Genomic DNA, 53,761 nt, shown 5'->3' with positions numbered 1-53,761 from the left:
TTAGCTATGTGTGAAAATTTCATTTTTTCCAATTTTTTCAATCATCTAAAGTAAATGTATCTCCAGTTGGGATGTTGATGAAATTAAGTTAATGAAGTAAATGTTTGTTAATTCTGCTCTGATTTGATGAGACACAAACAGATATTCAGAACATTTACAATGCACAAAACACTACAGACACTAAATATAAAAACAAAAGTCTTTAACCTCTTACCTATCTAAAAGGCTAAAACCAAAGACCATCACCTTTTCATCAATTTTTGTCACTTCTTTCTTCCGTTTTTTTTTGACACTTTTTGTAAGTTTTTGTTGCACTTTCACCTGTTTCTTGTTACTCTTTGATGCTTTTTTTGCGTTGCATTTTCTTTTAAATTTTTGTCACATTTTTGTCATAAATTTTTTTCTTGCACTTTCATCCTTTTCTTGTAACTGTTTTGTTGCTTTTTGTGGCTTATTCTTTCCATTTTTGATGCTTTTTTCCAAGTACATTTTGGTAAAAGCAAACTGATTCAGGTGGAAACCATTACTCAATCACTAAAATAATCATTGATTAAATCATTGATTATTTCAATAATTGAGTAGTTGTTGATTAATCAATTTAACACTAAAACACATACTATCATTTATGTTTTCTAGATAAATGCAGAATTCAAAAGGATCACCACAATGGCACTTACTTCAAAGTTCATGTTTCAACTGGACCAGCATGCTTCCAAGATGGTGAAAATATTCAGGAAGAAGGGAGGAGCGCTTGGGCAAAAGATTGTTCAAATTATGGCAGCCACTGAGGAGGTTTGTAATTGCTCCCTAAAATTTACAGGCATAATGTTTGTGTAAACAGTGTCTCGCTCTTGCTTATTTTATTTGTTGGTTTGTTTGGTCGGTACAGTACATGTTAATGAACATACATGGGTCTCATGCATTTAAACAAGCCACACCGGTCTTAGGCTAATTTCCATCCGTCGTCCCCCATGTGCACTCTCAAACACACTATCATTCTTACCTATTGTATATGTTTTTAGTAAGGATGTAACGATTCTTTGAAAATCGATTTTAAGTTAGCGCACTCAGAGTGTAGCGTTAGCGCTAACGCAGAGTTTAGCCTCATGACAGAAGTTTAGCAAAGATCATGAACTGATAAACATCTGACCTGCTCTGAATCTGCTGAAATCTTCATCAAATGTTCGTTTGTCAAATAATCCACTATCTACAGAGAGCTTCAGGTGTTTCCTCTTTACGATAAACAACAGGCACCGAGACTGTGAGGCGCTAAAATCTTTGCATCCACAGCAAACTCCTGCTATGACCAGACTCACTCGCTGATACAGTGATGAGTCTGGATTTTTCCAAGCTACATACTTCCCACGCATACAGCCACCGCTGGGTCAAAGCGCATATATATGCACAAATATATATATATTTTTATTTTATCCATATTTAATCACAGTCCATTAAGCAATTGGTATACTTTTTCATTTAATTATCTGATGAAATATCATATTCTTAAATGCAGGTTGCTGAAATCATTTTCCTTCTTTTTGTTTGTGTTGTTTACAGAACAACACAATTGAAGTGAGGAGATCTTGCATCCTGAAGGCACTCTCGGTGTATTTCAACGAAGATCCTAACAATCTCATTAGGCAATATGTGGTAAGTTTTAACTGCTAATATTTACATTTACTTAAAACAGTCCTGGATGCAACTCAGTGCATTGTACATGTTATATTCATTATGATTTTACTCCGGCTTTGGATAAATTTCATAATTGTTCAGACATTCATACATTGCTAATTGTAAAAATGTTCAACTTGATGAACTATTTAACATTTTATTGCAATTGTAATTGATTAGTACACACATCAACTACAGTCCTTTAAGGAGACATTTGCATAATTTACTTAAAGATAGGCCTGGAGTAGTCTTTCACTAAATGCATGCTGTTTGGAGTAATCTTGGGGGAAAGCTGTTAAATTGAGGTCTCTTTTTTTACCCAAAATCTGAAAACGAACATTATGTAACTTCTGAACATTTAAAAATCAGCAGGAAGAGCTTCAGTCAAGACCTTTCCGGCTCCTTCACCTGTAACTCATTTACAGCATTATTTCTTACAGATGCCATATATTATAAATTGTAACATGCCCACTTTAAAACAAGGATGCAATAACTGGAAAATGTTAAATCCTTGTATATTTTTTTACATATTTTGCTCATTTGTGTGTCTTCATTTTAGGATGTGGAGTTCCGTGATGCCCTGAGCCAGATGGAGAAGACCGTCATTGGGATCTACGTCATCATGCATGATGGTGGAGAACAGGAATCACCAGAAGATGTGGGCATCATCATCGAAGGTGTCACAGTGATGAAGGACCTCAGAGATGTTGCCACCGCCTTCTCGCTGCTGTTTGGTCTCATCTACGTGCTCAACCTTAACTACCCACCTGACCTCAAGTACAGTTTTGAATTTTATCAGAAAGTTCTGATGGAACTTGATGCGAGGAAGCTTTCAAAGAAAGTGCAAGTCCTGAAAAACAAACTTTTTGAGTGACTCTATGAGTGAGATGGCCTATAGAGGTGATCTATGGCTATGTGAGCAGTTGTTCTGAGGCGTAATGTGTTCAAAATGCTCTCCCAAGTAATATGAGACATTTTTTGTTTTAAGTGTTTTTAAGAGCCTGTTCTGTAGCACTATATATAGGCTTACATATTAATTTACAGGGATTTTTCAAAAAAAAAAAGATTTTCTTAAATTGAAAAATACAATTTAAAACATTTCTTTTTTAATTATTATTAACCAGTTGTAGCTAAACTTGACATTTTTACGATTTTGACTTGTTTTTTTTCAAACCATAAGACTAAGATTTGTGTTGAAGCTTACTTGAAGATGAACATTGTTTTTGTTTGTTTGTTTTTACATGATTGACATTGTTAAATTGGTTCTTTGCCCTGTTAATACTGATTCCAAGAATAGCCATATCTTTTGGTTTAACCTCTTAACCGCACCTGAACAGCTTTTTCTTACCCGAATCTAAATGCTTCTTGAAAAGAAAAAAACGTAACAAAAAGAAAAGAAAAAAAACAACAACAAAAACAACGCACTAGAAAAGCAAGTATACCACTATCTAAAAGTTAGGTAAGAGGAAGAAGTCTAAAGGGTTTTTGTCACTTCTTTCTTCAGATTTTTGTCTGTTTTTGTTGTACTTTCACCACTTTTTTGGTGGTTGCATTTTCTTAATTTTTCTTTACATTTTGACACTTTTTGTTGGTTTCTTTTGCCACTTTTCCCTTTTTGCCATTTTTGATGCTTCCCCCCACACCCCGAGTAGATTTAGGTAAAGCCAAATTACCTCAATTTAAAAAATCGCCATAAACATATGAAAAGGCTACAAAATAGTGACACTCAATACAGTTAAAATTTACATCGGTCTTATTAAAACTTGAAAACTATTTCCATGTTCCAAGTGTAGCAATTGATGAACTGCTTTCTGAATTGCATTACTTGAATAGCTCTGCATCAGTGCCTTTGTTAAACAAGAACATTACTGAATCTCTTGAGAAACACAGTATTTGTTTAGACCAGACCATCATTGAAGAATTGACTCACGCTTTATCCTCACATCCTGTGTTAAAGGCTATAGCAAAAGAAGGTCCACTTTCTACCTCTTATAAACGCAAACAGTTCTACAAAACACATTTTAGAGTCATTGAACCAGTGGAATATATACTTGACCCTCAAAGTAAGCAGTCATTCCAATACGTTTCCATCCATAGATCATTACAGCAACTACTTGAGCAGAAGACTATATTCAAAAAAGTAATAGATAGCAATGAGGAATACCGGTCTGCAAATGAAAAAGGTTGCAGATCGTATCGAGATCTATATTTTCTTAACAATGACTTTCTGAATGCTGAGGATGAACTGAAAAAAGCGCCATAAACATATATGAAAAGGCTACGAAATAGTGACACAAAAGCAGTGAAAATGCAAATCAAAAATGTGATAAAAAAAGATTGACATAATAAAATTAAGAAAAAAGAAGAAAAAAATAATTATTAAAAAGCATTAAAAAAAACTCAAAAACATGGCAACAAAAAAACAACAACATACATTTCACAATAATGTTACAAAAATCCGGCGACAATGTAAAAAAAAAGGTTTGGAGCCTGTCAACACAATTGATCTAGTCGAGAAGCTTTTAGATTTGGTTAAAACTGAACTTGATTTAAAAAAGTTCTGGGTCAAGGTGTGAGGGATAAGAAGTAAAGGGCAGATTGTTACAAATGGGAATAATTTACATATGAAAATGGTGTTTGTGGTGATGAACAGTTTTTGGTGCACTGGTTGTAATATGTTTAATTGTAATAAAAAGTGCATATTCTGTTCGAAAATCTTTTATGGTACTTTTTTTGTTTGTGCTAGAATTATTAAGCCATGTTACTTAGAAAGCACTTGACTCTGTTATTTCAAGTGGTTACACACAACACTTTTAACAAAATACTAGTGTATGTAGTTTATTAATATCTATTCAATCTAGTTAAGTTACGTTTACATAGGTTTGTTCAATAGACATTAGTGAACTAGATTAAGTAATTCTTATGAGGAGCAGTTTATTATTCTTTACATAACCTCGTTAAGTACTTTTTATGTAGAAATATTCAATAGGAATTACCCAACTCACTCAAGTAATTCTTAATAAAAGTATTTTCTTAATGTCGACTGAAATAAGTTGAGTAGATGTTATGTAATGATATTTATTAAGAATTACTAGTAGTGATTGTGTAGGTTTTATTCAGTTACATTCCTTAGCAATTACTTAAGGCTGTTGTTTGTAACCACTTGAAACAACATTGTTATGTAAATACCAGGTTTCTTTTTTTTGAGTGTAGCCAAACGCGCTACTTTTTATCCGTAACATGATCGTTAGGTAAGAATAAAGAACAGGTGTGTCCAGAATAGGTTATAACGAGCTCCATCTTCAGCTGCAGCGCAAACATGACTGATCTGTTCAGACGCTCAGGGGATGTGTTTGTTTTGGCCACAGCTGATCTGGAAGCACCTAGGGCACATCCTTTCTTTTTCTTTTTTATTTTTTTTTTCCTTTATTTATTTATTTCTTACAACAGAAATAATGAAAAGGGTGGTTCACAAATTAAAATCAGGCCGCAAGCATAGAATTAAGACATTACATTACAGACATTGAGCACTTCCGTTCCGCTGTGACGACACAACGGAGCACGTCAGTCGTTCACCAGGAGAGGGAGGAGCAGCTGCTCAGAGAGCAGGATTCAGGAGGATTACTGAGAGCTGCATGAATGAAGCCACAAACCACTCTGGGGGTGTTTTTGATAAGGAAATAGCATGACAACATGGCTAAAAGCTCCAAAAAGTCGATTTTGCATGATATAGGACCTTTAAATGTCAGTGTCATGTTTCTTGGAAATGAATGTCATTGTTCAACTTTTTTTTTTACTGAATAAGTTCACAAAAAACGGAACAAAAACACATTCAGCTATGGAGGACCGTGGCTGCCAAAACAATAAATATATCTATAAATAAATATATGAAATAAAGATCAAATTAGCAAAGAAATGCATGCATTTATTATAATAAGTGCATTTATGTATTTATTTATGTATTTCCATATTTATTTCTGCATTTATTTATTTCTGTATTTATTTATGTATTTATTTATTTATGTATTTATTTATTTATGTATTTATATCTGTATTAATTTCTGTATTTCTCATAATGTATGCAAATCATGGGGTGGGTCTTGAGGCTGCTGCTGTAAGCTCATTGGTTAATCTTTTTTCATGCACACATACTGATTTCAGACGCCTTGTCCAGCACAGACACTGCCAAACATGAGCTCTGCTTCAGTCTATGGACAGTGGCACAGATAGTAGAGCGGGTCATCTTGTGACCAGCGGTTCGAATCCTGCAGGGGCACACTGTCGTTGTGTCCTTGGGCAAGACACTTCACCTGCGTTGCCCCCAGTGTCTGCGTACATTGGTGTATGAATGAGTGTGTGAATGGGTGGGCGGATCCTTGCTGGACTGGAAAGTTCTTTGAGTGCCTAGTGAAGGTGGTAAAAACGCTAGACTAAAGCAGAGTTCATGTTTGGCAATGTCTGTGCTAGAGGCGAGATTCAAACCCTTGACCTTCCGATCATGAGACTTCCCGCTCTACCCACTGCACCACTGACGCCTTTGTTCACTCAAAGAGCTTTCCAGCAAGGATCCGCTCACCCATTCACACACTCATTCATACACCAATGTACGCAAACACTGAGGCCAAGGCAAGTGGGCATAGACTGAAGCAGAGCTCATGTTTGGCAGTGTCTGTGCTGGACAAGGCGTCTGAAATTAGTCTGTGCGCATGAAGAAAGATTAACCAATGAGCTTACAGCAGCGGCCTCAAGACCCACCCCATATATATATACATAAATATGTAAATAAATAAATGCACTTATTATAATAAATGCTAAATGCACTTATTATAATAAATGCATGCATTTCTTTGCACATATGATCTTTATTTCATTCATTTATTTATATATTTATTTATAGATATATTTATTGTTTTGGCAGCCACGGTCCTCCATATTCAGCTGTAGTTTGGGCTGAAATTGTACACAGTGTTTTGCTCATGAATATCAAAATTGATCCTTTCAAATAATTAGAAATTAAATATGAACAGATTTCTTTTCCATTTCTGGCATTAAAAATATTGTATTCAGGCATTAAATTGCATTCAATTTAACTTGCTGTTGCCGGGGCAACCCTGCACACTGTGTTACACTGTGCCAAACCACTCCTAGAATCTAGGAGCGTGTGTGTTTTCCAGTGCCCATGGCTGCTTGACCACACCTCAGTTATTGGACAGTTATCAGGTTGGCTCACACCTGACTCTAAATGTCTGCCTAAATTTGTCTAATTTGCTCTTGGAGGATATTTAGCCATGCAGTGTACTTACTTATTCAATGCTCTCCTGTGAATGTTTACATGTTATGGCCAATAAAAATATGATAAAATGTTTCATCATTCCTGTGATTTTGATGAAGATCAGACCACATTTAGTGACCAATCTAGGCAGAAATGTGCCAAATTCCAGACAGTGTACTTACTTTTATTGCCACTGTACATCCTTTGCAATTGTCAAACAATGCTCTCTGAGGTGTTCTGGTTCCATTTCAAGGTACTTTTCATCTTGCAGATTAGCAAGTGGTTGAGGCAGATTCTGATCTTAGAGAATCTTTGGGACAAATTGGTTCTGAAATCCACTGGACATCGTAAATACAGACACTTTGGTCACGCGATGCAAGTTCTGCAATATTTCAAGTCTGTCTGCAGCTGATGGTCTAGGGGTGTCAGACATTATTGGATCAGCCTTGGCCAAAAAGACAAGGCAACGACCTTCCTCGAGCAGGATGTCCCAAACTGCAGTGTAAAGAAGTGGACCCTGCTGTGTGAAGAAGAGGACTGCTGTGTGAAGAAAAGGACTGCTGTGTGAAGAGGACTGCTGTGTGAAGAAGAGGACTCTGCTGTGTGAAGAAGAGGACTCTGCTGTGTGAAGAAGAGGACTGCTGTGTGAAGAAGAGGACTCTGCTGTGTGAAGAAGAGGACTGCTGTGTGAAGAAGAGGACTGCTGTGTGAAGAAGAGGACTCCTGTGTGAAGAAGAGGACTCCTGTGTGAAGAAGAGGACTCTGGTGTGTGAAGAAGAGGACTCTGCTGTGTGAAGAAGAGGACTCCTGTGTGAAGAAGAGGACTCTGGTGTGTGAAGAAGAGGACTCTGCTGTGTGAAGAAGTGGACCCTGCTGTGTGAAGAAGAGGACTGCTGTGTGAAGAAGAGTGAAGAAGAGGACTCTGCTTTTCTTTAGCTAAATGAGCTTAAGGTTTTATTGAAACAGTTAAAGTGTATTTGTTCTCATTCACCACAAGATGTCACTGACGTCCCACCACGGCCCACACTGTGAAGCCTGTATGGAAACATTAGGCTCCTCTAAGCAGGTGAGCCAGTGATAAATACATGATGCATTTATTTACAGTTAAATTGACTGTTCTCAAGGCCTATTTACACATAGGTGGGTTTGTTCAGATCAGCTCCTCAGGTCCAGCAGCATGTCTCTTGGGTCGCTCCTCTGCCAGCTCTGCTCCAGACTGCCGGGCCGAGCAACACCAGCTTCTTCTGAGCTCCCGCTGAGCTCCTCCGCTGCCCCGCTAAGTGCCCAGGCCTGGACTTCTCCTCTCGGGCCACGTCATGACCGAGCCGGCCCCTCTTGTGGTGAGCCCAGTTTTTTGAGCTCCAATCTCTACCACCGTGTTTTCCTCGGCTCTCATCTCTCGTGGAAGCTGGGGCTGTGGATGATCTGAGAGAGCAGTCCGAATGAGTCCATGTGGTCCACAGGCTGCTGGGAGGGCGGAGAGCTGGGCGGGGCGTGGTGGGGGGGTGGTACCTCCAAAGTGTTGAGTCGGGGTAGGAACTGCGCCAGTGCGGGCAAGCCTCGGTCCTGCCCTCGCTGCCTCTGCCGCGGGGTGCCCAGGCTGAGCAGCTGCCCGTGGGTGTGGGAGGAGTACGTGCTGTAGCCGTCGGGGAGGATCTGCTCTCTGAAGGTGCAGTCGTCTCGGCTGTACGTGGCCTGCAAAAAGCAACATTAAAGCAGTCAAACCTTGGATAAACAAAGTTCCTCCTTCTTCGTCAGTTCTCCCTGTGGCCTGGTGATGTCAGTTAAGGGCCTATCTCACCAGCCTGGAGACTCGTTGGAGTTTGGAGCTGCTGCTGGTCACGGAGATGTCTCAGAGATGTCCCCTGGGGCTGAGGTGAGTCTCCAGGTTGTCTGGGTGAAAACGAACAAGTCTGATTTCAGCGGAGACTGCAGGGAGACTTGGAAAAAGTCTCTGCTTGGCCTCAAAGAGGTTGTTGTCCTCAACCTGCGTCTCCGAGACCTCCAAGTCTCTGTCTTTGAGATCTCCTTGGTACACAGAGCTTTTATAACATTGGCTTTGGAAACTCATATGGCGGCCGTCAATTTATGTCAATTATCATCACTATACCAATTTCTGTTTTAATTCAGTTGCACAATTTTGGAAATATTAGTTTTTGTCCAAACATTACCCCGCGGACTGCCCTGCAGGTCTGTGCACTGGGCGTCGCGTTTTGTATGTTCTGAAGCACATCCGTGTTGTGTCAGCGCTGTTTGTGTTGGAGCAGACTGACAGCTCAGGCCAAGGCTCTCTCCATTCAGGTTTTAGGCTCTGCAAACATGAGGGCACTGGCCAAAGGTCAATGAACCCAGCGCTGTTTGAATGAATGACTGACTGGATGTTTTCACTTATGCATTTCTATCAACGATTAGTGTTGTTTTGATTCACGTTGGAGCCGGAGGAACAAGGTAATGAAGGAAAGTCACATGTATCCTCTGCATATGACCCGTCTTTCAGCCTGTCGGACGCAGAGATTCAGCGAATCATTATCTGCATGATCAAGCAATTTTGTATGTTTTGGAATTTGCTGAAGTGGAATGTGATTAAAATGGCTTTAGAAAGACACATATGCAGTGAGACATGGTCATGACAGTGCAGTGAAGGCTAGAGACAAACAGAGCGATTTCTGTGCCCTCGTTCTGTCTGACACCCCCCAGCTCTTTATTAAAGAATGCACGCAGCAGCTTTTACACTTAAATAGCCACTGAAACGTCCCAGCCCTGGTTTGTTCAGGAACATGTGGAGTGAGCTCTTACTCATTAGTATCTGAGCTCAGGACACTGCACGTGAGCATGTGATTGGCTTAAAGCGGAGGCGTGTGAGCTGATCACAGGCATTCACCTTTTGATGCCTTTTAAAGGGGAGCATTATGTAAAATCGACTTTTTCAAGCTTTACATCGTGTTATTTTGTCATTGCCTCATTAAAAACATGCTTGGAGTGTTGCCCTGGGTCATTCACGTATTTTTGAGTAAACAGTCAGAGTCATCATGGAGGATTAGCTTCATGTGTTGTGAACCGGAGCTACAGCAGCTCTGAGACTTTTGCAAAGACACACATCAGTGTTTCTTTTACCTAAACACCCAGAATTACAACCGGTGACAAGAAAACTTTTTTCCATGGCTGGATCTGAGCTGGGAATGTGCTTGGGCCTTGATGATGCACAGAGCTTCCGGAGAAAGCTAATGCTACAAGATAAAGCTCCGATTATGACAACGAGAAATATGCACGAATAAAGTCAGTGAAACCACCATCGACATTATGAACCGTTTAACAATGATCACACACTTGATTTAAGTGTATTGCTCACATTTCATCTACAATGGGTTGTAGCCGATTTTTTGGGGTTTTCTCCCGGAGCTAAAGAGCAATTAGCCGTGAGGAGCTAGCAGCTAGCTTGGAACGATTCATAGAAAACAAGCAGCAAGCAGTAGCAAAGAGGGACTAAAGCCTCCAAACAGCAGGTACACAGAGCCCCTGAACTCTCAAAGGTTCGCCTCCAAACTCACTTTCCGGGTCAGACGCAGGATCTTGAGTGGCCATTCTTCACAAAGTAATAAAGTGCTTCCAACAGGAAGATTAAAATGCACCGAAAATCGATCATAGTATCAATGCGTGTGGAGGAGACGGGAGAATCCATGCAGTATGTGTGTGTGTGTGTGTGTGTGTGTGTGCATTTTTGCTATTTTTTGTGCAGGCTTATTTTGCAGAACAAAAGTCACTGCTGGAGTGGGGCGGACGGAGAGAGGAGTGGCAGAGGGACTGTTCACTCAGCTCACTCTGATCTTGGCCGCCTCCGAAGCGACATCACCGCACACTGCCTCCTCCTCCGCCCCAGTCACCTCCGCCGCTGCTGCCCCACGAGGAGCTCAAAGTGAACGCGCATAAGGCAACGAGTTTGAGAAATCAAAGTCCTAATGAAATAATAAACAACGGTTACAGATCGCGTGGAAGCTAGTCCTCTTTTTCTTAAGTTTTTTTCCCCTTTTGTGCAAAGGAGAGAGAGGCAGAGAATAATCATATTCAAAGTTTAATCATCAAACATGCTCTAACATGCTGCAAAATACAGGGATCAAATTTTCAAAAGCTTGTGCTACTTGCTTTTTGTTGGTAATAATTGGAATGACTAATGCAGAGAAACAGAGACATTGTGTCATTGTACCTTTTGGCAGGGCTGTAACGATGAAGGGGCCTCTGGGCATTTGCTGAGAGGCCCCCATTTGAAAGGAGCCCAGAAATAAAATTCTTTAACAGCAGTAAATAGACCAGCTAAAAATTATTATTTATGATCTAAAATGCACCAGATTGCAGGAAATCAAATCTGAATTATAAAAAAATTCTTGGGGGAGGACCCCCAAACCCCACCTTCAGAGTGCCCTCCCACACTTTCAGTAGGTTCTGATGGTCATGTAGGGTGGTGCCAAACCCCCTCTGATCCATTATGCAGTCATGTAAAACGTATACTTGTTTTTGGCTTAGAATTCAATATGATACGAGACACTCCGACCAAAGTCTCACTCCAAAGTTTGGTGAAAAGTTGGCAGCCGTCTGAGACGGCGTGCCGAAGGGGGCGTGTCGGAAAGGGTCAGGGCTTCTTAAAGAGACAGACTTGTGCTACAGCCATTGTAAGGAGAGCAATTGTATACAATACTATGTGATTGAAAAAAGCATAATACCCCCCCCCCCCCCCCCCCCTACATGTTCCAGCCATGTCCTAATGTGTAGAATGAGCTCAGACCTGTTCACCACAACTGCCACTAAAATCCTGCACTGTCACTCAGAAAGTGCCGTCATGCACGAGCTTAATATAGAAGGTGCAGTTACACGTATGACCTGAGGTGGCAGTAGTGAGTATAAAATGACGAACTTGCATCTAGTCTCTTTAAAAGGGGCTAGATGCAAGTTTGCTATTTTATACTCTCCACTGTCACTCAAAATCCTGACAGTGCAGGATTTAAGAGGCAGTTCTGGTGAACAGGTCTGAGCTCATTCTACACATTAGGACATGGCTGGAACATGTAGGGGAGGACAATACATAATTTTTTATTATTATTCATTTAGTGTACATAAATAAATTTGTAGTTTTGGGCCCGTTCACCTGGAAACAAAGAAATAATACAACCTACACTGTAAGCTGTTTTATTATTTCACTGAGTCAACTTAAAAAGCTAAAGTAGCTACTGCAGTATTCTACTAATTATATTATGTTTTTTTGTTGCTTTCTAAATAGTTTTTTTTTTCTTTTTCTTTTTTAGCTTTAGTTTGCCCGGTGACTGAAGTGTTTGGATCAATCTCCGAATGTCAGCTGAAATGTCTCGCTATATTGTTTTCCCAGACTTTAATCTTTCAGATTCATTTCAGTTTAAAATCAGTGCACTCAGGCCCTATCCATGTCTGAAATAGCGGAAGAAAAAGAAAACAACGGTTTCATATATATTTACTACAATACTGTTGGACATCCTTTTACAGTCTGCCTAAGCGGATATAGATTTCTTACCGATGTGTAAAGCGTGGCGTCCCTGTGGATGCACAAGAAGCGGTCCGAGGCGACTCCTCTGAGGGCCACACAGCCTGGACTCACGGCAGTGATCTCCAGAAGAGCTGCAGGGCACAAGACATTCAGTCAAAGACGTCCAGGGAGGGGAATCGTCTTTGTAAAGCTTTGTTTATGTGACACGTTGTGCTCCCTGTGCATAAATGGCTGGTCAGTTAAGCTTCCTATCCCCTGACCTTAAGCACTCCCAGCTTTGTGCGTACCGTGGCTCCGCTCCCACTCTCCCCGTAGAGAGCCCCGTAAATGCTGGCTCCCCCTCTGGGTGCATGCCCTCACAGCCGTATGTGAAGCCTGTGGTGTGGTTGGCTGCCGTAACTCGCAGTCAAAGCCTCCGGCCAACCTAACAGTGCTCTGCTCTGGTCTGTCAAGTCAGAAACAGTACTCGTGTAACGGAGCCCAGGGACACTGGTGACCAACTTTTGCTCTGAATTATTATTGACTCTCTGAATGATTCTATGAATTATACTTTGTTGACTTTGATTTGCCTCCAATGGAATTGAACATTTTATGCATCTTAAAGTAACAACTAAGACTCTTGAAAATGTGAAAATAAATGAACTTTTCTATTTCTACAACGGAAGTGTCTGTGATCAATTTGAACGAACCTGTGTGACCTTACTGGTAGATGGTCATTTTCCGGTCTGACCATCCGGTGGCGGTGCAGTCACCTTAATAATGTACACTTTGCTACACCACCATGTCACGTTTACGTGACACAAGTCTCCCAAAGCGCTCCACACAAGGAAAGGGATTGTTATTCCCTCCATAGCTGGTGGTGATGAGCTGTGTTTGCAGCCACAGATTCCCCTGGGGAAGACTGACTGAAGCACAGCTGAACACATCTACGCCAACGGACCCTCCGGCCTCCCATCCATGTCCTAACCAGGGCTCACCTGCTGAGCTTCTGAGATCTGACTGAATGGGGCATTCTTAAAGCGGTATGGCCTTGGGAAACAAGCACAGAGCAGACACTTCCACACCACACAGCACCAAACTCATTTGGACATTATGTTCTATCTGGACACTACATTTACTTGGACATTGCATGGGTTTGGTGCTTGGCTGTGCCAAACATTGTCTTAATGGGCAGATTTTATTATATGCCTCAAAAGGTTTCGAATGTATTCACATGCAGCCATTACTTCTTAGTGGTAGTTTCAGAGATAATAAGTAAAGAAACAGTTCATATAACTAAAGAGAACATGTGCACTATGCAGAGGCCTTCCTCTCCAGAATGAATTGTAGTCACAGATCTTTCTCGGCTAATGCTCAGGAGGGATGGTGTCATGGCACAAATACAAGTTGGGAACAAACAGATATTTGGTTATTGATATTTAATAGATTTAATAGATTTGTCCAGAATCACAGCAGACCAGTGGCCTTTCCGAGCACCAACCCTTTTTCTCTGCCCAAAAGTAAGGACTTTGTTTCAGGTAAATTCAAGTCAAGCAAGTTTTACTTTTACATGAAAGTCTTTTGGCCACAAAATAGAAGTGTTTAAAGTTCAGCAGGAACCACAAAATACAAACCAAAATGCAGAAAGTAACTCAAATGAAACTCAAGCCCGATTCCCCGTCCCACATGGCATGAAGTATAAGTATGAAAGTTTGCATGTAAATTGAATTTAATATCAAATGAACAGTTTTTGCCAAGCATGAAAAAAACCAGAACAGTACAGTTAGTCATATAGTTTTATCTAATAAATAAATACTATACTTTCCTTTAAGAAACTACAACATGTGTCATTCTCCAGCAAAAACAAATAGTGTTTGATTCATAGAGGAGGAAACCTATGTAGACACGGGGAGAACATGCAAACTCCACACAGAAAGGCCCCATCCAGGTGGGAGTCGAACCCAGGACCTTCTTGCTGTCTTACCCCGTGAAAAGCGCTTATTGATTCCCAAATTCCATTGCTCTCCATTTGAAGCCTCCTTCAATAGTAACCTTTAGTCCACAGTACAAATCCAAATGGGATCAACCCCATTGTCTGTAAGCCGACCGAGCAGTAACATATCTCCAGTTTTATCCCTGACATCACGTAACCACAGGACATTCTCGCGGAGGGCGTTCTTTTGAAGAGCGTGACGTCCGGTGCAAAAGGTCAATAAACTACACTTTACATCGTAATAAATATCATTTGATATGAACCTAAGTGCTTTTGGCTATTATTTTAGTAATATTATTGTAACAACTACACTTAGGTTGATACAAGGATGTGACCGTTACAAAAGTGCAACCTAGAAAAGCATTATATCATATACTGGAAAGGGAATAATCATTTTAGGGAAGAAATTAGTATTCTTCCCTAAAGAATAATGATTCTTTAGGGAAGAATTATTATTTGAACTTCTAAAGTTTGAGTAGGTTTGGTCTAGTCTAAGATCTAAGAGCACATTATTTCTTCATTCAGATTATTTTTTATCATTTCAAGTGAAAAACAAATAATTGCAGATGTTACAGTTACTTTTCAAGTGGGATTTCTGCTCGTTCCATTGGCATTAGCATTTCATCTGATCTTAAATGAGTTCAAGCCGACTCAAAATCAACATAATGAATATAAACAGAGCTGTGACACATCCACACAGCACTTACTGTGAGGACTCTGCAGCGCGGAGCCATGCACTCCTCCGTCAGCGCTGATCAGCAGGTGCAGTCCTGTCCTGGCAGCATACAGGTGTCTCAGCCGGGCCACTTGACTCCAACCGGTCCCTGCGCCGTGCTCCACCAGAGGGGCACACATGACGGCACCGCTCAGCAAAACACCGGCCGTGATAAGGACGTCCATGAATTGGAGACTCATTATGTCAAATGTGTTTATTTTTTAAAATAAGCACAGTAAATCTCTAGCCTGTTCATGCCGTACTGAAAAGAAACGTGGCCTTATCACACAGCTTCCTTTTAAATGACGCTCTTATCAGTGGCCGATAACCTCTTTCAAAAATCAAATTCTCAGAAGCGGATCACAACACACCCCTGAGCACTGCCCACCCACAGCTGCATATGAGCTGCTCACAGGCCACCCTGGAAAGCAGTCTGTTTTGACCACATGGGACTGTATGTTTGACTACATTCTCAATCCTGTCCAACTGGCAGGAGTCCAGACAGGAGTGTATTTACTGTACAGGTATACATATATACAGGGTATATAATAACCCTATCAGTAAATATATATATATATATTTATATAGGCCTATATATTTATATATTTACTCATAGTGATCAGTACTTTACCCAGTCAGCCACGTATGTTCTTCTTTATGGTATCAAAGCTGCCCAGATGAACCCAGTGAGCTCAAAGAAATCAATACGAGACAGCCACAACGTAAACACAATTTACCAGTTGGAGTTAAATAGTGACTTCCACTTTGATGCTCCACTTTTGCTTCACAACTAGAAGGTCCTGGATTCGATTCCCACCTCGACGGGGCCTTTCTGTGTGGAGTTTGCATGTTCTCCCCGTGTCTGCGTAGGTTTCCTCCGTGTACTCCAGTTTCCCCTACCACTAAAAACATGTGCAATAGGTTAATCCTCCAGCGAGGTTATTCTGACCATCCGCCTTGCCCTACATCAGGATATGGGTCCCCGGGCACGGCACTGCTGTTGCCCACTGCTCCTTACGGGTTGCTCCAGGGCATCAAAGGCTCGGTCAAATGCAGAGGACACATTTCCCTACGGGTACAACAAACAGATAAGAACTCGAATGATTACAACCATCCTTTTAGTCATTCCTGTTTTAATTATTTTCAAACAGTCATTTTCAAACAGTCTTGTTCACTGATGAGGCCGTGTGACCCTGGATGGTCAGATGGATGGAGTAGTGGATAGTTGGTGAATGGCCACAATGTCCCGGCTGTGACGTAAGTAAGGAGGGGGCGGAGTCATGTTTTGGGACAGAATCATGGGGAGAGAGCTGGTCGGCCCCTTAAGGATCCCTGAAGGTGTGAAAATGACCTCTGAAAAATATGTGGAGTTTCTGACTGACCACTTTCTGCTATGGTGCAAAAAGAAGAAACCATGCTTTCCCGAACAAAATCATCTTCATGCATGACAACACACCAAGTTTTCATTCAAACAGCAGCTCTGGGAGGCTGAAGCTGAAATCCCCCCCAAAAAAGTTTAATGGATTTAAGAATTTTTAAGCTCCTATCACAGAAGACCTCTTATGTTAAAATATAACTTGACCTGTTGAGATGTTTTTGATTGAAATATATTTGGATTTCAGTAAATATGACCTCCTAATGCTGCGACTTCAACAAATGACCATTTTCATTTCTTTACAACCTATAAAATATATTGAATCACTGCTGTGCATAATAATTAGGATGAGTGCATTTTAAGTTGTTTATTATATTATTTTTTGAATAAAATACTGTTTTCACTGGGAGGTTTTTTCAGACTCCAAATAGTTTCAAAACATGCAGGACCGTGGAGTTTGCTGAATTACCCAAGGTAACAACTGGGGGAATTAAATTACCGATATGGTCGACACGCACAGATAAAAACTCTGAGGTCGTTAGTCATTTTGACTTTTAACCTGAGGTCACAAGTAATTCTAATGTTTTTAGTCATTAGCCAACACGGTGGCACAGCGGTTCACGCTCGTGCCCCACAGCTCAAAGGTCCCCGGTTCGATTCCCACCTGAATGGGGCTTGTCTGTGTGGAGTTTGCATGTTCTCCCCGTGTCTGCGTAGGTTAGTTGTAAAAACATGTACAATAGGTTAATCCTCCAGCCATGTGTTACTGACCACCAGCCTGGCTTCACATCATGGAGATAGGTTCCCGAGAGCCAGCCCATGCTGGCAGCTCACTGCTCCTACAGGTCACCCAGCGACATTGAGGATGGGTCAAATGTAGAGAACTCATTTCTCTACAGAGATTAATAAAGTATAACTTAAACTTATTAATAAAACTTAATTAAACTTATTACTAATCATCTGAAACTATGAAATCAAATTCCTGAATGTGTATATAATGCTGATGGATTCTATGGTTCATTGTCTGTTTGTGCTGTCTTTGCCAATAAAACATGTGCAGACAAACCTGGCTGTACCTGCAGCATAATGATTAGCAGTGATAGGCAACGTCAAACTCCAGGGGGCAAAAACGGCCCTCCATCATAGAACCTCTGGCCCTCAAGATGATTTTGAGGAATATTATTACACAAATCAAATCAAATGCCTGTTAAAGTATAAAATGTCTCCTATAAAATGTCTTAGCAGACACCCATTAAGGCCATCCATGTATAATGATGCTTTACTTGCCGACAATGGAGCGGCCGGCCCCTGGTGCTTAGACGATGAAGAAAATCATCCCTCCACGAAGCCTACCCACAGAGGTTACATGAAGCCCAATGAAGCTGCACATTTGTATTTGTGAAGGGGTTAAAGTCTAAGCATTTGGTTGAGCTCCAGTCTTGGCTGTTACTCCGGGTCACTCCACACTAAAGCCACAGTCTTCTTTCCGCTCTGAGTTAAAATGTAATTTTAAACAAACAGTCCCATTCACAAAAGCACAACACAAGGCCACGTTGCAAAACCCCATCCTTCGGTAAGCCGCTCATTTGGAAACTGACTCGGTCTGAAGAGGAGGAGGGCTGCCAGTGAGGCAGGTGCACAACATGGACACTAGGTGGCGGCCAAGAACAGCCTTACAACTGTGCCACGATCCCTCGGTAAATGTATGGGAAGAATCAAATCAAAATGATTCCAGACACTGAAGACCAAGCACAGCGTGCAGTCTTGACCAGTAGTTTTTTTTTACAAAGTAGTCTAAACTATTAAAATGTGCATTTATTATTATTATGTTTGTCATAGATTTAAATGGAAATAAATATTCGCGTAGATCTCCTCAATTTCGGATTGCAACTGAGCCATGCGCAGTCTCTCAAATGGAGCTTCTTTACGCGCGACAAATGTGTCAAGTCTGAAGGTGGCCTGCCTCTAAACCATGGGCCTGATGTTTCTTAGTGCATGTGCCAACAACGACTTCAGGGTTTCACAGGGCGCCATGAGCGCGCAGCTCTTTACGCACCACTGGACACTGGACAAGAACTGCTCCGGGCTCCACGAGGGCCTCCAGAGCGCCTGCTTCCGATGACCACAAGTCGCTAGAGCATCAAAACCAAGCAATAAGAAAGATGCCCGTTTTATACATGTCTGTTTTTTCGATTTACTAATTTTGTTCACAACATATATATATATATATATATATATATATATATATATATATATATATATATATATATATATATATATATATATATATATATATATATAATTATAATTCACAAATCGTTTATAATTAGTTTTTCAGCAAGTTGTGTCAAAAGTAGACTTAAAAAAACTACATTGGACGAAAATAAGACTAAAAAGTTCACTAAAACTGAACTTTTACACATTTATAAGATCAATGCATTGTTTGTTATTCGATGAGTTTGCAAAAAAAAAAAGTGTCGATCACAGAACAAGACTTTAGTGATAAAGAGCATGCAAATCTATGATTTTTGCATATGGCTCTGCAAGAATACTGGACCAGGATAGAAACCCAGCTGGTCCAAAGGACACTGCGAATAATAAAATATTCGTTTTTGAAAGTACAATAAAAATCTAAATGGAAAATAGAAGATATAAACAACTCAATATAAATGAATGAATTAAAAATAAACAAACCCCGGAGAAAGGTGCTGCGGGTCAGGGCGCCGGGGACAGCCGCGTCCTGACCTGTAGACGCTTGATGGAGGCGCAGCAGTCGGACGCATGGACCGGGAAAGATGCGGGCAGAGCAGCGCCTTGGAGCATGATGGTGGATGAAGAAGCAACGGCCGCTTCATCAGGGCCAAACACACGGGCGACGTATCGCGCGACGCTTATTGGTTCTATTTTGAGGAATGAGTTATGTGCGTTGCCCTTGGCGCGTATTGTGGCCAGTGTGTACGGGTCAGAAGCGCTTTTCCACAGCCTCTGCTGAAGCTCCCGTCCCGTGGCCACCGCCGTCTCATCCACCGTCCTCATGTTCCAAGGCGCTGCTCGGCCCCCATATTCCATGCGTCCGTCTGCTGCGCCTTCATCTAACCCGCTGACCACAACTGCACCTTCTCCGGGTTGAGGTCTCTCTTCCTCCCCGTCCGCGCTTCCACTTTTCGTCTTCTTACCGCGCTAAGAGCAGGTGTGCTGGATGCGCATCACCGGGGATTGGCACACAGTCACCTTATAGAGGTTAAGAGGATGTGCAATAAAAATCAAACACATGAAGTGAAAACATCATGGCCTGTTCATTGCAGTGGCTACAGCGGGTGACGTGACCCCCGCGCGCCGCCAGGAAAAGCTTCTCGCAACTTGGAGAAATAAAAATGCTGCTTATCTGTCCATACATCCGATATGACAGCGTGTATATAAATCTCCTTGAAGAGTGTCTGTGAATGGTCAGTTTCATCCATGCAGTCACTGCAGTCGCATAATATGTCCTGTACAGAGAACGTTTGTTGTTGCACTATTACTCACGCTCTGAGCCTATACTTTCAAATATTGTCTTTCTTTTTCAGCATCAGATTGAACACTCTACGTTTAAGTCATTTAGAGAGATTTTATTTCATAACATCAAACAAAAAATGCTCAAAGGAGACGTTTCTTGGTCTTTTCGTTTTTGATTTCAATTTGAAAAATGATTGAACGAATTTGCATAAAACATAATAAAATGACTACATCAAAATGAATTTATGTGTCACTAAAACACAGTTATGCTGTGTTTTGAGCATAGATATAAGGTTTTGAGTCTATTTGATTCATACATTTCGTTTATGTGCGCTGAACAATGGAGGGAACCGCGAGGGGAACCATGTGACCTTGGTCAGAGCAGAGAGATGCAGGTACAACTTCGAGCTTGTAACACAACGGAGGAACTGGCACAACGGAGGAACTGGCATTCTGGAATCTGAGGACTGGACAGTCTGTGATTGGCCCGTCTGCTGAGGGATCCTTCGGCCCTGGGTCTCTATAGCCTGTCCGTCCATGGGAGTGGATCTCTCCTTCTGTGGTTCTCCCCAAGGTTTCTCTTTTCTCCTGCCGGGTTTTTGAGTTTTTCCTTGCCGTACTGGAGAGTCTAAGGACGGGGGACGCCCAAGCCGCTCATCGCTACCTTTGGACATTATATTTGCCTGGATTCACCTGAACTTTTAATTGTCATATTTATTGCTGTGTTTTATTGCCTTGATGTTTGTTGCAGCCCTTTGAGGCGACTTTTGTTGTGATATTGGGCTATACAAAACCATTAAACTTGAACTTGAACTTGAAACAACACCGTCTATCTTTGTCTCATTATGCAAGTCAAAAAGGTGCATGAAGCCCTTGTACAGCATCAGTGATTATGGTCAGTGTACTTTCGGGTATTTGGATTTTCTTCATTGGAATGAAAATTAAAAATGGAAAAACAAGTTGTTTTTCAATTTTGGTTTGCAAATCAAAAAACGAAACATGAAAAAAAAACGCAATTTTTCAAGTGAATGAAATGTTGTTTTTAAAGATAAAGCTGATTTTCATGTTTGCACTGTATATTTAATAAACAAAACACAAATTAAGACGAAAACGAAAAATAACCCAATTTTCGTTTATGTAGCCGGAAGTTGCCAAGAGCGCTAAATCTAAACGCCTCTTATATGAAGGTTCAGTTTGTGCAAAAACATCCGTCTTGTGATTGTCGGCCTGCGGCTCGAAGTGTTGCCGCTGTATTGACACATTTAGGCCATTCCTTCGGTTAGTGGCCAGCAGACACTATAGATACTATAATAGGAATGATGGCAATAAAAAAATCTTTATACGAGGCCGGAATCTGGGGTCTCCTTTGTGCACAGTGAGGCACTGGTGTGAACCAAAGAGCGCAGGATTTTCTCTGTCATCAATAGCCTGTTAGCAAATCAAGGGGAGGAACACATTCACTGTCATCTCAAGTTAGCAAAGGTCTAATGAAAAGTGCTGGAGAGACACGAAAAAATGTGTTTGATCTAATCAGTTTTACGCACAACTACTGTCTCTCTACATAATGTTCTTCAGTAGATCAGTCTCTTGACTAACCGTCAATGATCTAAACCAGTGTGGTCAATGTCTCGCTGTTCCTCGGCCCCCAATCAAAATTGCCCTTTGACTCGGGGCTCCGTGCACTCTGCGGCGCACTTGGTAACTTTTACGCACAGCCTCTCCTTGAGAGGTTCGAGCCAGACGCGCACGGCTCATCCTGTGCACAAAGGCGTGGCTTGTGCTCTGTCCATATTTTAGACTTGGCCTAACAGATTGATATGTTGGCTGAATGTGAAGGTGCAGTGGTCCTTACTGGCGGAGGCTGGGATAGAAGAGTCAGACACAGACACAACGTAACGGCTGCTCTCGTGAACACCCTGACCTGCTCCATTCCAAGGCCAATACTGTAGGCTAAGCTGTAAATCTAGGCAGACTTCAGTCTCGCACTGTCAGCCTGCTATAGCCTACCTGCTGCTGATGGGAAGTTGACGTCCCTGCTCCACTAACTGCATCTGTTTTACAAGTGCCTCTAGTGCATCAAGACACAGCATTGCCTTACGTGGCCAAGCTGCTCCCCGGACTGAGTGAATGTGTTCCTCCCCTTGATTTGCTAATATGCTATTGATGACAGAGAAAATCCTGCGCTCTTCGGTTCACACCAGTGCCTCACTGTGCACAAAGGAGACCCCAGACTCCGGCCTTGTACAAAGATTTTTTTATTGCCATCATTCCTATTATAGTATCTATAGTGTCTGCTGGCCACTAACCGAAGGAATGGCCTAAATGTGCCAATACAGCGGCAACACTTCGAGCAGCAGGCCGACAATCACAAGGTGGATATGTTTGCACAAACTGCACCTTCATATAAGAGGCGTTTATATTTAGCGCTCTTGGGCCACAAATATGACAGCTTCCGGCTACATAAACAAAAATTGGGTTGTTTTTCGTTTTCGTCTTAATTTGTTTTTTGTTTATTAAATATACAATGCAAACATGAAAATCAGCTTTATCTTTAAAAACAACATTTCATTCACATGAAAAATGGCTGTTTTTTTTTCAAGATTCGTTTTTTGATTTGCAAACCAAAATTGAAAAACAACTTGTTTTTCCATTTTTATTTTCATTCCAATGAAGAAAATCCAAATACCCAAAAGTACACTGACCAATTATGCGCCAATAAAGTTGTTGTTGGTTTGGTTAAATGTGTCTGTGGTTTAGTTACTTACATTTGTTTAAAACAGTGCTTATTACAGCAGTTTCTCAACGTTTTTAGACACATTTGAATGATTATAGGCATGGTAAAAAAAAAACTGAACTATTTACATATTATTTTGTATAGCCACTATACAATACGCATTGCATGGCATGCATCGCACACAGGATTTCCAAGTGCAGCCTTGTGCTCAGCAAGGCATGGGTTTTTTCTAGGTATCATCTCCAGGAGATGAGCAGCAGACGGGACTTCTTTGCCTGGTGGTGGAAGGTGTCCGTTCTCATTCTCTTCTTCTGCGACATGAGCACCCTCATGAAGAACATTCTCGGAGGAATACCTGAGCCACTCTATTCATGATAGCTTTCCTTGGGGTGCCATTGTCCTGGTGATCCCTGCGATCAGCAGCAGCTGTGGACAAGAGCAAGATCCGTGAAGTGCATCAGCATGAATCAGAATGGTCCACTTCTTTGTCTGTAGTAGCTCATCATCCTATCTGACATGTCACCTCCCATCTTTGACTTGTACTCGCACACAATGCTTGTGTGGCAAGGCGAGGGTTGACTTCTATTTTACTTTAGCTCCAAAATGCCACAACGCCACCCCAGGAGTTTCACCTGGAGATTTAACTAACTACAGATTGACAAAGTGCAAGGCACACAGGTTCGTTATGATATAAAATGACAAGCAGGCAAGGTCCATCTTACAAAAGTTTGCTTTATTTTTCTATAAGTTAAAACAGTTGTGTTTGTTGAGTTCCATTTCGAAGTGCACAATTACTTTTAATGCAAGTTCTGTACCACTTGTCCATAATTTCAGTTCTTTATCCAGTACCAGGTTTTCGTTACTTCAACACACGATTTTGTAGTCATTCGGTGGCACTTGTTCCAGAGCGAAGAGAGGACCAGACAAGACAGCAGTTTCCATGCCTGAAGCTGCACAATTAAGGGCGCATCTTAGGCACTATTCAAACAAAGTTATATATATATATATGTCTTGTATAAAAGTTACCTGCTAACAAAACGTGGGAAACCTAAGCGGTCAACAGTGGACGGAGCTTTAGTCGGACGCCACGCCGAGCTACCACAGCTGTGACAAGAATACGGCGTGAGTATGTTTTGAAAGATTTTGCTACGCTAATAGGCTAGCTGCCACTCTTACCTCCCACACGAGCATCGCAAGGTTGGACGATGTAACCAGCGCACCAGATACCAGCGCCACCGACATGCTAAAGTAGCGGAGAAGCTCTGCATTAGGACTAATTTAGCATTAAAACGCATTAATTAGCGGGTTGACGTTACCTGCGCAGACATGAAGGAGCGCTCGGACCGGGTGGCCCGGAGACCAGGGGCGGAAGTGAGAGGTCAGAGGGCGCGTAACGTAAACCACGCACTATTTATAGGGCGACGCAATGCATGAAGCAAATAATAAAAAAACAAAACATTTACGTGGCAGAGCCTGCCTGCAGGCGATACTGCCACACTTGGACCAAGTGTCTCTCTGAGTGAACAGTGCAGAGCGCCTCAACCAGCTTGTCGTACCACTTGACCACCCTTAGTTTCCAATCTGCCCCGGTTACTGTGGCAAAGGCACCTCTTCCTTGGTGTTTCAGGGTTTTGTTCATTGCTTATGTGAGTGCCTAGTGGTCTGGGGCAGTGTTTTTGAACTGGTGCAGCATCACCTTTTATCTGTAATGAGAAGCTGCAACGTCCAAATTTTAATTTTGGCTTATTGTCTGTGTAGGCTCTCAGTTGTACAGAAGTTGTCCATCTTCAATGAAGGTCAAAGAGTCGTCTTCTGTACTCAGTAGTTGGAGTCTTGAACGTTTCGCCTCTCATACAAAAGGCTTTGTCAGCGAACTAAAGTTCAGTTCAGCCCACAGCTTAGATAAAGACCACAGAGAGGGGTTGGGGTAGGCTCGGCTCCTCCCCACAAACTACCAACACTCTAACCTGTGAGTAAACACCTTTGAAGTAGAGCATCTCTAACAACCTGCTCACTCCCGAGTATCGATGTGTCCTGTCCTCTTCAAAGCTGATCACTGCTACTTACCTGTCCTATTGTTCTGTTTTTGGCTGATGTGCCGTCTCATTGGACTGGCAGCGACCTGCCAGCTGTCGGGGAAGGACATTAGAGTAAAGTGGACAAAGATGAAATCTGAGTCCACCATTCCGGTTCATAGAGGGATTTCCTTTCTTGACAAAAATAGCTTTGTTTACTCCTTGTTCAAACCAACGTTCTTCTTTTGCTAAGATTTTGACCTCTCCGTCCTCAAAGGATTGGTTAGAGGCTTTGAGGTGGAGGTGCACAGCCGACTCGGGGCCGATTGTGCTTTCTCTTGTGTTTTGATTAAGTCTCTTCTGTAATACTTGTTTCGTTTCCCCAATATGATGTTCTTTGCACGCCCATGACACAGGAGAGCAGAGTCACTGGTACACACTTGGATCCGTGGAGGTCATTAAACAAAGAGGAGGCCCACTGCCAGCAGGAGCCTAAATAAACATAGACTAATTCTGAACTGCAGTTTGTACATTTTAATGATAGTAATAGTAACCAGGTAGATTTAGCGACATACCGAGGTCAAGGCGCGCCCCTTGCGTTCCCCGCAACAACACAAGCCCTCACGCCGAGCCACCCGAAAATTACAACCAAACCCGCATTAGCCACACGCAAATCAGTGAATTTTCACAGGATATTAGGCCTACACACCCGATACTCGCAACACTATGACATCCCTGAGCTTGACGCTTTTACAAACAGCGACAGTGCGCCTAGTTGTAGTAGAGCGGACAGCTTTTGTGCCGCCATGACACCAGCTCCGATAGAGCGTGACGTCAGGGGTCAGAGGTGGGTGGGGCAGAGTAAGGAAACTGAACCCCTTTCATAGTCCCCGGGGCGCACGCAAAATTTCCACTGTCACCTTGTAATAAAACAACAAATGCTTTGGCCCTGTTGCTAGTGTCAAAGTACAGCATTTCTTAAGAGTTCTGTTGATTCAAGCATTGATCATTGGACCGACTATCATAACTATTTATCAACAGTCACTGAAAATGACGCAGTGACCCATTTTTGGGTCCTGACTTGGACCCCATTATTAGTCATATATTCTGCAAATGTTATCACAGTTGTTTATTATTATTGTCATGAAAATAATTTAATTTTAAAAGTGAACAATAGAGGGCTTAAAGCACTTTTCCTGTATCAATGCTGAAATACTTTGCAGTATAACCATCACTTTCTAAGTAGGCACACTGTTTAAATTTACAGACTGGTTAGTGGCTAATTTATATGAGAAATATAGTAAAAAGTATTGTATTTATTTTGCGTCCTACTAAGAACAAGGCAACACACTGTTCCAGTGCTAGAGCATAAATCTTAGATTTAAAATATATTTAACATACAATTGTGCTAGCAGATAGTTTGACGTGTGCTCGCACATCCACATTTCCTTTACAAACATGAGCATCAGTGTAAAGTTTAGACTAGTGGTTAGGGTTGGAGCACTACAGACGACTCCGGTCAGAGAATCTTATTTCAACTTTATGTACAGCAGCGAGAAGTATACAGGTTTCCACGTGCATATGTGTGTGTGGTCTGAATACAGAGAAAACAAAGAGAAATATAGTAATTCAAATACTGGTAATTAAATAATAAACATAAATAAAATAACTATGCGGTGTCCTCATTACAGTTAGCACAGTACAGAAATTATAATTTACAGCACTCTAGCACAGTAGTGGCCAACTTAGAAACACGTGCGTGTTAGCTTGTGTGTTAGCGTGTGTGTTAGCTTGTGTGTTAGCGTGTGTGTGTTAGCGTGCGTGCTAGCGTGTGTGTTAGCTTGTGTGTTAGCCATTTATGAAGCTGTGTTGCAGATGTCAACTCCTTATAACTGCATTGTGAAGTAGCTTCACTTATTACTGTGATATTTACATTTCTTACTGCAGATCCGCTCGGAGAGAGGGGGCAGAATTAACTGAATCAAAACGTTGCGTCTTCCGAGTTTGCAAAATACCCCCAGGAAATACTCATATTCCTCACAAAAAATAGAACTCCATAGTGGTAGCGGTGCAATATAATGCCTGTAGTTTACTTTGGAATGGCTAAAATAACATGATACAGACCCTTTAATATGGTACAGTCTGCTATAAAATGATCAGATTTATATTTGTGATCGTATGTAACTATTGACAATTTGAGGATTTTTTTGAATGAGCTCTTAACATCTAAAGAATCCTTCAACCAATAGCTCTAGAAAGTCCAGTGTGTTTTATCAAGTGTGTAGATTTCCAAATATTATGGTTTGTATTCTGAGGGATCCTTCCGCCACGTGGTGGAGGGGTTTGAGCACCCAAATGATCTTGGAGCTCTGTTGTCAGGGGCTTCGTGTCCCTGGTAGGGTCTCCCATGGCAAACAGGTCCTAAATGACGGGTCAGACAAAGAGCGGTTCAGAAGCCCCTTATGAGAGACCAACAGGCCCGGTTAATCATGAGGCCGTCCTTCTGTGGACCCACCACCTGCAGGAGGAGCCATAAGGGGCTGGTGCAATGTGATTTGGGCAACTCCAACAGCTAAAGGTCTACATCATCTTGGGCTACTTAAACTGTTTGCTACTTACTTTAGGAGTGTGTGTTTTTGGTTTAGAACAATGAACTTGGAAAGACACTGCGTAAATGCGTTAGTGGATGTTTAAATTAATTAATATGCGTGAAAATGCACATAATAATGAGCCAGGTCGTTAACATGTCATTCACTTGCCCAGCAGAGACAAGACAGTTTGTGTCCTAATTCAAGCTATTTCCCAGGTAGATAACATAATATGTCAACAAAAGAACAGCCATCAGCTTATCTGACTCTCGTGGCCTGCAGTCTTCATGAGGCAGTGAGCTCCAAACAACACGAAAAGTCCGACTTCATTTCATCCAGTCTTCTCTCAGAGCAGTTTTGCCTTAGCACTGTTTTAGGTAACTTTTAGTCTAACCTTGTAGCTTACGTCAGTGAGCAGGGTCCTTTGCACTGCAGCTGTAGCTGCAAAAATTAACTGGAAATAAATATAAATGTCATTGTTTCACTGGGTAATTGACTTTACACAATACTGCCTACCGTCATATCCAACTCATAAACACATTTTCTAAATATTTTCAATAATAAACATTTTATTTATGTACTGGTTTATTTGGTCGAGACAGTGCATGTTAATAAACACACATGGGTCTCATGCATGTAAACCAAGCCACACTGGATTGTAGGCTTGGGCTAATTTACATCCGTTTGTCCTCCATACACACTCTCAATCATCGTGGCCTATTGTACATGTTTTTAGTGGTAGGGGAAACTGGAGTACCCAGAAGAAACCTACACAGACATAGGGAAACTCACTCGCAATCTTGGGGGCCCCTGCTTGTCTCGGGGCCCTGAGCAGCTGCTTGGTCTGTGTTTAGGCCGGTATACCATCAAAACACATACTTGTTGATCGGCACTACTTGTCGTTGCTGCGCAAGTGCAGAACTATTGAGTCATTTTACACCATCAAGGTCCGCTTTTTCAGAAAATAACATGATTTCATACATTAAACTGTCCAATGAGGCTGTTTATTCTACATGTAAATAGTAAATAACGTAGCTGCTACAACAATATATCTTTAAATATCTGTCTGTTGAAAATATAGGCTTTAAAAAGCACAAGCTTAGTCAATAATCATAAAGCATGAGTGTTTAATTGTAATAAAAGTTGCTGACGAAAGAGTCGTCTGCTCTTTAGTTACGTTATGTAAGGCAAGGTTTACAAGCTGTCAATAGCACGTTTTTAACAAGAAACAAAGATTATTGCGTCCGAGGGGGCGTGGTGTTGTGAACTGCAGTAAAGCCGACACTTCTCTCTCGCTCTCTGGAGGGCGTTTGACAAAGCAGTCAAAATTGGTCCAAGAACCAGGCTGTTTAAATGCACACGCCATAAAAAGATCGATAACACGTGGTGTTTCAAAACGTGTCAACAATGTTGTAGCTGAAAATTGACTTGAAACAGAGATATTTAAGCATTTATATTTCTCAGGAACCGAGGCACGTAGAATTAAACTGTTTTCACCTACGGAGAGCTCACCTTTCAAACGAGCCACAACATGTGTCCATAGCTATAACATAGAATATGCTGTGGTGATACAAATATCATGAAAAATAGTCTGGATTGTCAGCACTCTATAGCTAAATCCCCAAAACTTGTAGGTAAAAACAGCACGGCACTCAATGTGTTAACTAATTGTATTATAAATACTCTCAAATGATAGTTGTAACTGTACCAGAAAACAGTTATACATTACAACTACATGTATTTAGGACTGGTGTAACATCGAGCTGCACTACTTTGTCGGGCTGCACTATCAACATGTCGATGGTCAGAATGCAAAACCACCTCCAAATTTGTCAAATATTAGTTTTCACATTAAATGGTGAGAACACGAATGACTCCACATGTTGAGTCTATCTGCAGAATAATTATGCCCGACATTATGACATGAAAGTCACCTGAAAAAACCTCCTATCTGAACTGACTGGAATATCTTGAACCCAAAACCTCCTATCTACATCAGCAGCAGACCAACCAAACATCTGGGACATCTGTGGTATGTAGACCTTTTTAAATATCTACCAAAGTGTAATCATCAATCGTTTTATTAACAATTTTGCTTGTTGCACCCCACTTTTGAGGTTGTTGTTTCTATTTGTGTAAGGTTATCACAAATATGTATCATATTGTAGTAGTGCAACATTTTGTGCAACATTTTGATACTTTAGAGCAGTGGTTCTCAATCTTTTGGAGCCGCGACCCCCATTATAACAGGTAAAGGATTCATGACCCCCCGCCCGGGTCACACCGTGAGAAATAGGAACATTAGCCTACATATTTCTTAGAAACCAAAGAAAAAAAAACAAATGACTGAAATAAAATTCACCAAACTACGGACAAATAATGCCACTCTGGTAAAATAACAAACACATGCTACAATAAAACACTAGATTATTTTATCTAGATGATCAGGCGACCCCCCAAATTTGTCCCGACCCCCAGGTTGAGAACCACTGCTTTAGAGTGAGTAGAAAGAAAAAAAGGTTGATACCACCACTGTAGATTGTCTTGTTTCTCCAGGCATTGTAATTAAGTGTAATAAATTAGGCCCGAGCGCCATCAGGGCTGGCGAAGGGCCTCTTGTAATCGTATAGAGTGCGCACAGCACAGCGCACAAAACAAGCTCAAAGCGCTCGCCTCCTCTCAAACACTTGCTATCTGCAGGATAGGGCGTTAGCGGCACAGCGCGCTAGTGACGCTAATGACGGAAAGACTTCAAAAATCGATGAAATATTATAATTCTGACATATAAATGGGCATATAATTTTTTTCATAGAGTAAACTAAAATGCTAGCATGAGAATGACTTTCAGACAATATCAATCGAACTTCATAGATCTAAATATTTGTATTTAATTATTTATAAAGCGCTTTCGCCCCTCCAGGAACCCCCACCTTAACGTGGTGGAGGGGTTTAAGCACCCGAATGATCCTGGGAGTTCTGTTGTCGGGGGCTTCGTGCCCCTGGTAGGGTCTCCCAGGGCAAACAGGTCCGCGTTAGCTTGTGTGTTAGCTTGTGTGTTAGCGTGTGCGTTAGGGTGTGTGTTAGCGTGTGTGTTAGCGTGTGTGCTAGCATGTGTGTTAGCTTTTGTGTGTTAGCTTGTGTGTTAGCGTGTGTGTTAGCGTGTGTGTTAGCTTGTGTGTTAGCGTGTGCATTAGGGTGTGTGTTAGCATGTGTGTTAGCGTGTGTGTTAGCTTGTGTGTTAGCGTGTGAGTTAGGGTGTGTGTTAGCGTGTGTGTTAGTGTGTGTGTTATAACTGCATCGTGAAGTAATTTCACTTATTGCTGTTTATTCATATTACGGTAAAGTTGTATGTGCGGAGAGGGGGCGGAGTTAACTGAATCGAAGCGTTGTGTCTTCTGGGTTTGAAAACTACCTCCAGAAAACACATTTATCACAAAAATGAGTACTCCATAGCGGTAGAGGTACAATATATCATATAAATGCCTATACTTAACTTTGGAAAGCTAAAATAGCATGATACAGTAGGGTATAAATCACATTTTGAGAACCACAGTAAATGAGAAAATGTGTACTGCACAGATTGTAAAGCAGCATAAATACATAATTATTTCTATAAAGTTATCATGCATAAAAAATTGGGGACATGGACATGTTTTTGATTTTTATTTATTGTAATATATTAAAAAAAATACGAAAAGCAAGATGACAGTTTAACCCAAAGTTACTTAACTATTTACATTTAACAAGGACATGCAATGTCTAAAGTCTGCCGTCCTCAGACATGAAAAAGGAGGCCAACTTCCTACGTGCCTCCAGCCCTTGTTGCACAATCAGGCACCTCTTCTTCATATGCCTCCATAACCTGTCCCCATTCTGCTGCTTTGGTCAACCACCTCTCACAATCTGATTGCAGAATGCAGCATGCAATGACAACATAGTCCACGTTTTTTGGATCTAAGTTGATGTGGGTGAGCAGTACCCTCCACCTGGCTAAAAGGATGCCAAAGCTGCACTCTATAACCATCCTTGCCCTTTAATGTCTGTAGTTGTATGTGTCTTGCTCCACAGGGAGACCTAGACCCGGGAAGGGCCGCATCAGATAAGTCTTGAGAGGGAAAGCAGCGTCACCAACAAAAACGTATGGTATTGGCCCAAGATCGCCAGAGCCAGGCAATGGTGCATCTGGTGGCACGTGTAGATTCCTTCTCTCAAGCAGCTTCTTCAGTGTAGAATTCTTGAATACACCTCCATCACTAGTGCGCCTGTAGTCTTCCACTTGTGCGTATAGAAGTCTGAAGTTAGCATCTGCTACTGCCAGCAGAACCACAGAGAAGTGCCCCTTATAATCGAAGTACATGCTGCCAGAGTTAGCCGGAGCCCATATGTTCACGTGCTTCCCATCAACGGCACCCAAACAGTTGGGAAATCCCCATCGATACCAGAATGCAGTCCACATTGCCTCAGTCAATGGTGGAAACTGTGTAGACATCATAGTCTTCTCAATGGCCCGTAATGTGGAGTGCACAATATTAGCTGTAGTAGATCTCCCTAAACGATATTGGAAGGCTAAGCTCCTGAAGGACTCCCCACTTGCTAGGAACCTAAAAGAAATTTAATTACTTTAATTACTATAATACACATAGGTTAATATTACAATTTAACACAATTTTAAAAGCTTTATATTGTTATAACATACATGTCAACATGCCATTTTTCTTCACAGAGGATTGGTGCAAAAATAAATGGAAGGCATGGAATAAATGGAAGAGACAAATTTGTCCGAACCCAGGTAAATGAGTGGCTCGGAGGGTATTCCAGACAGAGACTACAATTTTTGAGAACAAATGGGATTCTTACTTCCTCATCTTAAAAAAAGAGAGTAAATGACTATTTCATTAACTTGACCAATACTTACTTTTTATTGTCTTTAATAGAAAAAAAAACAATTCTTTCTATTTCAGGTCACGAGATACAGTATCTGAGGCTATGGAGTCCTTGGATGAAGACACAGGGGAGGATTATGCCACCAATGCTAAAGTTAGCAGGGCCTCAACTCCACAGAACCAGCTCTGCATCAAGGTGGTAAAATGCCCCATGTGCTGCTCTTCTCATGATTCAGTGGATGCCCCCACCAAGAGCGTGTTACTAGTCTTTGTCTTCTTTGTCTTCTTGATAAAAGGAGAGCAGCCGCCATTCTTCTGCGGTTTATAGCTGGAGCTGGGACCAAAATAATAGTAAATAAATGAATGAATAATGTAAAAAAGTATTAATAGAGCAACACATATATTGAAAATTCAGATGAACCACATTTTAACACACAAACATATGTAGGCCTACACTTACCCATTTATTTGATCACAAGAGGTCTGCAACACCGAGAAATCAAGTCCACACAGCACTGGTAACTAAAAAAGGAGTGAAAATGTGTTACCTGTGCTCACTCCTTAGCTTCTTTGTTTCAACAGACTACTTCGCTAATCAAGTTCCACACAGAGACACAGCCTACTACTTGACAAAAGACTCACCATCCCCCATATCAACTTATGTGTAAACATATGCCAATTTGTCTCGTAAGGATTGTGAGGTACTAACGCTACAGATTCAGGGTTTATTGGCACATTATTAATACATACAAGGCAAGACATTCATATCCAGCATTAGGACAAGCACACCTCTTTTCAGACTTTATACACAGTCTCTGTTGATAGTACGCATATAGTCAATGTTGCATCTTGTAATTACATTTAGTAACTAAATCAAAGAATTATAATACATGTAGAAAGAAAGCATTGGGATATTACATAAATTACACATGCCACATTTCATGAATGTGCATTGATTTGAAAGGAAGCCTGTTTACCTCAGAACACTGCTGCTGCTGCTGCTGCTGGTGCTGGTGCTGGTGGTGCTGCTGCTGGTGGTGCTGGTGGTGCTGCTGCTGCTGCTGCTGGTGCTGGTGGTGCTGCTGGTGCTGGTGGTGCTGCTGCTGCTGCTGCTGGTGCTGGTGGTGCTGCTGGTGCTGGTGGTGCTGCTGGTGCTGCTGGTGCTGCTGCTGGTGCTGCTGGTGCTGCTGGTGCTGCTGCTGCTGGTGCTGCTGCTGGTGTTGGTGCTGGTGTTGGTGCTGCTGCTGCTGGTGCTGCTGGTGTTGGTGCTGCTGCTGGTGTTGGTGCTGCTGCTGCTGGTGCTGCTGGTGTTGGTGCTGCTGCTGCTGGTGTTGGTGCTGCTGCTGGTGCTGCTGCTGCTGCTGCTCATCATGTTCATCATCGGTGTGAAGTGGATGATGGTCTAAGAACCACACACAAAGTTTCTCCAATTGGTTGATTCCAAGGTAATTCATTTTTGAATTCCTGGCTTGGTGCGTTTCCGTCGCGCGTCTCTGCTGCGCGTCCGCATTTCCGCTTTGTTTTCCCTACGTTGACCTGATCCCTACGTTGACCTGATCCCTACGTTGACCTGATCCCTACGTTGACCTGATCCCTACGTTGATCTGTCACACCGGTATCAAAGGTGCCGTGCTTTTGCAACGTGACAACAAGCAGCACGTGCATATTAACATATAACGTAAAACACATAACATACTCTTGTACCATGGTCTGGGTGAATACTCGATTCTGATTGGCTGGTGAGTGCTAACAAGCGTGCATTATTTCCGTATAACCGTACACGTAGTCCGGTAGTTAAATCACAGGGATATCACGCCGCTGTGGGCATCGCCATATCAACGCATGACACAGCTTATCAGATAAACGCTTAATTAGTGACAGGACGTATGAGATGGATTTTGTGCTTAATTTCAATGTTTTTGGCCAAACCTTCCATTTCTACTTTAAACAGTTAAGGTACTATTCATTATTTTCAAACGTAAAACGATCCAAGCACTTAAGCATATTTGGCTGAATTACGAATAGTAATTAGTAAAACGACAAACAAACTGAAACGAATAGTTTCGTACAAACTGAAACGAATAGTTTCAGTTTGTTGGGCCCAGGTGTGAGCGACTGCACTGCAGCTGTTTCCATAAACAGTTGAGCTCGTTGAGCTAGCTAGCTAGCTTCAGGTTAAACAGCGTGAAAGTGAAATAACTCCTGCCCACGAGTGCCGCATATCAGTGTTTAATTCCACAGAAAAGTGCCGGGTTAGTCCTGTTGTGTTGTGATTCTGTGCTGATGTTGTTTTGTTGTGCCTGACTGAGATCCTCGTAGCAGCGAGAGAATGGCTCGCTCTGAGACGGGCCTTCAGTGACCGGCTAAAATCCTACATAAAATAGTCCCTGTAGTTTAGCATATTTAGTGACTTTAGTAAATGAAAAAAACATTTGTTATAAATGTTGCGTATGTGGGGCCATGGTATAAGCGGATTAAACAACGAGCAGCCGTGCATTAGACGGTTATAATGACCCCGTGTCGTGCATTATAACCGTCTAATTCACAGTTCCTCGTTTATTAATCCTTACATACTCAATACAATAAAGGTTTACATGCCCTGGCAGATTTTTTTCATTTTTTGACTATTTTTCAAAGAATATGAAAGATAAAACACTAGTTTGTGGTTGTGTGAAGCCATTTATGGTGAAACAACTAGAAACAAACAATAAGTTTGCTATTTTCAAATCATAATGAAAAAAGAAAGTACCAAAATGACCCTGATCAACACGATTGTATTTAACAACAGTGACAGCTTGGAGTCTTTTATGGTAGTTGTGGATTGAGGTTTTTTATTATTTTCTGACGGTAAAGCGGCCCATTCTTCTTGACAAGAAGCCTCCAGTTCCTGTAAAATCCTGGGCTGTTTTGCATGAACTGCACATTTGAGATCTCCCCACACAGTGGTTCAATGATATTGAGGTCATACCGACTGTGAAACATGGAGGTGTTTCGCTGATGCCACTGGCTCCAGCAGAATAAAATGAAGGTCCAGTTAGTGTCCATCTCAGTCTCCTGACCTCAATATCATTGAACCACTGTGGGGAGAGTTCAAACATATAGTTCATGCAAAACAGCCCAGGAACTTATTGGAGCTGGAGCCTTTTTGCCATCAGAAAAAATAAAGACACAGCTACCACAAAAGACCCCAAGCTGTCATTTATGTGAAAGGAGGCAATGCACAGTATTAAAAACAGAGGTGTGTAAACTTTTGATCAGGGTCATTTTGGTACTTTCTTTTTTTATTATGATTTAAAAAGAACAAAAACTCAAATGGCTTCACACAACCACTAACTATGACTGGAAAAGAATGTGTTGTGTTATCTTTCATATTCTCTGAAAAATTGTCAAAAATGTAAAATTCTGCCAGGGAATGTACATTTCTGTATCTACCTAAATTCAATTTCAAAGAATTCTCCCCAACACTGGGTGTGTCCCCAAACTCGGTCTTAGCTTTATTTGCCATGCACCAAGAGAGTATACTTTGTAAGGAAATCATTGTAATCTCCCACAAGAGCGGCAGACAAGCGTGCGTGTGCATGTGTGTGCACGTGTGTGTGTAAGTGTGCACGTGTGTGTGTAGGTGTGCACGTGTGTGCGGCCTTCGGGCTGGAGATTTGAATGTTCCCAGTAAGCACTCATTTGCCTCTGCGCGACTGAAGCAGCAGCTGTTTGCATTAGCGTGTTTTCTTTACTGAAGGCTCTCCATAACAGTGTCAGTCAACCCCGACCAGCCGACCGCACTTCACAGGCCGCACCATTGGCATGTTGTTGGTTGTGCTGTTTTCTCCAATCTGAATGCTGTTTCCACACAGTCCAGACATCAAAGTGTCTTCTGTGTGTGAAACATCTGGGCTGCTCTCCTCGACTCTCTGACGTTTGCTCACACTGCTGTAAATGGCTGTTAAATCACGGCTGTGTTGGCCTGCGCCGTGTTGCTAATGGTTTCTCTCTCTCACAGGCTGTGAGCATAAAGCAGCAGGAAAGTAGCTCACCGCAGTGTTAGCACAGTGTTTCCCAACCAAGGGTACGGGGACCCCTGGGGGTACTTAGCCAGGGGTACTTCCTTATTTCAAATTAATTGAGTATTTTAGCTTCATTTTGAACACAACACACTATCAAATACTGAATAATCCTAGTTTAGTAGGTCAGGGAGTAGGTCAGAGTATAAGTGACTCAAGGGGCATGCGAGACAAAAAATGTTGGGAACCACTGTGTTAGCACGCCAATGTTTTTGCTTCCTTTTAGTGGGACTCTTTTGATTTAGTTTTTAGTTTTATTTTCTCAAACATATTTAGTTGACTGGTTTAGTTTAGTGATCCATTTTGTATGGAACTTTTGGCAAAGCGAAAAACGTATAAATGTTGATGCTTTGGCCACTTTGATTGAAGAAGAAGAATGTTATTTGTTCATAGAACACAGGGCAAAGGATGGAAGAGGGTACTACCTTTTTCATTTCATCTTATTTATAATACTTTCACATGTGACAATAAAACACACCGAAATGAACTGCTAAGTTGATGCAGCTTAAATGAAAAGCAGCAGAGATGTGTGTGTGTGTGTGTGTGTGTGTGTGTGTACACAGGTGAAGCCTGGAGGGTGAAGGCATCAGTGGTGCCCGTGGTCATTGGGGCACTCGGGGCAGTGACTCCCAAACTGGAGGAGTGGCTACAGCAGATCCCAGGAAATACATCAGACACCTCGGTCCAGAAAAGTGCAGTTCTAGGAACAGCAAAGATACTGCGCAGAACCCTCAAGCTCCCAGGCCTCTGGTAGAGGACCCGTGCTTGGAGGAAAAAGAGACCCACTGCGGAGGGTGAGTATATATACGTACAGTATATAGTGAGAACCATATGTTTCGATACACTTTATAAAAAGATACATTTGCATTTCTATCTCACTGTCTGACATGAAACCAGAATAACATTTTTTGAGGTCAATTAGAATTTTAAGAATTATTTATATTTGTCATATGCCAGCAGAATGACCATATATATATTTTTTGTGGGGAGGTGGGAGGTGTTGTTCATGATGGAGGTGAGTTTTCTAATACCCTCCTGTCCCTGTCTGACATGAAACCATCCATCCATCCATTTTCCTCCACTTTTCCACTGCTGGGTCGTGGGGGCACATCTGTTGGAGCTGTATTGTATTACACACCTTCCCAATTGTTTAAAATGGGTGCTGTAGATACCAATCTATGCATAAAATGTCAGGCAGCTGAGGGAGCCTTTGTTCATCTATTATGGGAATGTCCAAGGATAAAGGAGTTATGGACAAAAACAACAAATGAAGCCATCTCATATCTCAATATTGAAATCCCAACAACTCCACAAACCTGCATGCTTGGAGATCTATATCAATTTAGTAATGTTTCATCAATGAAAAAGAATGCATTTTTATCATTATGCATTACAACCAAAAGAATAATATTGAAAAAATTGATAGATAATGACAGTCCAACTCATTACGACTGGTATGCATAAGCTATGGAGACAATATCAGTAGAATTATCTTGAAACATGGGATCCATTACATGAATTTATTTTGAGTGTTAAATTAATATATGCACATTTTTCTTTTTTGTGTGTGAATGTATCTGTCCTTGCTGATATTGATATTACTATTATTTGTGAATATTGTTATGGTAGATATATAAAAAGATCTCATTCTTCTGACATTTAGCAAATAGAAATAATTTGTACAATTTTGACCTAAAAAAGTTAAAGTTAATTCTGGTTTCATGTCAAACAGTGAGGGAAAAAAATGCAAATGTGTCTTTTTATAAAGTGTTCCCCCTATGTGTCGTGCTCAAAGGTTTACATACCAAGACAGAATTATTATCTTTGTATAATATTATAATTTGACTATTTTTCAAAGAATATGAAGCCTAGGCGTTAATTCAACCTGGGAGACGATTTTCAGCATCACATACCTCCAGCCAATGTTTGCTTCCGAGAGGGCCACACCTCCACCTCAGCCATCAGCGTAAGAGCCGCACCTCCATAGCAGCCAATCATCGCCCTCGGTCCCGCTTTTAAGCCCCAGCAATCATGGTTCGTTCGCTTCCCAGCTGTGCTGTGACCCGCCTCCACCCCATCTCCGCCTCTTCCATCCACGGCTTCTACCTGCTGCGGCTTCACGGGTCTTCCATACCGCCACCAGTGTCCAGGCTCCGGGGGAAGGCATCCCTAACTACAAGCTGTTTATCCATACTGACTTTCATACATCGATGTCTACCGCCGGGGTCTGATCGCCAAAACTAATATACATGTCAATAAATCTTCCTAATCACCGCTTTCGTCTGTTTGAGTCTATCCAGGTTGAAATGAAAGATAACACAAGTATTGTTTCACTCATAGTTAGTGGTTGTGTGAAGCATCTTATTGAAAAACCGAGTTTGTTCTTTTTAAAGATCTACATCAAACTACACAGAATAATGATATTCTCACAAACTCTGTGGCCTTATCTGATACGCTTGGGAGCTTTGCCCTGGTTGATACTGAGAGTCTTCAAGGGATATTTCAGGATTTTTGACATAGGGCCTCATTTCCCAGTTATCCAGAGTGTTGCTGATATCTGGAGATATTTTTTTTGTAATTCATGAAGTTCTTATATTTGAAGAGTTACGTGGCGCTAGGCTTGTGCTAGGGTAGTGCATTTCTATGGCATCAGCTAGCCTGCATTAAAAACAGTGTGACCCGCTCCACAGTGCACCTGAGGCAAATCACTTATAACACCAGACTAACCATATAAATGTCTGTGTCCATAGAATCATTTTTGGAATATTAGTGACCTTGCATCACATGAATGATTGCATTTTGAGGGACTATTTTCTAGCAGATCACTCCGCCGCTGCGTAGCTTATACAACCACGAAGCTGATGCTGCTCAAATATAAGTTATTTTAAATGCAAAATGCATTAGCCAAGCGCCATGAAACTCTTCAAATATAAGAACTGCTTGAATTACAAAAAAAATATCTTCAGAAATCAGCAACACTCTGGATAACGAGGAAATGAGGCCCTATGTCAAAAATCCTGAAATATCCCTTTAAAGGGAGTCCCTGTTTTGAAGAGTTTCGTGGCGCTAGGCTAGTGCAAGGCTAGCTCATTTCTACGATATCAGCTAGCCTGCATTATAAACAGATTTGCCAGTCAGGTGCTCTGTGGAGCACCTGACTGGCAAATCACCTGGCAAATCACTTATAACACCAGACTAACTATATAAACGTCTGTGTCGATAGAATAATTTTAACCATAACTTATCTTTGAGCAGCATCAGCTTCGTGGTGGTATAAGCTACGCGGCGGCGGAGTGATCTGCCAGAAAATAGTCCCTCAAAATGCGATCATTCATGTGATGCAAGGTCAGTAATGTTCCAAAAATTATTCGATTGACACAGACATTTATATGGTTAGTCTGGTGTTATAAGTGATTTGCCTCAGGTGCACTGTGGAGCGGGTCAGACTGTTTTTAATGCAGTGTAGCTAATACCATAGAAATGCGCTAGCCTTGCACTAGCCTAGCACCACGAAACTCTTCAAATATAAGAACTGCATGAATTACAAAAAAAAAATATCTCCAGAAATCAGCAACACTCTGGATAACTAGGAAATGAGGCCCTATGTCAAAAATCCTGAAATATCCCTTTAACAAGGCAATCTCACAACTAAAATCAGCAACTTGCTTTTAGATCCAATCCCAACAACTCCTTTTAAATACATTTTTAGTGTTTTAGAAGAAGATGTTCTTAATATTATAAACTGTTTTCCCACAGCTATAAAAACTGCCATGGTGAGACCTCTTCCCAAAAACAAAAGCCTTGATCCATCCCTTGCCAGTAGCTACAGACCAGTGTCTAATCTGCCATTTTAAGTAACATTTTAGAGAAAATAGTTTTTAATCAGTTAAATGATTTTAGTGTTTCTAATAACATATATGAATTGTATCAATCCGGCTTTTGAATGCTCCATAGCACGGAGACGGTACTAGTCAAGATTTTAAATGATATCAGATCCAATATGGACAACAAAAATCTTTCGGTCCTGGTCCTACTTGATCTGACAGCAGCATTTGACACTGTATTCTTTTTTAGATTGCAACATACAGTTGGTCTCTCTGGATCTGTTCTGAACTGTTTTTAATCATTTTTAAGCAATAAAATAGGGAGTTTTACATTGGTATAGGGGAGCACTCATCTATGAGATATCAAATGGATTGTGGTGTTCCCCAAGGGTCTATTTTGGGTCCGACCCTTTTTAATCTTTATATGCTGCCCTTAGGACAGACGGAAGACAAGACACTTTGATTCAGTTAACTCCGCCCCTTCTCTCCGAGCGGATCTGCCCATGCATTATTAGCAGTAAAATAAACATAAATATCACAGCAATAAGTGAAGTTACTTCACAAAACAGTTATAAGGAGTTCACATCTGCAACACAGCTTCATTATGGCTAACACACAAGCTAACACACAAGCTAACACACAAGCTAACACACGTTTTGACTCACCACTGCTCTGTCCTGGCCTCTCCATCACATTGGGGACTCGCCTTGGTTATAAAATCCACTTTGATTCTGGCGAAGGTTCACCAAACATCCATCAAGAGACAGTCACAGAAAAACACTATTTTGGTGATAGTCGCGGAAAGAAATTCCAAATTGTGGCGAGTGTCCTCTTCTTTAGGAAGGTTGAAAAAAGTCCTGCACCTCTCGTAGCCAAACGTGCTTTTCTCTGCGACATTATCGTTAGGTAAGAATAAAGAACAGGTGTGTCCAGAATAGTTTAGAAAGAGCTCCATCTTCACAAACAATTATTTATTTATCTGACATGTTAAAGACCTACTGTATGAGCCCTCGTGGACTCTCTGATCATCAGGGAAGAACCTTTGAACTGTCCCTCAGATTCAAACCAAAACTCATGGTGGGGCCTCTTTTAGTTATTATGGTCCCCACCTGTGGAACAGTCTACCTGAGGACCTGAGGTTCACTGCGAGTGTTGATATCTTTAATAGTAAACTTAAAACATATCTTTTTAATGCGTTTTAATGCAAATTGTTTTGTTGTGAAGCGCTTTGTGCTGCATGGTGAATGTATGAAAAGTGCTATACAAATAAAGTTTGATTGATTGATTGATTGATTGATTGATTGATTGATTGATTGATTGATTGATTGATTGGTTAATCATGACAAAAGAAAGCACCAAAATGACCCTGATCAAAAGTTTACACACCCCTGTTTTTAATACTTTTAATTACTCCCTTCCACATTGGGGCGACGGTGGCGCAGATGGTAGAGGGGGTCGTCTCATGATCGAAAGGTCGGGGGTTCGAATCCCACCTCCTGAAAGTGCACACTGTCGTTGTGTCCTTGGGCAAGACACTTCACCCACATTGCCCCCAGTGTCTGCGTATATTGGTGTATGAATGAGAGTATGAATGGGTGAGTGATCCTTGATGTAAAGTGCTTTGAGTGCCTAATGTAGGTGGAAAAGCACTATATAAGTTGAGACCATTAATAACAGCTTGGAGTCTTTTGCGGTAGCTGTGGATGAGGTTCTTTATTATTTCCGATGGTAAAGCGGCCCATTCTTCTTTGCAAAAAGCCTCCAGTTCCAATAAGTTTCTGGGCTGTCTTGCATGTCTTTGAGCTCTCCCCACAGTGGTTCAATGAGATTGTGGTCAGGAGACTAAGATGGAGACTATGACCTGCATCAGTGAAACACCTCCATATTTCACAATAGGTATGGTGCCTTGTTGTCAAAGATGGCCGATGATGAAATTCTTCCAGTGTATGTAAACCATTGAGCACAACTGTATACAGCGTGTGATTAAACACATGTAGGCTATACTTGTTATGAACTTACTAAGCACTAATTAAGAATGCAAAAATGGCACTATGCAAATGCACGCTGTGAGCACAGCACATCAAATGAAGCATGGTACATGTTTGCATGAACCGTAAAAGGACTTTTACACCTGTATTTGTAGACAAAGATTAATCATAAAAAGTAAAGCTGGTCAGCTTTCAGCTAGCACTTGCATAGCTTACATAGCTACTAGATTACTTTATCCTACTGCTAATAACAAGCAGTCAATTCTGAACACAGAAACATGACTAATAAGTAAGATAAGAGCTCAAAGCTCAATCCTCCTCTCCTCTCTGTGCCTGACTGCTCCAAGGCACAGAACTCAACTTTCCTTTTTGATCTTTTCTTTCTTATTCATGTTGTGCAATATAAAGCTCAAATTTTAAGACTAATGCAATGTATGCCTTTGATTTTAGGAAAGTAGCTGTATTCTGAATACCCTCAATTGAAAGAGTAACTTTGAAGCAGTTTATGTAACACAACCCTTGATACATTGCACAAATGTAGTGCACTGTGTTGTGTGACAATGTGCAATAATGTGTACCTATGTATTACATACACATAAGACCTTAAACCGAAGGGTCTTATTACTTTATGTACCTCCAAACTACTAATACATATTATTCCACAGTGTATATACTGCACAGGTACAGGTTGTTACAGATTATTACAAAGCAGATCACACTGGACTAAATTTAGCTTGGTACAATGTATCAAAGCAGTGTAAAATAAAGTATAACCAGTACACCAGTACATGGATACAGTTACTGTACTCAACATGAGCATTCTAAATACATGTATCCCATTACTATCCAACACAGGTTTTATATGTGATTTCCAAATAAGCTCCTGATCTATGATGACTCCTAAAAATGTGTGTTTCCTTTGCCCTGTGACATTGTTTGTTTCCTTTGCCCTGCTCTACACCTGTGGAGGAGTGTCCCATATCTGCTCTACACCTGTGGAGGAGTGTCCCGTATCTGTTCTAATCCTGTGGAGGAGTGTCCCGTATCTGCGCCTGTGGAAGATTGTCCCATATCAGCTCTACACCTGTGGAGGAGTGTCCCGTATCTGCTCTAATCCTGTGGAGGAGTGTCCCGTATCTGCTCTAATCCTGTGGAGGAGTGTCCCAGATATGCTCTAATCCTGTGGAGGAGTGTCCCATATCTGCTCTAATCCTGTGGAGGAGTGTCCCAGTTGTGCTCTAATCCTGTGGAGGAGTGTCCCATATCTGCTCTACACCTGTGGAGGAGTGTCCCATATCTGCTCCTGTGGAGGAGTGTCCCATATCTGCTCCTGTGGAAGATTGTCCCATATCAGCTCTACACCTGTGGAGGAGTGTCCCGTATCTGCTCTAATCCTGTGGAGGAGTGTCCCGTATCTGCTCTACACCTATGGAGGAGTGTCTCATATCTGCTCTAATCCTGTGGAGGAGTGTCCCGTATCTGCTCTAATCCTGTAGAGGAGTGTCCCAGATATGCTCTACACCTGTGGAGGAGTGTCCCATATCTGCTCCTGTGGAAGATTGTCCCATATCTGCCCTAAACCTGTGGAGGGGTGTCCCATATATGCTTGACACCTGTGGAGGAGTGTCCCATATCTGCTCTACACCTGTGGAGGAGTGTCCCATATATGCTCTACACCTATGGAGGAGTGTCCCGTATCTGCTCTAATCCTGTGGAGGAGTGTCCCGTATCTGCTCTAATCCTGTGGAGGAGTGTCCCAGATCTGCTCTACACCTGTGGAGGACTGTCCCATATCTGCTCCTGTGGAAGATTGTCCCATATCTGCTCTACACCTGTGGCGGAGTGTCCCATGTCTGCTCTACACCTGTGGCAGAGTGTCCCATGTCTGCTCTACACCTGTGGCGGAGTGTCCCATGTCTGCTCTACACCTGTGGAGGAGTGTCCCATATCAGCTCCTGTTGAAGATTGTTCCATATCTGCTCTACACCTGTGGAGGAGTGTCCCGTATCTGCTCCTGTGGAGGAGTGTCCCATATCAGCTCTACACCTGTGGGGGAGTGTCCCATCTGCTCTCTCGTGTCAGCACATGTGAATGGGTAGGCGTGGATTTGCATAGCTCTCTGAGAGCGATGCAGGATGCAGGTTACTCAGGGACATCTGTCTGAGGCAGGTGCTTCTCTTAAGGACAGGCCTCATCCTCATGGACAAATACAAAAGTGCATATATACACATTTTCACAAGTCTCGGCGTCACATAATTAAGATACAAACACACTTGGTCAGGATTTTATTATGAACTTTTCTTAAGTTAGACTTAAGTCATGTGCACAGCACATAAAGTTACAATGAGTCCTGTATAAAACTACAGGGTAAATAGAAACACACCCAAACAAACAAAGGTATTTGATACAAAATGATCACAAACAGTACAGACGAAATGATCTACATTCAGAAATGATGGCACCTGATCATAGCCCTGTGGTTCCACCACACAATTTTAATGTAACAATATATTTTTGCCATTTGGAAAGACTATTGAACAAAGGTTAGAGGGACAAAAATGAAAACATAAGCTTAGACATTTCAGATCCAGTATGGGCCTGGTGACTACAGCAGGTCACCCCCTGAGGGAGAGGACTGTTCTTGGGGACTTGATGGCCATCAGGCTAAGCATAAGTGTACCCATATTTCCAGTGGGTACACTTATGCATTGTGCATTCAGGTACACTTGAATTCAGGAACCCTGTGTATTTGCAGTGCTCCTGAATGCAGCACTGCATATACGCACATCCCCCCGTTTACCTGAACACACCACAAAGCAAAGCCCTCTGAAGTGGACAGCAGTGCTTGGAGTTCTACCAGATGAATCTCCTTTGGGCATGTGTGGGGGCAGCCTGAAGCTCTCCTGTTTGAAGAAGCCATGGCCTGAAGCCACCACACTGACAGTTTGCATGATATTTGCTTAAGCCATTTGCAACTTAATACCAGTGTGTGCATGCAGCGTGGACGGCTGCAGCTCTAATGATCATCCTCATCACAAGAAGGCATTCAAGCATAGCAGATCAGCAACTACAAGCTCAGCTGAGTTTACAGGTATTTCTGTCTGTGGAATGTTGTCACTCAGACTGAGACACAAACACAACAAGAGCATGGTCATCTATTTGCACCGATGCTTATGATTCTTATCCATCAAACTAACCAACCCTGCTGTCCTCCTCTTTCCCAGCTCACTTGGTTTAAAAGTGGCCTACCCCTGAAAGAAATGCCAGCACCTTAAGTTACATAGAGGTTATATTTACAAAATATATAAAGAAAAATATAGGGTTACGGCCCAAGCATATAGTCCAGTCAAGCAGCTGTCTGTGAATGTTTCTCCCATGATTATCCTTTCTAAAAGTACATCACTGGGTAAAGATAGCAGGAACGTGACAAGGCACAACTAGGACAGCATGGCCTCCAGAGCTGAGTGAGACTGCGGCAGTGCAGTACACGTCTACACCAGAAAGTCAAGACGAAGAGGGCTACTCACAAAGCAACGTTTCTATTTCATTGTTGTGTTCTTGAACGTTTGGTGTCGGTCATGACGACCCTACTAAACAAACACCACAAATGTATTTCAGCTACAACCCAGAAATAAGAGCATTTATAAATCACACGAGTTTGGTCTGTCAGCACATTTATAACGGAATAGTTGTTTCAGTAAAGCAGTTTGTGGTCACACCCAGCTGATTAGCTTTTGTTAAATGTTAGTTGTCACGTCTGAGGGTTTCGGTAATCAGTATAGACTGTACTGTAAAGAACGGCAATACGAAAGACAAAGTATGATGGGCATTTTGCAAAGTGCATGGAGCAATTTCTCCAAAACACTCGTTCAAGGTGTTTTTGACCTTGTTTCTCCATTCTCCATGTCTATAATGTGAGGAGGAGGCCTGGAGCACTGCAATAAAGGACATTTCCATTTCCAGTGAACTAATGAAGATGAATATTAATCATTGGACCCAGGTATAAAATAAAAAAATAAACAAATAACTAAAATGACACTTTGAAAGAGATGAGTAAAACATACAGAAATGTTGCCAATTATTGGTAACATCATTTTTGTACGAGTAAATCAGCTGATTCACTTATTTCCATGTATTTCAGTCTTGCTTCTATGCATTGCTTCCAATTTCAAAGTAAAACTATCTGCCAATACAGAATGAGAACAAATAAAAGAGCACTTCAATTAAGACCAAGCTTATCATTTGTGGCATTGTAGAGACCCTTTTGGGGGTTTGGTTCTAAGGCTTTACGACTAAGGGATTGTTGAGTCTTTAACTCGAGTATATCACATCATCGTCATACTAATCTGTCGTATCATCTCATATATCAGAATAGGCACAGAATACTTAGTATACTTTTTCTTTTCAATTGCAAATGTTATTTCAAGATCGTACAAACCTTATCATAATCAACATGTATTTTAAGGAGAGACACTGAGCAAAACTCTTTTTGTTCAGTTTTGAGGTTTGGGGCCAAGCTTCTCCATAGATTTAAAAATTGTTGCTTCAAGGGCCATTTTCTCACAATAGCTAAATTGTTCTCACTTTTAGGAAACAACTTTGTTGCTGCCTTACTAAGTAAAAGTAAATACAATTTTACAATACATATTTTCTTGTATTAATGTCAATTTACAGCTTTAAATTGAATGAAATTCATATTCTGTAGGGTCTTGTTTTAATTCAGGCCATTTCAAATCTATTATCTCATCGAAAATGCTTTTGTTTTAGCAGAGCAGGTCTACTGAAATGTTGTTTCAAATAACTTGCATTATTTTCATTAGGAGAGCCATGCAGTACCAGGAGATTTTATTCATCTAAAGCAGAGGTGGGCCAACTGGGGGCCAAGGCCAGGATGCGGCCCCCAAAGTAATTTTGTCCGGCCCTCGACTCTCTTTCCATAATGAATATAATTTTTGTGGGTTTTTTTACCGCCGAAAGTGGGCTCACATGGCTCTATATATGTTTATTCATAGTTTATTCATCAGTATTTCATTCTAAAGGGACATACACATATATACATCCAAACTGCTCTTTGAATGAAAAGGAGGATCTTATGATATCTGCCACTTTGTTAACGTTCTGTTATTTTTTATTGGAATCAAGCGAGTTCCACATATAATTTAGTGCATTTTGCAATGAGAGAAACTTGGGTAGAATGAAGTTAAAGTTATTGTTGGTGCGGCCCCCAACTCAATTCAGGTCACATGTGTGGGCCTCTTATGAAAACCCCTGAGCTAAAAGATGAACCTATTTTACATGTTTTAGGAGTGTACAGCTCACCACAGCGGCCTGTGAGAGCGCACCATTCTCCTCAGAGATACAGCACAGGTCATGGGGAGTCTCCTCGTACTGGATCTAAGAATATTGACTCTAAAGCAAACAATAAACAAAAAAAACAATATTTTAAATAGAATCCCACTCTGAGCCAGTCATATAATCTAAAACATCAGAAAATTCCCAAAAATGCCAAGCCATTTCAAGTGATTGATACCCGGATTCAAGAGCCTAAACAGGAGTAATATTTGGAAGGCGTTTTGAATGTTTGGCAGTGCTGGTATGAGCCACCTCACGGATGTGTCTGACAGTGACGGCAGGAAAGTTCAGAGTTCAGGACTGTCTGTGCTATTAACAGCCCAGGGAGGCCAGGCTTCTTGGGTTCAGCCCTCTCTCCGCGAGTAACTCGATACACTTTGAAGTAGACTCAGGGCCACACAAAAGCGCCGCAACATTGGCCAATCACAAGCTCAACAGTGGAGGGCACTACATCTACAACCTTTTTCTCATAGACTTTCAGCACCCAACTTTCTTCTGTGACGAAGAACATATCTGTATTTATTGTAAACACAGTAGTTTGTGATCTGTGTGCTGCCTGCACCGTTTTATCAATCATGTGAATGGATCACGAACCAGCCAGAATATGCTGATGCTTCAGGACACTGTCTGCTCTACAAGCTTTCCCTTTGTGGAGAAATGAAGGAACGAGGTGCAGGCGCTCAGGTGCATTTGACAGATTTGAAAGACCAATGATAAACATCACAGAAAATGTCTGACCTGGAAAAATGTGTATTCTTGAAGCAGAATGTTGAATATAATTGTGTTAACCATGTTCTGGTGACACTTTTGTCTAATGTGTCTTCATCATGGTTTTCACATTTGTGATATTTTGAATAAACAGTAATCATGGTATAGTCACCTATATATACATATATATACCTATATATACATATATATACATATATATATATATATATATATATATATATATACACATATATGTGTGTTTTACCCAAAGTCTATGAGAAAAAACGAAGAGGACAGGCACTGTTGAGCTCCAGTATTAGTTCGAAGGCCCGCTCCAGATTCATCACTGTCCAAGCACTTCAACACAACTGTTGTATAGCAGCAATTTTCATATGAGATTCAACAAAACTGTAAATAATAATTGTAATCCACTCGTTTTCTACACTGCAGCATGGGTCAAAACAGCAACAGAATATTTTCGTTTTGACTAGACTTGCAACAGTGCTGATAACATGGCTTGTTTAAGGCCTTGCTGACTGATTTCAAAATAGAATCAGAAAAATATCGAACAATGGGGTCGGATAAAAAAATCTGTCGAAATGGCAATTCCAATGGTTTCATTAGCGTATCTCCAAGGTGCATTTGCTGAAGCAATAAAATGCTGTACAATGACAGCACCCTCTCCGGTCTCCAATTAAATTAGACCAAACCTACTACTCTCTAGAAACATGTTCTGAAAGAGTAGTTAATGCTCCTGTGCACTCAATTTTAAAACACTAATTAATTAATTAATCCAATTGCAAAACTAGTCAGGCAAAATGGAATGATTTTTTCCGAAAATCATTCGGCCCGACTTTGAAAGAAGTGAAAAAAAAAAGTCAAGCAAAATTGTAAGTAAATCTGAACCAAATGTGAATTCAAGCCCTTTGAGCTCGATAACCCGCAATTTCTCTGTGGCGTTTAAATATAAGCGTAAGACTTGTTCAAAAATACAAAATAGTTGAAGCATAAATTAGGATATAAAAGCTGATTATGTACACACTGAAAGATCCCAAACGATCCACTTGCATATAGCCTGGAGTGAAAGTGCGTCGTGGCTGGAGTTCCCCTTCCTCCATGTCCAAATGGAGGTGAAGTCTATTTATGACGCCTCTAGATTCTTGGCAAGAAATGTGTGACCGTCATGGCGGGGGACACTCTGCTTCCGCGTTTTGTTTTGCCGTTCTTGCTCAGGCCGATGTACATGCGCGGATACACCATGGACTCATACGCATTGTAGTTGTTGGCCAAGAGATTCTCCCGGAACTTGCACTCATTGTTGAAGTACAACTGAAAAAGAAGAAACATAAGCAGAGATCAGTGGTTCCGAAGGCGACACAAAGTTGCCAGGGGTTTGGAGGGGGTTGGTTTTAGGCTGCAATTGTTCTGTGTGATAGCTATCAAACAATCGCTGATTGTGTGACCGGCTTTAGCATTAAAAACAAAAACAGTCGATTGTGAAATGAAGAATGGTGTGAGTCGGGAAGGTCCTTGTTCATCAGAATAATGGTCACATTGTATAGCTCTGTAGTAAATAATAAATCTCAGTATCTGGACCAGACTCCTTATATGGCTTCATTTGAGGCTCCTTATATGGCAGTTCCCTGCAGAGTGCAAATATGTTGTGTATGTCCTCAAAGTGCCCTCATTCATTCATTTTCCACACTTGGTCTTTGTAAGCTACTGTTGTAGCCACAGCCGCCCTGGGATGACAAAGGTGAGGTTGCCAATATGCCACTAACCCTTCACTCACACTGTCCACATTCAGACATTCAGAAAAGATGAACCTCCAAGGCCCGTCTGAGTGTCCATTTTGGGGGTTTATTAAAAAACATATGGGAGGTTGCAATAATCTTCATCTGAAGCTCCTGAAGCTGCTTCCCTACAGTCACATCCTCCTCGACCACAATAGGTGTTTATACAATAATATCTAATAAGGGTGTGGACTTGCAGACTGTTGCCTGGACAGAACGGATTTGAGAAGACTTCCTCAAAAATACATTTTATTCTAAACTTCTTCAAATCACACTCACGTTAACAAGGCCTGTCTGTCCTGCAGACACATGTGACCTGGATCAACCAATCAAACTGGAGCATCATCAACTGAGTACATAGGGACACATTTCTCCAAAAGATCGGAAGAGAACCTGAAACTGAAAGCCTACAGGATTTGGGACTTGACTTGGAGTTATTTCCTGTTCCTTATGTTTGTGTCTGTTGAGATTATTCATGTGGTAACATTCCAAACCCCACACAGGAGCTGAGTCACATTTTGTTTTTGCACTAAGCATGTTGAAAACACCGCAAAGAATAAGGAGAAACTGCCATGAGGATGGTCTTCGGATAAAGAGTGAAAAAATATACCTGTCCCAAAAATATGTAAGTTCTGTCTAGGTCTGTGCAATTCATCGAATTTTAATCTAATCATGATTTTAATAAAGGTTGATCACGATATTTGCGTGGTGCATTTTAATCGAGGAGAATTGGCCAGTCCTGTCACATTCTAGAAAAAAATATGGACGGCGCAGCTGCAGCGCCTGTCAGGTCAATCCCAGGGAAACACTCGGCCCAAACAAACAGGAAGCACAGGACTTAAATACAGGACTAAAGCATCATTGAAATCCTCTGAATATATAAAGAGTGAAGTCTCAAATTGCAGATGACCATGAGTGCCACCCACTAGGTGAGGAACGCCCTTCTCTATGGTCCTCATGGCGGAAAGCTGACATTGCTGTAACACCGCCCCCTTGTGGCCAGGGGCGACTCCAAAACACACTTGGTAAACAGGATTCTTAAAAGCCTGGCTCCAAAGAGTTTTGTTTTTTCTAAAAATCGCTATGACCCATGTGACCACGTTGGTGTAGGTGAAATATTTTTAACAACGCTGTTTTTTGTCTGTATTATATCACATGTGCCATATGATTAGAGGATTATGAAAACGTTGATTTAAATTCAGTAATTCCATTCAGAAAGTGACACTTGTATTTTACATCCATTCATTACACACAGACTGTTTATTTCTTTTATTTTGATGTTTAGAGCTGAAAACGAATCCCAATTTCAGAAAATTTGAATATTGCTTGAGACCAATACAAACAAAGGCTTTTAGGTTTTACTGAAACGTATGAACATGGAAAGTATGAGCATGTACAGCACAATACTTAGTTGGGGCTCCTTTTGCCTGAGTTACTGCAGCAGTTGGGCGTGGCATGAGTGGATCAGTCTGTGGCACCGCACAGGTGTTACGAGAGCCCAGGTTGCTCTGATAGTGGCCTTCAGCTCTTCTGCATTGTTGGGTCTGGCCTATCGTATCTACCTCTTCACAATACCCCATAGATTTACTATGGGATTATGGTCAGGCGAGTTTGCTGGCCAATCAAGAACAGGGATACCATGGTCATTAAACCAGGTACTGGTAGCTTTGGCATTGTGTGCAGTCTCCATGAAGTTGGTCAGCAGCAGGAAGCATGAAGGGAGCTAAAATTCCTGGTCGACGTCTGCGTTGACCCCGGACCTCAGAAAACACAGTGGACCAACAGCAGTAGATGACATGGCCCCCCAAACCATCACTGACTGTGGAAACTTTACACTGGACTTCAAGCAACATGGATTCTGTGCCTCTCCTCTCCCTCCAGACTCTGGGACCTTGATTTCCAAAGGAAATGCAACATTTACTTCAATCAGAGAACAGAACTGTGGAGCACTCAGCAGCAGTCCAGTCCTTTTTGTCTTTAGTCCACGCGAGACGCTTCTGACGCTGTCTCGTTCAAGAGTGGCTCGACACACGGAATGTGACAGCTGAAACCCATGTCTTGCATACGTCTGTGCGTGGTGGTCATTGAAGCACTGACTCCAGTCCACTCTTTGTGAATCTCCGCCACATTTTTGAATGGGTTTTGTGTCACAGTCCTCTCCAGGGCGCGGTTATCTCTTTTGCTTGTACACTTTTCTACCACATCTTTTCCTTCCCTTCGCCTGTCCATTAATGAGCTTGGACACAGAGCTCTGTGAACAGCCTCTTTAGCAATGACCTTTTGTGTCAGGCCCTCCTTGTGCAAGAGGTCAATGGTCGTCTTTTGGACAACTGTCAAGTCAGCAGTCGTCGATTGTGTCGCCTACAGAACTACTGAGAAACCATTTAAAGGCCTTTGCAGGGGTTTGGAGTGAATGATCTGATCAGAATGTGGCACCAGGTGTCTTCGATATTCAACCTTTTCACAACATTCTGATTTTCTGAGATACTGAGTTGGGGTTTTCATTAGTTTTCAGTTATAAACATAAAAAAAACAAAAAAAAACAATAAACACTTGAAATATATGTGAAATGAATGTATACATTATAAAAGTCTCACTTATTGAATGGCATTACTGACATAAATCAACGTTTTCATGATATTCTAATTATATGATGAGCACCTGTATTTCCATGGTGCCACCTGAAGAAGCCCAAGAGCCATCAGTGGGACACGCACCACAGTTTGAGAACCCCTGTTTGAAAGTATAAAGAGAAACCCCGTCTTGGCTCCAAACTGTCCTGCGTGAACTCTACCTGCGTCCAGTCACACGTTTAAAGAACCTCACAAAGTAACAAAGGCTGGAGCTGCTTCACTGACCGACAGGAGCCGACGTGTGGCCCTATAGTCTCTCAAAGGTTTGCGATCCAATGTTACCAATACTACTATTCCTCTAATGCCACACAAAAGGCTCATATTTCTATATATGTCGAGTGATTTGTGGTTAGTCAGCATTGTTAGACTACTGCTTCAGAAATGTCCACGTGTGCTGTGTGCATGAGTTGGTTTTGCAAATTTGAGGTTTGAAAAGAACGCGGTCACAACTCACAGAGCCGTAGAGCTTCCCGCGGCGGTTCATGGCCACGAACAGTCCGCTCCGAACCCCCTTCAGAGTGACCACTCCCCTCTCCACCGGGGAGATCTGCAGAAGACCTCCAGAAAACACCAAGAGCAAACGGATTAACATGAGTGTCCGGGTATATTACTGAGTGTGACTTTGGGCATCGGAGCTGTGGATCTTCTCTGTAACATTTGTAAACTGCAGAAATGCTGTAAATGTGCACTCTTACATCAGTGGTGCGGACCCCTGTGGGGGTCCCGGGACACTGAAGTTTGAGACCATTTTCTAGCATGTATTTTTTGATTGAAAACGGCATATTTTAGTGAAATTAGACCAAATATGAAAATACAGTCTCCAAACTAACCAGATATTAAATGTTTTTCCACCATAAATGATTAGAAAAGCATATACCATTTTATAGAAGGGGTCACGGGTTGAAAAGTTGGGGAGCCCCTGCTCTATATGACACTTGTTATTTTGTTATTTACACCTTTTACCCCTTTAAGCTTTTTATCCATATAATAACCTCTATTTACTATTTCATTGTTTGCTCATTTCCTGTCTATTCTGCACACCCCGAGTGTTCCTTGAGAGCTGATGTAACAGGTGAATTTCTCCATTGTGAGATCAATAAAGGCTGATCTTGTCTTGTGACACTGGCAGGGATTTCTAATCATGAATCTCCTTCAACCAAAACAGGCTCTAAA

At 41.5% G+C, this 53,761-nt stretch overlaps 2 protein-coding genes and 1 long non-coding RNA gene across 3 annotated transcripts in view; 1 reads left to right on the top strand and 2 right to left on the bottom strand.

The window, feature by feature from the left end:
• LOC306962595 overlaps positions 1-1,651 on the top strand; it is a 3,022-nt gene extending 1,371 nt beyond the window's left edge. The window contains exons 2-3 of the long non-coding RNA XR_013792829.1: positions 637-792; positions 1,558-1,651. This is a non-coding gene — a long non-coding RNA (uncharacterized lncRNA). The remainder of the gene's footprint in view (positions 1-636; positions 793-1,557) is intronic.
• Positions 1,652-8,073: 6,422 nt separating this feature from the next.
• Positions 8,074-24,928, bottom strand: fgf19 (fibroblast growth factor 19; the record flags this gene model as incomplete). Its single annotated transcript, XM_079555441.1, has 5 exons — positions 8,074-8,638; positions 12,480-12,583; positions 19,631-19,694; positions 23,099-23,169; positions 24,811-24,928. The coding sequence occupies 5 exons, from the start codon at positions 24,926-24,928 to the stop codon at positions 8,336-8,338; spliced, it is 660 nt and encodes a 219-aa protein (XP_079411567.1). The 3' UTR covers positions 8,074-8,335.
• A 24,386-nt stretch (positions 24,929-49,314) lies between these two features.
• The window catches only part of fgf4 (fibroblast growth factor 4), a gene marked incomplete at both ends in the record, with an annotated part of 4,964 nt that continues 517 nt past the window's right edge, over positions 49,315-53,761 (bottom strand). The window contains 2 exons of the mRNA XM_079555922.1: positions 49,315-49,491; positions 53,043-53,146. Coding sequence (XP_079412048.1) covers positions 49,315-49,491; positions 53,043-53,146 — 281 coding nt within the window. The remainder of the gene's footprint in view (positions 49,492-53,042; positions 53,147-53,761) is intronic.

This window comes from Gobius niger (genome assembly GCF_951799975.1).
Source record: "Gobius niger genome assembly, chromosome: 4".
Taxonomy (NCBI): Eukaryota; Metazoa; Chordata; class Actinopteri; order Gobiiformes; family Gobiidae; genus Gobius; species Gobius niger.
This window is presented reverse-complemented; position numbering and strand designations above follow the sequence as displayed.